Source organism: Hyaena hyaena, unplaced genomic scaffold (assembly GCF_003009895.1).
Source record: "Hyaena hyaena isolate Hyena2069 unplaced genomic scaffold, ASM300989v1 scaffold_6, whole genome shotgun sequence".
NCBI classification, from domain to species: domain Eukaryota; kingdom Metazoa; phylum Chordata; class Mammalia; order Carnivora; family Hyaenidae; genus Hyaena; species Hyaena hyaena.
Window position 1 is genome coordinate 2,787,218 of NW_024080638.1, and position 72,089 is coordinate 2,859,306.

A 72,089-nucleotide genomic window follows, 5' to 3' on the forward strand; every position below is an offset into this window, starting at 1 on the left:
TTGTCTTAACCAAACATTCCACATGGCTCTCTGTCGCCAGGCTGCACCTTCCAGACAGGTAAACAAATAATGATACCCAGAATGACACTTGCTGTAATAGATGTAAAGGCAGGGCATTATGGGAACACAGTGCAGAGTGTATACTAGACCTTCAGCAAATGTTTGTGGATTGACTATTAAATGCAGCCACTGTGTTTTGTGAACAAATAGGAGAGAGCCTCTGCTTTTTCCTGGAGGAGTCAGGAAGTCTTCCAGAAATAGGTGAGGTTGGGTGGGCCTTAGGGTAGAGAAGAAGGAAAGGGAATTTAGTGCAGAGGGAGCTGTGACCATGGGTAAGGAGATAAAAATGAATATGTATATTTAGAAAGAGCCTAAAATTTGATGTGGCTGGATCACAGTGGGAATGAGACCAAGAGGAAGCAGGATAGAGATAGAGTTAGAGAAGCCAGTAAGGTCCTAACATAAAAGACTTTAATTGGCATGCTAGAGAGTATGATTCTTAAAGCAAATAGAGGCCTAAGAGAAGAAAGTAAGAAAGCCCATGACACTGCCAAACACATTAAGCATGTATTTCTGAGAAGCTATGTACAAGTCAGATAGAGCCATACCAAATTATCTTCCCATTCTGTTGTGGTGCAATGTTTTCGTCTTTATGGCTACTTGAAAATACTAATGCTTTCCATGTCTTGGTCCTTGCCACTCTCAAATATTAACAAAGTATCAGAGCAGTTATCATTTAATATAATAAGGCTTGCCAATGAGGCCATCAGAAAGGAAGAAAGGGCTGACTGAGTATTAGAAAGATACAGAATATGCAATCAGGAGAGTTGTATCACCATTACTGGGAGCCCCTGAAAGTCCAGCACATTTACTGGTGATTCATACCCTCTGGTAAATGAGTTCCTTGAGAAGGCAGGAGAATGCTCAAGATACTTGCTAAGAATCAGGAAATTAGAGTTATTGTCCTGCTTTAAATAACCCAAGAGTAATGCGGGATGTGGGCCCCAGGCATTGAGAAACACATCCTAGAGGGTTTCTTTACTGAATCCTAGAGGTTTCCGGAAAAGTTCAAAGTGTGAACTTCGAAGTGTGAAGAGTTCCCCTATTTTCTTAGCAGAAGTGGCCCATGGAATACCATGACAGGATGAGTAGATCAGATGTCTAGCGCCATACCTGGAGCTGGTGGCCCAGGAGATGATACTGCAAGCTACCGGGTAGGGTTCACACATCGGGTGATGTGGTTACTTAGTGGAGAAACAGCTGCTGGTTCTTTTCTATGCTAGGCTCAGGGAACTTTCATCTTCACTTTGTTTTGTTTGGTTATGTCTTTGTTTCTGCTTTTAAAAGTGATACACTCTCACTATTTAGAAAGAACAAAACAAAATGGAAAACCATCAAAGTAGAAAGAAAGAGAAAATGTTTTTGTGCTTTCCAAACCAGAAACAACTATTGTTCCCAAACATTCTGCAATATTTTCTTCTTGCATTTTTCTATACAGTTTTCCTATCGTTGAGTTTATAAAATTTCCATAAGCAACAAGAGGGCATCTAAAAAGAGCACTGGGTGTTATATGGAAACCAACTTGACAATAAACTATTTAAAATAAATAAATAAATAAACTTTAAAAAATAAAAAGAACAAGCTTAACATAAGAAAAATTATAATAACAGCATATTTTTAAAAAATTATGAAAACATGAGAATCAGGATAACAGTTGTGTCTAATCTAATAACCCACATCTGGTGGGCTCCAAATCCTCTGGTCATTTCACCTCACCAGTCTGCCTACTCTTCATATATTGCATAGCTGCTTTTTACTTCTAGAGTTTAAAAACAAATCCTTGTAGCTGGACTATTAAAACAATCAAGTTCTATTAAGTTTTATTTTGAAACTATAATATATATAAAAATATAAATTTATAAATTATAATATATATATATATTTGGTTGTTAGAGCTAATTTTACTATGCATTTCTTTCCTGCTGGGCACTAATTTTTAAAATTTTAATTCCAGTGTAATTAACATAGATATTTTAATAGTGGATGTTAGTTATATTTGTGGCTGCCCATCACCTTTTTTTCTTAATAGACTAGTCTTAGAGCACTTTTAAGTTTAAAGCAAAATTGAGCAGAAGATACAAAGATTTCCTGTGTATGCCCTGCCCCCACACAAACACAGCCTCTTCCATTATCAGCACCCCCCACCAGAGTGGTATATTTGTAACAATCGATGAACCTATATTAACATAACATATCATAATCACTGAAAGCCCATAGTGTGAAACATTAGGTTTCATTCTTGGTGGTGTATTTCTGTGGGTTTAGACAAATATTAATGACACATATCCATCACTATGATATCCTACAGAGTAATTTCACAGCCTCGGTGCTCTGACGATCATCCCCCTCTCCTCATCCTGTTGACTAGCGTCTCTCTAGGAACATTCTCCAGATTCCCAGTGTAGTGATCAGAACTTAGATTTTCAGAGTCCCTTGCAGCTATGTCACACCAGGTGTTTTCAATCAGCTGGATACATCCATGCAGGACTTCAAACTGGATGTGAGCATTTTGAAGAGATGGAATCTCCCCAGACCTCCCAAGTGCTCAAATGAGTGGTGGCAGAGATGTGAAGTTTTCAGGCAATACAGTGATTGCTCGGCTGAGTCCCTGAGCTCAAGGTGGCATGAGGGAAGCAGACAGTAGAAGTTGCATTAAAGCTAATTTCTTGGCATTCCTGTTTGGCATTGGCAGCACTGACAATCTTTCTATGGTGAGTTATGTATATGGTGAGATCTATTTTACTTCTTAAATACATAAATGCACTACTCTAGAAATAGATTATTTGGCCTTAAAACATAAGCAAAAATAATTTTTTAAAGGATGAGACTTGAAAAATGGCAAGGAGGTGCTATAAAATTTTCTTTCTATACCAGTAGATAGATTATCTCACCTGTCAGCTGCCTTACCAGCTGCCAAGACTTTTGCTCTTGCTTGGCTCTCTGTGCTGATGCCAGAGCAATCTCCACACTGCAGATCTCACCAGGTTGGCTCCCCGCTCGAGCCTTCTGAAGCTCTTAGATGAAATGGACTTTATCATCTTCTACCTGACTGTTTTCCCAGGTAGTGGGATATGAGCCCCTCTTCGGCTTTGTCTCCAAACAAAGCTACACAGGCTGGTTAGTTGTCTTCCCTTAATAAGGCAAGACAGTACATTCTCTAGCACTTGGTTCCTATTTCTGCTCTCCCACCCTGGAAAGCCATCCCCATGGGTCCACAGCTGAGCTCAGTGCTCTGGTGAGTTTCATTAAAACCTCTAAAGTATATTAACAAAACTTCAAATAATCAAATGACTTTGATGTGCCTATTATATTTACATGCCTCAGACTACAAGATAGTAAGGTGGTAGGTATCATCACCCTCCTTTCCAAAGGGAAAACTGAGTTTCACCAAAGTTAAGGGACTTGTCCAAAGTCACATAGCAATAGAAGCCAAACTAGACCTGGTGTCCAGATTTGGCTGGTTCCAGGCTCATGCTTTCCTCACCATCCACTGCTCCTCTGGTAAAATACTACTAATAAAAATGACCCTACAATTTAGTCCAGCCCTGGGGCCTCCCCCATCCACCCCATACTAGTCACCAGCCAGAGCCCCCTTTTCCCTTAAATCCAAGGTTCCCAAATGAGGATAGACATCTACACCTTCCCACTTAACAAGGCTGCTGGCAGGATTAATGAGCTAATGTTTGCAAAACACTTTGAGCTTCAAGAAAAACCAGGCGCCAAATAACTACAAAGGGTTATTAAGAGGGTAGACTTTAAATCCCCTTAACAAGCTCCCTCCCCTCAAAGCTAATCTGGTGTGAATCCTCTTTTTCCTTCTTAAAGCCTTGGAGAATTGCTCACCTCTGTATCTTGAGGGTGAGAGTGATTTCTCTTCTGTTCACTCCATTTCTAGAATGTTCACTGCTTATAAATCCTTGAGCCACAGGTATTTTAATATGGCATGATGAACCCTTATAATGTTTAGAATCCTATTGTGATAAGGACCTTTCGAGATTGCATCTAGCCCAACTCTCCTTTGTATCGATGGGGACAAAAGTCTCATACCCAGAGACTAGTGGCAAGATGAGCATAGAGGCCATGAGCTTTGAGTTACTCACTGCCCATGCATTCAGGAGCAAGCCTGGAGGGGCTCATACCGCCTACCTCTCATTCCTCCTGCAAGGTCAATGACATCCCTCTGTGAACTGAGACTGGCTCTAGTCTGACAGGGCCCCCAAAGGTATGTATTCAGCCAGTTCCAGCCCAGGTCTAGATCCCATATTGGGGAAAGCAACATGATGGAGGGAAAGAACACACACGTGGGCTCACACCACCCTGAGTTCCATCTTCGGCCCCTTCCTTTTGTAAATGTGTGATCACGGACTGGAAATAGTCCACAGATTCTGGTTCTCTGACCCCTCTTCTAAGGCACAAATCTGGGCATGTCACTTCTATGTCCAATGTCCCTCAACTGTCCCGTCATTGCCTGCAGGAATCAGACCTTTTCAATATGGATGTTGTCCGCCTCATCTCTTGCCATTGGCATCTCTGCCAATGATTCCTTGAACCTGCCCTATTTTCCTCACCCCTACTTCTTGTCTTGTCATGTGCCATCCTTTTTTCTTCCCAGAATATTCTTTCTCATCTTACTGGCTTACAGAACCCTTTCAGTCAACCCAAAGTTTGTAAGTTCCAGTCTTGAGATTTACCCTTCTTGAGATTCTCCCACGTATAAGTTATTTCCGTAACGTGCACTGTGTACGTAACAGTGCCAGAGAACTGATTAGAAACCCAGGGAAGCAGGAGTGAGTAGGACATGCTGTCCTCCCACAGCCAAGTTGTAAGCAGGTAACTATAAGAATGCCACAGTAGAGGAGAGAACAGACTGTTGGGAAAAACAGAGGAGGACCTGGGCACAGGGTGGAGGTGAAGGAAAGCTTCCTGAGAGAGGTGCATGCAAAGCTTAAGTCTGAAAAGCACACAGGGTTTGGCCAGAGGTGGATGGAGGATGAGAACTAGAGTCATTCAAGCAAAGCAGCAGCGCAGGCATCGATGAAAGGGCTTCAGGTTTACATGTCTTTTACACTGTTTGCATGTGTCCCCCATTAGGATAACAATTCTTCCTTATTCACTAATGGAGAGAGCCTAGTGTGGCTTAGGACAGAGATCAACAAAGTATGGCCCAACCCCATTTATTATATAGTTTATGAGGTAGGAATGGTTTTATATTTTTAAAAGGTTAAAAAAATTAACAAAATATTTTGTGACACATACACATTCTATAAAATTCAAATTTCAGTGTCCATAAAGATAATTTTATTTGAACACAGCCATTCTCATTTGTGTTCGTATTATCCAAGGCCGCTTTTAGACTATACCAGCCGAGTTGTGCAGCTGCGACAGAGAACAGATGGCTGACAAAGCCTAAGCTATTTTCTATCTGGCCCCTTACAGAAAACATGGGTAGACTCCTGGCTCAGGCTATGGGACCAGACTGCCTGGATCACATCCTGACCCCTCTTCCTCCTCTTTCTGTGACACCAGGCAAAATTGTTAACTTGTCTGTCTTTGTTTCCTCACCCGAGGATGAAAAATAGGGCTGTTATGAAAACTGAGTTAGCATGCTATTAAAATATGAAATATGTAGAACAGTGTCTTGCATGTAGTAAGTACTCAATAAATGTTAATTATTACTGTTGAGTCTCCAGAGCCCAGCAGCGGGCTTGGCACACTGTATTACTCAAAGGATATTTACTGAAAGAATGAATGAGTGAGTAAGTGCATGGAGGTGTGTTCTGCCTCACCTGGTTCCATCTAGCCTTTTTAAAAAGGCAGGGAAGGGAACCCTGGCCGCAAACTGCCTTATTCCACTTGAGTTTTCTCTTGCCAGCACCCTCTGAGCATCTGCTAGCAATCTGGGGCTTGTGGCATTTTTCTTCTTGTGCTGTTAATTTTTAAATAAATTTTCAGGCTGTGGATGATGGAGGGAAAAGCAGAGGGTGAGGGGAGGGAATCCATAAAATATGGACGGTGGGGAGCCGTAATTGTGGGGTTTATGCACAAGGGATCGTGTTTCCAGAGAGCAGGGGGCCCCTAACATAAACAACTTCTCTAAGAAAAAGAGAAGAAATAACCATTTCTCAGATCCCCTTTGAGTCCTGTTGGGAGATGGTCCTTTTTCTCATTTGGAACTTGTTGCAGCCTTCTAGGGAAGCCCATGCAACAGAAGGGCAGCGCCGCTCATGTGTAAGCTGAATGCTTTTGTGGCTGCAATGCTCCGTTGTGGTTTGGAAATAAGGCTCCTGTCCCTGATGAGGCATTTGTCTTTTAAAAACCAGCCCAGAATGCTCTGAACCCCTCCAGTAGGTCTCCGAACTTATCCTTCAGGGAACGTTTTGTCCATCCATTGACTAGCATGCTAATGATTCTGAGCCCCGTCTGTGCTGGGTCACTACAAACTCTGCTTCTAACTAGTTTTATTTTCTACATTCATCCTAACCTCAGTTTGCGAGCCCCTCAAAGGGCAGAGCCTGTGGATTCACGTCTGCCTATCCATTCCCGAAAGTTAGCACAGACCGTGAGTGTAGACGCAACGAGCGTAGACAGAAGTGTCAACACAACCAAGTATGTGTTGACTTGGAAAACACACAGACACAGTGCTAAAGAATCCTTTTCAATGTACTGAGTCTCCAGAGGCTGAGAGCTGTCAAGAGAAATACCACAGCCTGTGGTTCGACCGGTGATCGTACTGTGTTTACTTCCACCTTCATTCCTTATTTTCAGCCCCACCGCCTATTCTGAGATGGGAAAGCATGCAGTGTGTGACTCTTACTCACCTCCCGGTACATCGAGAACTGGAATCTAGCTTCAATAGTAATTACTATGATTATAGTTCCCTGTGGAACTCGCAGGGTGAGCTGCAAACACAATTCCTCAAGCTTTTCAAATCACTGCGTCGATTTGCTTATGAAAGGCAGTTCTAATCAAAAGGGGTAATTACAATATTAAGTGCCAAGCCTTGGTGTGCAAACTCTTGAGTCATAAGATATTAAGCCTAATTTAACTCCACTGAAGGAGGCGTGCGGCATCATGCACTCAGTTTTCTGAGTTGAGGTGAGCCCAGGCTGAAAACTTCACTCCAGGAAAGTGGACAAATTACTTGATCTATTAGCCATTCAACTATCACATATTATATAAGCCAGAACACCTGCCTTAGGGATATATTTCCTCTCTGAAATCCTAACGCTACAGGGGTTGGTGAGCAAGATCCCACCCTGCCTTATGAAGCTTTCAGTCTTTTTTGGCTACAACCACACATTCATTCATTCATTCATTCATTCATTCACTATGTACTGAGATTCACAGTATGCCAGGTCCTGGGCCAGGCACTCTGGATGCTGAGACAAATAGATGAACCATGGGAAAGTTAGGTTCACAAACAAGTGATTAACCTACAATGTGGAAGTGCTGTAGTAATAAAAATGTTTAGGAGGAAGAGAAAAAGGAATGCCCCAGCCTATCTTGAAGAAGTCAGATAAGGCTCCATGGGGAACTACCATCTGTGCTAGTTCTAGAAGAATGTGTGGGCATGACAGGTTATCAGGTGTCCCAGGCAGCAGGACTACCTCTGTCATATGAGGCATGACAGAGTGAAAGAACTCTACATATTTCGAAAAGCTATATGTAGTTCACTGAGATTTAAAAAAAAAATAGCACATACACATACATGCACGTACACACAGGCACTTGGATGGAGGCTGTGAAGAGGCCCAGGAGAGGCGCGAAGGAGCTAGTAATAGGATGAGTCTTATTGGTCATAGGAGGGCTATTCTAAGCTTTCTCTCAAGTGCTATAGTTTGAGGAAATTACGCAAAAATATGGTGGCAATCAAGCAGACTACACAAATTCAGACCCTGACACACACCACACACATAGACGTAATCGCCTCACCCCACAAAGCACGCAGGTGCTTCTGCTGGGTGTGGTGGCAACCAAATGGAGAGTACCCTTTTACACATACAGAAAATGACCTGAGTGCTCTCGGGGACACACCCTCATCTTACAACCGAGTCTGATCTGGGGTTCATTAGCAGCAAAGAAAGTTTTCCCATAAAACGAGCAGAGTGATCAATCATACTAGCTGATAGGGTGCCTAGCTGATGAATGTGCTTGTTGCTTATAATCACCTGTTTTCATTAACAATTGAGTCATCCTTCAATTTGGCCAAGGCACTAAAAAGAAAGACAGCACACATTTGAATCCACTTCGTTCAGGACTTTTGATTTTTGTTGTTTAAGAACATGAAACCAAAGATACCAAGAGAAGAAGAAAGAGAGACATTTATTACATACTCTTGATGCACCATGCTCTTACTATTTTTAAAAATCAAATAATTTGAGCAACACTTGTGGTAGATAGAGACATTCCGATTCCTAGCTTGAAAATGAAGACATGGAAGCTCAGAGAGATTAAATGCTTAGGTAGAGTCACCCAGATAGTGAATCAAGCACGGGAACCTAAGGCAATCTGATCCGTATACCTGGCCTCTCACAATAAAACCCTGCTTTTTCTTCTGATAAAAATAGAAGAAGATAACTACACTTTTTTCAAATCAAACAAATCATGGAAGCAAATCATTCAGTATTTCATTAAATTAACTATTCGATTTTGTCTAAGTCAATTGTGGGCCTGGTTGAGACATGGCCCATAAGAATTGCAGAATGGTAGATATGTGCCATTGTGTTCCTTCCAGGAGAATCAAATGAGACATGTTTGAACCAGCCAACATGTCTGCCACTGGCCCTGAGCCATACTGTTTGCCATGTTAACGGATACAGAGCAACATTTAGAAAGTGGACATGCTGTGGATCCTCAGCTGAGGAGGTACTGGGGCTAAAGGGGCCAAGTTCATGAGCCTGATCTTCTCTTGATCTAATTATCTTCGCCATATTCCTCTCTTGCCAGACTGCAAGAGAGGCTGGACAGAAAGTGTGCTGTTGTACCCAAATCCATCCATCAATAGGAATAGTCATTCTGAGCTTGGATCTCAGTGCTCTGCGCAGGCCTAATGGTCTGAGCATCTGGACAGTCCTCAAGGCTCAAGGCTTCCAAAGTAAAGCTTGATAGGTAGTCCTTAGGTACAACCGGAAATTTTTTTTTTTTTTTTGGTTTGATCAATTTAGATGGATGAGAGTTTTTCTTTAAGCTGTTTGAATGAATAAATAATTGCCCAGAATTCTTTTTTTTCCCCATTTGAGACTTTCTTTTTGTTACTGAATGAACAATGGCAATAATTAACTGGTGCTTTGCTCATTATTTCCTAAGGTCGTGAGTAATGTTAATCTGTCCTTATTTCAAGACACTTTGATTCCTTGGCAATGATAAAAAAAAAAAAAAAAACCCAAAACTGTGAGCTTTCTTTTGATTTCTCTCCATTTCAATTCTAAGTGAGTTGGAATCCAAGGAGAATATGTTCTTGCTCCTTCTGGCTCAACATTTTAAAAGCCTGACTAACAGATTCCCATCCCAGGAATAAACCAATGCTGCTGAGCTCTTCCTCGGGAGGTTATCAGAGACGCTTGGAAATTTAGCAACAAGGTTACACTGGGTCATACCATTCAGACCTTTCTGAGAGCAGATTTCCTGGGAAGTGGGTATCCTGGATTTGCCTGTTGTTTCCGGGCTTTAGTGTCTAGTGGGAAAAGAGCAGTGAGAGATTCATCAAAGGACAATGTCTCTAGACTCAGATTTGTTCCAGTCAGTAGCTCAGTGACCTTGGATTGCTCATGTCCACTCTCTGGACTTCAGTGGTCTTCTCTGCAAGGTAAAGTGTTGTGCCAGAAAGCTTCTCATAGTTATGAAATCTTAGGTTTAATAACACAGCAAACATTTATCGAGCAGCTGCTTTTTTGGGGACACTGTGCTAAGTGCTACAAATTAAAAGGTGACTCATAAGTGGTCTTATGTTCTGAGTTTTCTGGATCTAGGGGGAGATGCAGATACAGATGCTGTTGACATAATGTGTATGTTGTATTAGAAACTTATATGATCTATTATTCTACGAAATGTTCCTTTTACATGGACAAAATGGCTTTTGAACCAGTGGAGTAACAGGAAATTACAGTATAAAGGTGTCCTAATGACAGCTGGAATCAAAGCTTATGGGAAAATGGATTTATTTGCGGGAAACTCTCAGTTCTCAATGTTGTTGTTTTTATCTTAACACAACAGAGTCTCCTGAATAAAGGCAATGACGAGCTATGGAGATGGACGCTCTGTAAACAAGCCTGTTATTAATCATTATCATAATGATCTGAACCAACCTGCTGAGCTTTTTGATGTTTGCTCAACTCCAAGGATTAAGATGCAAATCGGGGTGTGATTTCTATCATCGCTGCATTAGGATCTGTGGTCCATTAATCTCAGGCTACAAGTGACCAGAGGTAACCTCAAATAGACACATGGCATTTCACCGCCCACCCCAGGGGGTTCTACGTACCTCTCCTGCCCCCCACCCTTAGCTAACACAAAACCTGGGGAAGCATTATTTGGATGGAATTCAGCCAGAATGGTGTACTTTGCCTCTACTCCAGAGTCATCAAAAATATTTTCCTAACGCTTCCCTTCAAGTAGAATCCCCAGTGGCCATGGGAACTTGCCAAACAAGATACTTTCCAAGAGGAATATCTTCACAACAAAATCTGTAAAAGATGAAAGAAAGTGTGGGGGAGGGGTGCTCAAACATAAAAACTCCAGGCATGAACCCAAGAATAAATACATGGCAACAATGTCAGGTGACTGCTTTTAGTCCTTTAGGAGAGGAGACCTAGGTTTGAATCTCCTCCCTGTTCTGTTTCATGTATCACCTGAATGGCGGGGCACTTAGGACCACAGGATTTAGAAACAGGTAAATGTATGGGTTCTGTCAAGTGCTCTATGACCTGGCTCACAGAACCTAATTTCTCTGTAAAACGAGAACATTAATATATCCACACCGTGGGGTGCCTGGGTGGCTTAATCAGTTCAATGTCTGACTTCGGCTCAGGTCATGATCTCATGGTTCGTGGGTTCAAGCTCCATGCTGGGCTCTGTGCTGACAGCTCAGAGCCTGGGGCCTGCTTGGGATTCTGTGTCTCCCTCTCTCTTTGCCTCTCCCTCGCTTGTGCACTCTCTCTCAAAAATAAACAAATAAAAAAAATCCATTCCTCATAGGCTGGTTGTGATATAACAATATTTCTATAACCATTAAGTATAGATTGGAAGGAAGATGTCTCACAGTTGAGAGCTGTCTGTGAGCTCAGAGCAAAGGTAGTGGAAGCAAACACACCACACGTAATTAGAAGCCCCCTGTCACCTCTGCCCAATCTTCTGGCTCCCAGGAGAGTGCAGCAGAATTTCCTCCTTTCCAGAATCTATCTCTCAGGTTAATCACACTGAGGTTCTGACCATGCTGATGGGCTAGCCTGGGGAATATGGGCTAGTCTGGAATTTGTGCAACTTTGAAGGGATAGGGGTGACAATGTGAGGAGCTCAGATTGTTAACACTCTAAGGTTCTTTCCCCAAAGAAGGCTCCTTGCCTTTTACTATCTAGATCAAACTATTTGTATACCTTGGCCACATCTCCTGTGGAACGCTTTCCTGATTGCTCTAGTTTCCTTTAGGCCAGACATCAACCAGTGGCCAATGCACATCAGGGATGTTACAAAGAGGCCTGGAATACCAGCCTTGCACCTGACCTACAATAAAACTTTCCCATGTCAGGCTTTTATTTCTAATGCTGAGAAACAGCCCACGACAATGAAAGAAGCCCCAAAAAGCCAAAAGAATGGCAATAAGCAGAGTTTAACGAGAAAATGATAGGAAGATGTAAAAGCTCTATGAAACAAAAGTGTAGGGAATGCCCCACCGCTTAGTGGACAACTAAGAGTTTTGTAAACTGTCAGGTGTCTGTGCAGATAGCTGTCCGGGGGGCTGTTACACCATTTGAGGCAGGCTGAACGAGTGGGCTCCTTGGGAAAACCCTGAACTCTAATGGACAGCCTGGTTATAAGCTGTCTTAGAACTAACTGAAGGAAGATGACTCACTTCAGATAAGCAAACAGGATTTCCCCGAGGAATTCATCTTTTTGCATCTATCCCAACCTCTCCCCAGGCCTGACACAAAGTAGGGCACCCTGTGAACTAAGACTTTTCTCTTTCTGTCAGTTTATTGGATGTTCCAAAAGATCTTTCACATTATATTTTATCCTTCTAAACATACTTTCAACACTCCTTTTGTGATTTACACACACACACACACACACACACACACGAGTGCTACAGCTCACTTTTGAGAGACCATGGACGGTGCAAATTATGTTATGCCTGATGGCTCCTTTAAGACAACCAGGAATTTACCTGCCAGGGCTGTTCCCTTAAAGGAAGTCTCCCTTTAAATCTCTCAGTATACACAGATTGCGTGTGTGAACATATGCTCAGGTCCCATGTTTTATAGAAACGACACTGAATCATTTTGCAACAAAGGAAGGGCTTTGGATGCTTTGGGGAGGTGTGGCTGAGTGGCAGGATCTGGGCAAACCAGTTGAATGGGTGTGCCCCGAAGCAACCAATGGACTCCTCTGGAAGGAACTGGGTACAGAAACCAGAACGAGCTATGATTACAGACAGTCTAAAGCATTCCTACCCATAATCCTGGGATGCTGTCTTCTTTCCAACACATGGAAAGAGGTTCCTAGCCAGGGGACGGCCTGTTGCTCACCAGACTGAGTTACTCACACCTTTCCACTTAGATCCCCCCTGGCCAAAGAGCCCCTTACAGGCTCCCAGGAGCCCCAGAGTTTCTCAGAGTTGCCTTTAGGTCAATTGTAGGAGCAAGGGGATGGCACTAGATCATTCTTAAGTTTCTCCTTCAGCTATAGCAGCTCTGATTTTGTTCTGTTTCATGTCTTGGGATTCTTTTAGTGATTTAAGAAAAGAGTACTTCTGCTTTAAAAATGTTTGACAACAATTCTTTCCTTCCTTCCTTCCTCCCTTCCTCCCTCCCTTCCTTCCTATAGACAAACTGAGTCCAAGAGATGAGAAGTGAAGCTGACAAGGTCACCGGCATTTCCATGTTACCAAATTGAACCCTCTTCCTAGTTCATTTCTTGGCAGCATTTGACCTGGTTTACAAATCCCTTTGTTTTGAAACATTTTCTTCTCTTGGCTTCCAAGAACATCCTCTCCTGGAGTTCATGCTTTGATGCTGGCTGCTCGCCTTTGGTATATTTTGCTGGGCTGCAGTACACCACCTCCAAATACTGCCCTTCCCAGAGCTCTGCTCTAGGATCTTTCTTCAACTATATACTCGTCCCAGGTGATTACACCTGCTCCCACAGCTGTAAACGCTATGTGAATGCCAGTGATTCCTACTTGCCTATCTATAGGTCTGACCTCTTCCACTGAACTCAAGACTTGTATACATAACTTCATGTCTTTTCCATTTGGATATCTAGTGGGCATCTCAGATTTAACATTCTGAAGACAGAAGTCTTGAATCTCCTACCTCTCGTCTTGCTCAGCTGTCCCCGTCCAGTGACTGGCAGCCTTGTATGCTGCCTGGGACATGAACTGGAGAAGTATTCCTAGGAGTGGAATGTGTTGCCAGCAGGATTGCCTCAAACACTAGGAGCAAAAATTTAGGAACCATTCTTGATTCTCTCTCCTCTTTCTTTAATCCCTACATTCAATCTATCAGCATCAGGACTCTGGTTCACCAAGTCTTGCTCCACGGACACCATCTGAGCTTCTGCTATTCACCTACATTAAAGGAATGGCCCCTTTCTGGTCTCATGGCTCATTCTCCCACCTCTGCTTATCTCATAATCCATTCTCCTTTAGGCTCTTCTAAAAGTGTAGATAAAACCATATTACTCTCCTGTTCAAAACCTTCCAATGACCACCTGTTGCACTTAGAATAAAACCCAGTTTCTTTCCCCTGGCCTGTGGTCCTCCTGCCTTCTTTAATGACCTCAGGTAGTATTACTCTTACGCTCCTAAGCTCCAGGCACACAGGTTTTCTTCTGATCCCTGCAACACTCCAAGTTCAATTTTACATCGGACTCTTGCCGCAGCTGCCCCTCTGCCTGGATTCTTCTTCCCCTAGGGCTCAACCTTGTCTAAATGTTATTGTTGGCCTTCAGAAAAGCCTTTCTTGACCTACTTTTGAAATGTAGCCTTTCCAGGCACTTTCTTACATATTTTATTTTATTTCAGTCATAGCACTTAAAATTATCCAAATAGTCTCTTTTTCTCTTCATTATTTGATGCACTGTCTCATGGACCCTCTACTCGAGGTCCATGAGAATAGAAATTTTGCCTGTCTTGTGCAGTGCTTTCTCTCTGGTCCCTAGAACTGGCACATAATTCACGTTCAACAGGAACATATTGAGAAAATGAATGAAAGTGACTTGTTTAAGGACCCGCAGTCCCTGGGAGAACCAGAACTCTGATCAAGATGCCATACTCTCACTTCATGGAGGGACTCATGAGACTGACTTCCGGTGTCTCTGTTCAGGACAGAGTGTTTTATGGATTTATGTAATGTATTCCTTTCCAGGGAAGAAAATAAAGAAATAAATAAAGTTCCCTGAGATATAATCTCTGGAGTCATGGGGATATTTTACAGCCTAGAAAATAATCTACTTGTTCAATAAACATTTATTGAGGGCCTATTACATGGAACTGTCAGGCTTCAGGAATATAGCCATGACTAAGACACAGTCCCCACCCTCTTTTCTAGACAAGGAGACACCTAAGCAGATGATGACAGTATTCAAATTTTAGTGGACAGAATAATAGCTAGCACACATTGAGCATTTATTATGAATGGGTACTCTTCTGAAAGTTTTAAGGGCTTCACGCATTTATTTCTGACAGCAATCCTAGGTGGTATTTGCTATTACTCCCGTGTTTTACAGCTGATGAAACTGTAGGACAGGTGAGGTAGTTTCCTCAAGGTCAGAGAAACAGCATGTACTGAGCTGGGCTTTGAACCCTGGTAATCTAGTACGAGTGCATCTTTGTGTCCACTATGCCATAGTGCTTCTCTCACACAGGCGTGCAGAAAGCCTCCCAGGGGCACCAAGAATTATTCCCTCCATCCTTGGTGGCAAGGGAGGTTCAGTGAAGGCTTCACAGTGGAAATGACATTTGAGCTTGGATCTTGAAAGAGGGAGGGGGTCCCCACAAGGGAGAATGCGAGGTAGAGAGCACAGCTTGTGCAAAGCCACCATGTTGTGAAGGACCTGATTGTCTCAGAAATCTTGTGGAAATTTTGTGCAGCTGACACATGGTACGAAGTCAGGAAGGGATGGCAGGTAAATCTGGAGAGAAATGCAGGGGCCAGGAAGAGAGAGGCTCCTTCTACTGCAGACTAAGGAGAGTAGGTTTTACACGCTTGGCAATGGGGAGCAAGCGGAGACGGCCAAGCCAGTGAGTCGCACATTCTAAGTTTGCTTTTAGAAATGCTGCAGGGTTCATGCCAAGGGTGGATGGGAGAAGCAGAGAAGAGAGTAGAGAGACTAGGAAGTGCTCGCAGTGGTCCCAGCAGCAGATGCGGGCAGCCTGCGGGGCATCGTGGTCCCTAACTCTCAGGGGAGAGGGGGCCGCATGATGCTCCATGTGGAAAGAGAGGAAGAGAGCAACTGCTGAGGGTAAAAATGTGCTTGCCTAAAGCATGTGTGGGCCATTTCTCCAAAGTCTCACTGGCCCCTGGCTCAACTGCCCCACCCTCTGACTCTCGCCAGCTGTTGCAAGGGCTCTGGGGACATTGCCTCCTCGGCCCTGTTGTGGCTTCAGGACCTGCTAGGAAAAGGCTACTGTCTTCTCATAATGGCTGCACCTCAGCCCAGCGCAGAGGTGAGTCAGTGCATTTTTGTCCTGCCTGTCTGTCACTGTTCTTTCACAACAGGTTTACAGACATGCTGAGGTCACACAGAATGTGTTAACATGTTTGGGAGATTATTATCGTTTTGTCATTCCTGTGTTTGGTTACAGGGGTTGAGTTCTTTTGGTATTTAGACAAGAAAACATTGGAATTACCATGATCTCTCTCTACAGTTGATCCATGAAAACGACCAGAGAAGAAAATGTCGGTATCCCCAGACCTCTGAGGACCACCCCAGGCCCCTCAGGAGAACAGTAGCTAGAGATTTCTCCCATAATACTCAAAATCAATAAAAAGAAGAATTTGTTTTTGTGTGTTTTTTTTTTTTTACGGAGCTATTTCTGCCTCTCAAGTTTACTCTATTACACTGGCCCCGATGAATTTTTTTATAAGAAAGAAATCCTAAATATACAGAATTCCACTGACCTTCCCAGTGTAAGAGTTGCTTCTCTGTGGTGAAGGCTTGATTGGCGCCAGCTGTGACCAAGCTAGTTCCTCATGGCTTGTCCTGCCATCAGTAAAAGTTGTCCTTCCGTCAACTTCCCCTTGTCCCTCCTCACCTGAGCATTTCCACGAAGCTTGCCTGTGTGGCAGTTGCTGCCATGGTGAAATGTCTCAGGACAACATCCAGGAGTTTAGAGAAAAGTAGCTGATGGTGATTTGCTCCCCATACATCCGGATCATTTTAAAGAAATTATACTTCTTTATATAAGAAGATGGGATATTTATTATCGTTACGTCAATACCTAATCCCAATGCCTAAAAATATAGTTGCTATCGATACGGTGGTTTTAACAAAATCTCACTGTCATCAGCTTGGCTGTTTTTGTGACTCAGTATGTTCTGTGATTCAGCCTCCAAAGCACAAGTCTGCCGAGAGCTGTACATGTTTTCAGACTTAGGCATCTTTTACTCTCCGGGGGGGGGGGGGAGGGGGGGGGGTGGGGGGTGTCCACTGATCTACCATGTCAGGGAAGGACGTGAGCTACAATGCTGGGGGATTCAGTGCCACTGAGGGACTGTTACAATAGATTAAACTGTGGTTAGAATTGTTTAGGGAAGAACAAGTTTAAAAAAGTTTTAAAAACTTTTAAAAAGTTTGAAACACAAATTGTTAGAGATATTTTAAGGAAACAAATTTCCATTACGTACTCACTTGGAGATATGGTACATTTTTTTTTTTTTTTTGTCTTAGAGACTCACAATAAACCTCTCTGCCCGATTTTCTTTAAACACGGCATTTGCTTATATTTGGAATAACCATAGAGCCATTGGCATATGTGTGTGTATGTGTCTAACAGTGCAAGAAATCTGCAGTGAGTGATTTTCTAATGTTTGCCTGAAAAATGCAAGATGCAAGCCCACAAACCGACATACTGTCCTCTGTGTGGATGTTCCATTTGGGCTGTACTGCCTATTAGCTCTTTTCCGATGGATTTTTCAAAGCTCAGGTAGATCCTGTCTCCCTACCTCCCATACCATGGCATTTTCCTTCCTCATCAAGCTGGTGGGAAGAATGTTCTAGGTTTCCCCCTATCTCCTATTCACCTTCCACTTGTAGTTAATTGCACTGAACCACCAGCAGTTCCCTAACACTGCTCTCTTGTTCCACAGAAAAGAAGCCGAAATGCCAATTCCAAAGATTCTTTTCAGGTGCCTTTACCTTTCTGAGCCAGTTGATAAGGTTACAAAACAATTTAACTCTGGGAATGCTGTCTTCCTCAAGCTTTTTGGATATTAATCTCCCTTTTCTTAGTATCTCAGCTATCCCTTCTCTGCCTCTATATACCCTACCTTCTTTCTCCCTCATCCAAATAACAAACGAGCTACCTATTAAACATGTGTTTTTCACTTTATATATTTTATCTCACTGGACCTTCACAATGGAGATTGGCAGTAGTGGCCCCATTTAACTGTTGAGAAACCAAAGTTCAGAGAGCCCAAGATACCTGCTTAAGGTCACACAGCTAATAAGTGGAAGGAGAAGAAATTGCATTTGGATTTGTCAAATTCTAAATGTTGTATTATTTTCTCTACTCCTGTATCTCAAACAAGGGTATGAGTGGCCTGGATGAGGAGGCGGGCAAAACTGTTGGCCAGTAATGTTGATTCTACTAGACTACCTATACTGCTTAAGCATTGTGGGGAGAAAGTAAATACTTTAAAATATTTTCATGGTAAAACAAACCAACCCATAATATGTGCTAGGCTACATGTTCCAAACGAATTTTAAAGATGAAACTTGAAACTGTAATGAAAACTGCTTTCTGAGATAGCTTTGAGCCAAGCATCTAAACTCCCAAGGATCTCAGTTTATCCTTCTTTACCATCTGGGCTACACCATGGAAAATACACTCTCCTTATACCTCGTTATTCCCCATTGCAAGAACCACTATGTAGGGTTCTAAACTCAGCTCTCATCTCCAGATGTTCTTGTAGTGATTTCATTCATCACCATGATTCTGTCTCTAGCTTCCATTCTCTTCTGATAAAGGCCACTGATTCACTTATTCTTTGTGCCATGAGAGTTTTGCGTACATCTATTAACTTACAGGACATCTCTATCTCCATGTGTGTCTAGAAACAGCAAGGAAAACATTTTGAAAATGGAATTCCTTGGGGAGACAGGGTGGCTCAGTTGGTTAAGCATCTGACTCTTGATTTCAGCTCAGGTCACCACCTCCTGGTTTGTGAGCTCAAGCCCCATGTCAAGCTCTGTGATGACAGTGTGGAGCCTGGTTGGGATTTTTTCTCTCCCTCCCTTTCTGCTCCCCTCCCTCATGATCTCTCTCTCTCAAAATAAAGAAACCTTGAAAAAAAATTCCTTATGTACCCTTCCCAATATGCTCATTCTCCATGAATTTTACTGCTGTTTTCCCAGTCATTCATCCTTGAAACACTGTTACCTTATCTTAACATTTGTAGAGATGTTAACCACCAGCTGTCAGGTGGCTGTCCTCCTTTTCCTTTGTGACCATCCTGGGTCAGTCCGTCTTTAGTCCTTGCTTAGCTCAGTTGTTCTCAAATGGGCAGTTCTGTCCCCCAAGGAACACCTGGAAATGTCTGGAGACATTTTTGGTTGTCCCCACTGGCATCTAGTGGGTAGAGGTCAGAGACGCTGCTAAACATCTTACAATGCACCGGACTGCCCACCCCCCTCCCCCAACCAACATTGAGCTCCAACAGTCAAAAATGTGGTTGAGAAATGTGGGTCTGGCCTATGAGAAAACCTTGCTCCTTGGGTCCCTTCTCTCTGCTCCTGCTTCACTCTCCATTCAGGTGCCAGTATGGATCACCCCACCAATAAAAGCTTGCAGGGCTCCTAACAAATCTCTAATCCTGTCATTCAAAAATCTGCAAAATAGTTCTAGTCTTACTTGCCACTCCTTCCCTTTATAGCAGACACCATCCAACACTAGATCTTCCCCCGGTTGTGTCCTCTACCCTTGATGCCTTTATTTTCCTTCCTTCGTCCTCACCCTTCCCATCACTGCCTGTCAAAGCCCTGCCCCTCTTTCCAGCCCAAATCCAAAGGCTACTTTACTTTCTGCAGCCTCTCCTGATTCTCACAAAGGTGTAATGCCTTTCTCAACTCTTCTCTGGGTGGGATGCTGTCATCAGCAAGTTGTATGTCCTTGAAGGACGGCACCTGGGCCTGGCTGCTCACACCTAGATTCATACACCAGTAAGCCTCACCTGGCATGTTTCAGGATGGCAGTTGAGGAGGGAGAAGAGGGAGAAATGTGAAGGGAACAGACATTCATACAGAGAGAACAGAGAGGAGTGTGAAGGAGCAGAGGTGGCCCCATCACAGTGCTGAAAACTGGTGGCTTGGCTTCATCTGCTTCTCCAGCCATCATCTTCCATTAAGGGAATCTCTACATCTCCTCCAATTTACTCTTCCTTCCCTCCCTCCTTCCCTTTCTCCTTCCTTGTCTCCTTTCCTCCTTCATTTCCTTTAGGACATTCGTTCTTGAATGGAGGGACAGTGATATTACCACCAAAGGGATAAAAATTGCTTCTTGATGTGAAAGAAAACAAACAAACAAACAAACAAACAAACAAACAAACAAACAAACACTTAGGTATTTCCATGGTTCATGGCCTTCTAAAACTCCACTCTACCCAAAAAAAATCTTAAGGATTTCTCTCATTAGGGATAATTTAATCGTAATTTGCATTTTCTCTTTGTTGGGGATTGGTGGTGATAGTTTTTTTTAAAGGTTGAGAAATGATGTTTTAGAATAAAGTAAAGGGTGGGGCACCTGGGTGGTTCAGTTGGTTAAGCATCTGACTCTTGATCTTGGCTTAGGTCACAATCTCAGAATTCATGGGTTCAAGCCCAGCATCAGGCTCTGCACTGGCAGCTTGGAACCTGCTTGGGATTCTGTCTCTCCTTCTCCCTGCCCCTCCCTCTCTCTCTCTCAAAATAAATAAATAAACTTAAATATTTTTTAAGTTTAAAAAAGAATAAAGGTGGCTTTACATACATGTGCTTAGATATTTTTTAAACTCCTGGAAAAATTTAAACAGTAGAACTACCCAGCAATTTCACTACTAGGAATTTATCCAAAGGATATAAAAAGGCTGGTTCAAAGAGGCATATGCATCCCAATGTTTACAGCAGCACTATCAATAGCCAAATTATGGAAAGAGCCCAAATGTCCATTGACTGCTGAATGGATAAAGAAGATGTGCTATATATATAAATATATATATATATATACACACACACACACACACAATGGAATACTACTCAGTGATGAAAAGGAATGAAGTTTTGCCATTTGCAACAATGTGGATGTAAGAAGAGGGTATTATGCTAAGTGAAATAAGTCAGATAAAGACAGATATCATATGATAGCACTCATATGTGGAACTTGAGAAACTTAACAGATAACCATGGGGAAGGGAAGGAAAAATAAGATAAAAACAGAGAGGGAGGCAAATCATAAGAGACTCATACAGAGAACAAACTGAGGGTTTGACTGGAAGGGTTAAATGGGTGATGGGCATTAAGGAGGGCACTTTTCAGGATGAGCACTGGATGTCATATGTAAGAGATGAATTACTAGGTTCAACTCCTGAAGCCAAGGGTACACTGTGTATTAACTAACTTGAATTCAAGGAAGTAGGAATAAAATAAAATATTCAATTCTTTCGTTGTAAGGAATTAAAGAAAATATAAAGTACTTCAAATTTGGTTGTGATTTTTTCACATATTACTTTCTTCATTTTGTCTATGAGGAAAACGATGCTCAGAGAAATTAGGTACATTAGTTCATCACAGGGTTGTTAAGGTTTAAGAGATGCAAGGAAAGCACTTAGGAGCTTCACACAATGCTTCATACAATGACGTTAGCTACTGGCATGAGCCGCACTAGCACCAGCACCACAATTACTGTTTTTACAAGGTCCCAGTTTCTGTGATCAGGTAGTGGGAATAAGTCACGCTCTACAGATGAGGCAGGAAGTCACCACAGGATGCACAACTACAAACTATGGCAAGTGCAGGGAGCTATGAGAGTGTGTAACGGGAGCAGCTGATTTAGTGGTAGGGAAGAGGGGGCAGGAGGAATGAGGAAGGGCTCCCAAGGGCAATGATAAAGAGCTGAGATCTGAAGAATGAGTTAAGTGGGTAAATTAGGAAGTGAAAAGTGTTCCCTGGGGAGGACCAAAGTCTCTCAAGGCTTCAGAGCAGAAAGGAACACAGAGTATTTGAAAGACAGAAACACCAGTGTGACTGGAGCCCAGAAAGCCAAACAGAAAGTGGCTCAGGATGAGTCTGTGGAGGTATGCTGGGCCCTGGAGGCCATAGCAAGAGATTTCATTTATCCTAAGATAAACTGGAGCTGTTGAAGGGTTTTAAGTAAGGGCCTGACATGCTGTGACTTAGACTATTGTGGGGAGAATGGATTGGGGGAGGATGAACAGTAAAAATGCAAGAGGAGTGATCAGTTAAATGTTCTTGCAGTAGCTCAGGTCTAAGGTGATAGCAGTGTGGATGACGAATGTGTAAATTTGAAGGTATTGAGAAGGCAAAACCTATAAGGATGAATTACATAAAGAGTGAGAGACTGTTGTTGAGTACAAGCCATGGGCTTTGAGTTTGGGGAACTGCATGGACAGTGGTAACACGTCAAAGGTCACCTAGCTAGTTAGCAGCAGAGACAGGCCTATGATCCAAGGCTTAGGTCAATGATCTATAACAACATATCTCAGCCTATTCCCAGTGGCTGCAGTTGACCTACATCTGCTCAATTTCCTGTTGAAGCATTACACTCTTGGATATGGACCTTATAGAAATATTCTTACCAAAGTGGAAGCTTCTAATAATCTTGGACTTGGAATTAGGGGAGCTAGATTAAAATTTCTGTAGCATGGACAGGCCACTCAAAATTGCCAAGCTGACACCCTCATTCTGTTAAACACAGATGGTCAAAGTACCCACTTCAAAAGTTAGTGCTGGAGACCAGGTGGTGGAAGGGAGCCAGTCTATAATGTGTACATTTGAACTTAAAGCCTGGCCACTGAATTCCATTCTGCTCCTCAAGTCATGGTTGTATCTTTTTCTCTATGGTTTGTTCTTATATGGGCCAAGAAGAGCTTTTGATTGGATATTTTTGTTCTGGAGTCCCAGGTGAAGTCAGTTGCAATCTCCTGCATGTTAGACACTCAGGAAAAATGTGGTGCAAAACTTGCCCCCCTCTCTGTCCCTCACTGTCACCAGGTGGGTCACTAAATTATTATGTTTGAGGTCCAGAAATAAAACACCATAGTTGGTTAGGAGCCTAAGTAAGGCAGATTATCTCAAAATTACAATGTGTCAGTGTCATCTGTGATGGATTTTTAAGAAGACAGATTTCTGGGTCCTACCACACTAGATATAATTTGGTAAGCCATCAGGTGGTCAAAAAATTGAATTTTCATAACCTCCCAAGGTGAAACTAAGGCTAGTCCCATAAGTGTTGCCTTGAGAGAAACCTGAGCCTAGAGTGTGCTGATTTGGTTGGGATTTTTTGAAGGCAGAAACCCTGTCTGGTTCCCCCACACCATGGCCTAGTCGGGTGCTAAACAAACATTTGAACTAAATTGAATAAACATTGAGTTTTGTCAAATGGAATTACTGTACTGTGGCTTTATTTTTCTTCCCATCCATCCCAAGTCAAGTGTTGACAAATCTGCCATGATTTTAGGAACAATGGATTTTAGAGAGAGGGTCAGGTTCAGGAAAATGTGTGTGTGTGTGTGTGTGTGTGTGTGTGTGGTTATGGAAATCCCACAGTACTACCAAGGAAGCTAAAAGGATTTGGGATTCCCATCCATGAGGACCTGCTGCTGATGGGACTCCCTTCCATCTCTACCATTCACTGGAAGTTTCCATGGAGAGACAGAATTAAAAGTAAATGAAGCCAGGTCCAGGTTGAACAAGGCACATATCTCACCTGTGACACATTCTCCGTGGGAGCAGGTGGCCAAACCTTGAAGCCTCCCTCATGCCCTGAGGGCAGTGCCACAATTGCCGTCTGGCTTCTTCCTGACCGCATAGGATTTCATTCTCTTCCCTGTGCAGCAGCTCATACTGACATCTCCCTCCCCTCAGTACTGAAATATTTTATGGATTGTGAGAGTCAAATGTTGTAATAGCTGGAACAGAACTGTCCACCAGGCTTGCTTTACTGCCACCACAGGCATGGCCTCTGACCAGCTTTCTTATATAACACATGGCCTAATACATATTTGAAAAGCAAAGCTTAAAACAAATCATGTACCTGATAGACATATGATCTCAAAATACCACGTACAAGAGGACATACTTGCAGGAAACACAGGGTAAAGAGCAAAAGGGTCTTGGAAAGGACAAGGCAGGTAACGGCAGTGACTAGTTTTTTCCTTTATCCTACCTAAGCTACCCACTAGTGTTTATTCCTGTCACCTAACCCTTTATTTTCACAATCACTGTCCCACTTCTTTCTTCCAGACTGGTTCGTGCTTTCTGAAGGAGCCTCATTTTGCCTGGAACCTTTGATTGATCATGAGGTCAATGTCTGCCTTTTGAGGCCACCAGATGGACAGGAAGAACTTGGGAGCAGACAGAAGCACCAGGTTGGAATCCTGGGTTCCCTCCATGAGTGACCACAGGTGAACTCTTCCACCCTAATAAATACCTATGTCATGCTCTATGCCTTCTAGAAGTTGAGTGAACATCAGGGCAAGAAGAAGAGTTTAGAAGTCCATGATGCAGAGGCATTAGAGGCCTCTCTTATTAGGGCAGGCCCTATAAGCAGGATGTAGCTTGCTGGCTTAAAGCAGATGATTGCTAAGGTTTATTTTAGTACCAAAATTCCTGTTGCCCTTTAAAAATTTTGGGTTTTCAATAAAAACGTGTTTGTTTTCCTTATTTGTATTCTCTAACTTTATAATGCACTCCACTGTATGTCTGAAAGCTCTTTATAAAGAGATTGTTGGATGGGCAACTCATATATATGAGGAAAGCCATTGCAGTTGACTGAGCAAGTTAGTGAGTTCTAGCCTAAATGGAAGGCACACCAGTGATAATAATGTTTTTTGATATGATGTCACCCCTTGCCTTCTGAGAGGGACTTGATTCCCCAGATAGACAGTTACTCAGAAGAAATCTCCTGTTTTTCTAAAATGTGATCAGTTTCTGGATTAATATAAAGCAGCACTGAGGTGCTATGGAGAGAACAAGGCCATTGACCACTTTTTTTTGAAAATACAGTCCATCTCTACCTGTCCATCTCCCAAACTTCCCTGTCTGAATCCAGTCTATGCTCAGAACACACCCTCTCCTTTAGAATGTACCTTGGAACCATTCAGTGCTTTAGGAAAAGAATAACTGACCTCCCAAAGGTCCAGGCTACTACCAGTGGTCCTATTTGTCAGAGAGTTTGGGTTGAAGAACCTTCTGGGCTCTACCCAACCCCACATAGTAAGAAATGCATTCTCAAACAGGACAAAGGAAAGGAATGTTATGAGACATGATTTTACCATTTAGGGGTAAACCAATGATTTAACCCAGACAGTATGACCACAGGAAAGAAAGGACTACTCTAACAACCTATAAACGCCATTTGTAACATTCCAGCATCAGCCATATTATCCAAACATCCAGATTCCTAAGAGTGCTCAAGTTTGGCCTAGAACATGAATCATTTATTGAAAAGTGCTATGTACCTTATGCTGTATTAGGCACAAAGAAAAATGAGAAAAAATATATGAAGTGCCTTAGAATAGTGTCAGGTTCTGGGGAGCCTAGGTGGCTCAGTTCGTTGAGCATCCAACTCTTCATCTTGGCTTAGGTAGTAATCTCAGGGTTCATGAATTCGAGCCCTGCATTGGCTCTGTGCTCTCTCTCTCTCTCTCTCTCTCTCAAAACCAAATAAATAAACATTAAAAAAAAAGAATGGTGTCAGGTTTTGGAACACAGCAATTTTTTAAAAGCAGTATTATTGTTGTTGTTGTCATTGCAGTTTATTGTCATTGTTGCTGTTAGGTGTCATTGTCCCTGGGCAAGTTCTTTATCTTGTACCAGTAGTGTTTGACATCACCAATTACCCCCTTTCTTAAACCTCTGTTTTCTTAGGTTCTCCTCCTATTTCTTGAACCATAACTTGTTTCATTTGTTTTTGTAAGAGACATATATCCAATTTATCCATTGATCTATCTATCTCCCACATATTATTCCCAATCTTTTCTCTCTGGTTTCACTGTGATCTAGTCTGGAGTATAGCAGAGACTTCTTTAATCTCTCCTTCTCTCTAGTCTATGAGTGCCTTGAGGACAGAGACTAAGGCCTATATGCCTGCATATGCCCAGAGTCTGATAGGAGCTCAGTAAGTATTTATGGCCAAGCACATACATGACCAATGGATCAATAAATGAATGAATGAACTTAATCTTTCCACCACTAGTCTTTCCCTCTCCAGCTAGTCATGTCCATTGCAAACATAGCTACGTCCTGAAAATTCCATCTCTACCTATTTATTTCTTGCTCAAAAATATAAGTGTCTCTCCTATACTCTGCAGGCCAGCTTTCAAGCCACCCTCAATCCATCATCTTCCTTTAATGTCCTGTCCAATGTCACCTCCTACTCTTGTTGGCATAAATTCTGGTGCCGGAAAGGTAGGACTCTTCTCAGGCACTGGATTTTTGTGTACTCACTCTTTCTAGATCCCTGTTTTTATGACTTTCTATACTTTTTCTCTGCCTATCCAAATTTGACTCATCATTCAATGCCCACTTATCAGGTCTCAGTAACAATAGAGCCCACGCAGACACAGCCCCTTCTCAGAACGTCCCACACCCACACTGCCTCTGCTTGGCTTCTCATCAAATGCAGCACTGTATTATAATGTGGCAGTCAATTCATAACGTCTTGATAGTAGAAGCTATGCTCTATGTTTCTTTTGGATCTGGACCACTGTTAAGGAGTCTTGTCAAAGTAGCCTTGTCAGAGTGCACTAAATGGAGCATGAATTTTACAGAAGAGAATTTTGTAAAGTGTAAAGCTGAGCTTGGCCCTTCTGTTTCCACTGAATCACTAAATTTACCACTTTGGATATGGAACAGATCATAGTGAAGTCTTTGGGTCTCCAGTATATCTTGCATAACACATAGATCCTAGTGACAGTGATAGAAGTGGTAACAGGTAACATATATGAGTACTCGTTCTGTGTGCAAGGTCCTGGTCTGAGGATTTTAATATTTTGAATTCATCATAAAAAATCCTTAGAAATATATTCTATTATCCCACTTTACAGATAGGGAAATGAACCACAGCTTCAAACATTTCTCAAGCCCATTTTTCAAGTCTCAGTCAGAGACTTGGGCTCATGTCCAGTGCTAGATTCTGAAGATATAGAGATGAACCAGGCTCAGTCTCTACCCTCAAAGAGTTTACAGACTAGAAAGAAAGAAGAAAATAAAAACCTATGATTTGGCTTAATAACCACAATATCAGAATTACTATTAGCCTTTCCTCTATTAAATGAAGGAAGGCAGTGACCAACCCTCTCCAATATCCAAACAGTGCTTTACAAATAGTGTCAGTACTTAGTTTTTGTAGTCTTTATCCTAATAACCTATAACCCCAGTTTAGTCACGAGAAGACATCAGCAAATTTCAGTAGAAGGATATTATAGAATATACCTGACCGGCAGTACACTAACCTATTAAGCTAATTTAAAAAAAAGAAAGTGGGAGGAAGTCACAGCCAAGAGGAACCTAAGAAAACATGATGGCAAAATGTAATGTGGCATCCTGAATGGGGTCTTGCACAGAAAATGGATATTTTATTTTATTTTATTTTATTTTATTTTATTTTATTTATTATTTTTAAATGTTTATTTACTTGAGAGAGACAGAGAGGGGGGAAGGGACAGAGAAAGAGGGAGAGAGAGAATCCCAAGCAAACTCCACATTGTCAGTACAAAGCCCAATGCAGGGATTGATCTCAAGAAATAACACCTGAGCTGAAATTAAGAGTAGGATGCTCAACCAACTGAGCCACCCACATGGCCTGAAAATGGATATTTTAGGTAAAATTTGAATAAGGTATGGACTTTAGTTAATAACAATGTATCAACGCTGGTTTATTAAATATGACAAATGTAGGGGCGCCTGGGTGGCTCAGTCAGCTAAGCATCCGACATCAGCTCAGGTCATGACTCATGGTTCGTGAGTTCGAGCCCTGTGTTGGGCTCTATGGTGACAGATCAGAGCCTGGAGCCTGCTTCAGATTCTGTGTCTCCCCTTCTCTCTCTCTGTCCCTCCCATGCTTGTGCTGTCTCTCTCTCTCTCTCTCTCAATCTCTCCCTCTCTGAAAAATAAATAAACATTAAAAAAAAAAACAGAAAGAAATAATCTTTTTAAAAAATGTGACAAATGTACCACATAATATAAGATGCTCACAAGGAAACTGACTGTGGGGCATATAGGGATTCTCTGACCATCTTCTCAATTTTTCTGTAAATCCAAAGCTGTTCTAAAACATAAAGTCTGCCAAAAAATAATAATGGTAACTCTTAAAATAAGGGTTGTGAGTGACTGCCAGGATAGGGGACTGGTAAGGCAGGGAATCTGAGCAAAGGACTCCATTTGTGCTGGGAGGCAAAGAGGGGAAGAGGGTAAGCTGGGTTTTGGAGATATTGCCTGGAGGGTATTGGTGGGAAGTCGACAGGTCCAGCAGCAGCTGAGGAGCTTGATTCGGAGTCTAGGGGAGTGGGAGAGGAAGACCTGGGTTGGAGACACACACTCGGGAGCCATCATGCACGGAGGTGGTAGTGGATGCATTTGATGTCCTAAACACCATTTTGGAGATCGGCAGCCGGCAACTCTGTTATTACTGCATGACGGATGAGCCGGAGGAGGCTGGGGGAGAGCCAGTTTGATTATAACTGCAGAGCAGCTGGAGCCTTTCATCCTCGGGGGAGCCAAATCATCCTTGTGGGCACAGACGCTGGTGTTCTTTTTTTTTTTTTTTTTTTTAATTCTGGAAGACATTTCCCAAGGCGAACTCTGGATATGATAATTATGCTGGTTAGTAAGTTGATCTAGCCTCAACTGCATGGACAGGGATCCCACCACAAAATGCTTCCGTGTTATTCAATACATTGGCTTTCTTAAAAAAAAAGAAACATTTAAACTCTTTCTAAAGTAGGTGTAGGGTAATTGTGTTAGATGAAACTATTTTGATAACCATCTTTCTTGAGGACACAGCACCTCAGTTGTTTTAAAACCTAAGTTAATTAGATATCTGATGTTAACAAAAGCTTCCATTAAAAAAAAAAATGCTGCACCCCCCAGACTCCTGCTATAGTAGAGGAATCAATGTTAAGTACAGCTTTTATCATCAAACTGGCACTTTTGTATAGTTAATCATAGATGTCTGCGGCCTCTGAGATGAAGGAGGCAACCCCTCCCCCCACACCCCAGTTCTTACCCCCAAGGATGAAAGACCCATCACTGCAGTAAAAATCTGTGTTTTTGACAGGGCAATCCTAGTGAGCTGGGTCTTACATGCACTAAGTTATTAACTTTGCTTGGCACTCAAGGATGGTCGACTTTGTAGGAAAAGGAAAAGAAATATAAGAGGGATAGTCTTAATTAAATCTAAGGGAAATATCCTAGCAAGGGTGAAAGAATGTGAAGAATTTTTTATGTAGAAACTTGGCAAAATGACCAGTCTCCTAGAAATGCTCCTAGCCACGCACTCTCAGAAATGTAGAGTCTCCTGACTATAAGTGAATGAAGTAGAAGGGAATGCTCTATCCTTTATAAAGTCTCCCCAAACACCCAAACGTGTACAAGCACATGTGCATGTAAACGCACAACCCCCTTTCGGACATCCAAGCTGGGCAATACAAGGGCAATTTCGTTAACTCTCTTCAGTTCAGAGAAAGAGTTGGTAGCAGGAAAGGCTGCCGGGCAGCTTCGGCTCCTGGCAGAAGACAGGGTGGGAACTGTGGCCACCAGCAGCCTATGCCTGAGATCCTGCTCTGCCACTTACAGGCTCTGCAATCTCAAGTGTGCTGGCTAGCTCCCCGGAGTCTCAGGTTCCTTCTTTAAGAAATGGGGACAAAGATGAGCATCTCAGTTCAACTGAATGTCTTCCAAGTGTCAGGAACTGGTGAACAAGAAAAACACAACTGCCCCACCCCGAGACAAGCACCATTCAGGGAGGTTGTTGTGAGTATCCAAGCATATTCAGTGTGCATGTGGCTTGGAGCTGGTCACTGAGTACACAAGGTTGCCGTACTCTTCTCTCACCTTGAACTGAGTTTTGAATTTGAGCAGAACAGTCTAACTACAGGACATTTAGCAGCACTACGACTGAAATGTATTAGGTTATGGAGCCTCAAAAGGCTTCAATAGCAAACACATCGAAAAGGCAATGGGCTTTGGAGCCATAAAAAGCTGCCCCCAAAATCTTTGCATTGTCCTTCACTATCTGTACGACATTGTGCAATTTGTAGCATCTCTTTGAAACTAAACGTCCCTATTTAAAAACTAGAGCTATTGTTAGAGACGCCTACCTGAGGCTTATGGAATACGTGAGAAAGGAAGTATTACATATGAAAGTGGCTCGTTCCAGGGCAAAGTGATACCCACATGTTAGTTATTATTGAGTACTTTCATTATTAATGAGAAGACACCAGCTATGACAGCATCTGCCATGTGGTGCCTTTGGGGCCAGTGTTCTGGACTGAGATATTACAGCAGTGACGTTAACACATTTCATAGGCTTTAGAATGACATCCCATCACTGGTAGGGTTTGTAAATAAGTCCTGACCTAATTAGGAGCAGATCCCAGCCCTGTGACTTTCTTCTGAGCAATAGCAGCACAGACCATGGCGCAGAGACAAAGCTTCGGAATGGCTTTTCCAAAAAGCCCATGAGCTCTGTCGGTAGTGCTTTGCATCCACAGTGGCTCCCGCTTGCTCTCCTTCTCAGTCGACTTGCTCCCTCTCCATTTCAAGGACTGAGGCGAAAGCATTTAAGAAACACAAGTATACATCAGTCTCAGAAACTGACACCCCTCACCAGTAGTGGAGCAGCATTCCAATCAGAGGCCAGTTTCTTTTGGGTCTTACAATACAAGATGAATTCCGGGCTCACGTCAGGACCCCCTTGAAGAACATTCGTGATCTCTCCAAACTAGCATTTTAATCCTGATAGTCCTGGAGACATGAGACAGTCAGAAAGCTCAGCTTTACATTTTCCTCCAAGAGGCCATGGAATTCTCATGCCAACAGACTCTTGGAGAGTGTCTCAGCTGTTCCAGAGTTTTCAGTGAGCTTGCAGGAATCCTCTTGTGCTAAAAGGATATAGTAGATCTCACCAGTTCTGTAATGCCAAACTACCATAGTTTCATGAACTCATCAGTTTCATACTCCCATACCTTTGCACATGTTTTCACTTTGCATGGAGGAACTATTTCACCTCTGCCCACCTATACGTTTCTGTTCAGCCTTTAAAGCCTGATTCAAGAGTGCCTCTGTGAAGACAGCCCTGATTCTCACCCTCTCTCCACTCCACCAACAGACCTGGCTTTGAATCCCAGGACTTGGCCCATTTAGTGAGTTCTCAAGAAGTGATTATTGTTTTCTCAAATTCTTGGAGTTGACCTGGTTTCTTCTCTAGTCTCTGATAATTAGACTAAGTGCAATATGGGATGCTGGAAATCAACTATGCAGTTGTGCAACCTTTGATTTGAAGCAAGATTCTAGGTTGCTCAAAGGCGAGTTATGTAAGGTTTGCATTGTGCAACGGGCAGGAGGACCTCACTGCAAGCAGAGATTTGGAGCCATTTCTGGTATAGCAGCACCTGTGCTTCATTTCCACGGAGGCCCTCACATCTCCCAGCCTCAGGACAGTTCCTGACCCAAAGTGGGCACTCGACACAAACGTGCTACGTCTGGGAACCAAGAAAGCAAGCATAGGGAGGGAGGGAGGGTTATGGGACTCCCCTCTATGAGACTTTAGTGACCCACTTACAGAACCCATCTTAGCTGCCCTGGAAGCATTTCCCCACTTTGAGATAGTAATCAGGACAGGGAGGCAGTCTCTTAATTGATGATGAGGCTGACTTGATTTTGAGGTAGGCGTTTGGGTGAAAGATGCCATCAGAGCTCGAAGTAGTCATTATTACTAATTCAAGGTAGGCTTTCTGATGGTATGAAAAACATTGTTTAATATTCTTGGAAAACTAGGGGCGCCTGGGTGGCTTAGTCGGTTAAGCGTCCGACTTTCGCTTAGGTCATGATCTCGCGGTTCGTGGGTTCGAGCCCCGCGTCGGGCTCTGTGCTGACTGCCAGCTCAGAGCCTGGAGCCTGTTTCAGTCTGTGACTCCCTCTCTCTCTGACCCTCCCCTGCTCATGCTGTCTCTCTCTCTCCTAGAAATAAATAAAACATTAAAAAAAAAATAAAGTGACCCATTAGTACTTTAAAAAAAAATATTCTTGGAAAACTATAAGCATTCCATAATAATTCCTTTTACTTCTTCTATTTGGATATCCTTCTGCCAAAGATTTCTGCCAGAAGAAAGGGCTGAACTGAGAGAGAGAGACAGACAGACAGACAGAGATAAAGAGAGAGAGAGCCCACATAGCAAGCCAGGCTAAGGCCATCGTTGTCACTTGGACACGTGGAGCAGTTGCTGGGCCACAGTTTTCAGTCCATCTCAACCCCTCTCAATGCTTCCCTCCTCAGGAGGTCTTTATTTACCTTCAACGAGAGATGGCCTTTCTTCCCCCACACCTTGTTTTCCTGAAGACACTTGTCATAACTGTTTGAATGTCTTAATACTTTTATGTAAATGAAGGAATCCTTAATTTTGGAGACTGTGGCCACACGGTTTGGTGGAAAGAACATACACTCTGGAGATAAACAGGCTTGGGTTCAACTTTTTATGCCACTGGTTACCTGTGTGATATTAGATAAGTTACTTCACCTTTCTGACTTGGTTTCACCATCTCTGAAACAGGGATAACACAGTCTACTTTGTAGGTTAGTTGTGACAATAGACTAAGACAAATGTGAATGAAGGGCTCTGCGGCCCAGCTTAGAGCTCTGGGATTAGACAGCCTCCCCACTAACTAGCTGGTCGGTCCTGTCAAGTTATTTAACCTCTAAGCCTCGGGTTCCCCTTCCATAATAGAGGGCCAGCAGAGCCTTCCTCATAAAGTTTTGAAAGGATTAAATGAGCAAATAAATTTAAAAAGCTTTGGACAGAATGCGACACAAAGCGAATGCCTGTTAAGTGCTGACTGTTATCAGCGCATACATCTTGTACCCTTCCCTTCCACCTTGATCTTCTGAAGCGTCTGGCACAGTGTCTGGCAGAGGCAGTAGATGTGGCTGATCTGAAATGCTATCATGTTGCGTGGCCCATCACATGATCACTTGAGTGTTCATTTCCCCTGTTCCAGTGTTTTACAGTGTCAAGGATTTTTCTTAGTTTTTCCTTGAAATCAATTTCCATATTTAAAAGGAAGTCCTCAGCTAAAATGTCAAGATTTATATAGTTTAGAAGAGAAGGGAAATAAAGGTTATGATTGAAAGCACAGGAGAGAGACAGAGAACTAGAGAGAGGAGGAGGACGAGGAGGAGGAGGGGAGTGACTAAAAGGTGAAGGGACAGAAAACATTCTGGACGAGTAATAAACATTCGGCAAGATGACTGCTAGATTAATCCTGCCTAGAACACTATGCTCCTCCAATTCTCATGTCTTGGATTTTGGAGATATGGTCACTGCCCTGAGGCTGTGATGGTGGTTGGAGGTTGGCATATTCTTTACCAGAAAGGTTTGGCATCCAGGAATCTTCAACCAGGATGGATCCAGCCCCACAAGCATTGTTCATAAGAAGCCCAGTGAAGTCCCTGCTAGCCCCTCAAGCTGGCGGCCACAATGGCTCAGGGCATGCTTCTTCAGAAACCAAGTATGTCATTCTTAGTCAAAGTTGTTGGGGGACATGGCCAGGCCCCTTCGCACGTGGTCTGGCAGCAGAGACCAATCGAAGGCCATCGCCAAGCCATGGGCCACACTGGTCTTGGCCAAGACCCTCTGCTTCCAATGAGTCAAGCACACAGGCTGTGGAGTGACTTAGAGCCCTGGGTCTTTGTTGCAATTAGAGCATGTAATTGGAAAATTCAAGATGATTGTTTTTGGGAGAATTCTCTTTTCACCAAAACCCAAGCGATTCTTAGAAACCATCCAGAAATCCAGAAATCCATGCCTGCAGCTGTTTGTTTGTCTGTCATGTGGGAGCGGTCTCTGGGGAGCATGGGCTAGGAAGAGAACACTGCCACCCTTTAGATATTTTATTCCTGAATGTAAATAGAAACCTGCATCTACCCTGGAAGGGTCTTTGTGGTCAGGGACATGACACATTCACTCAGGAGGTTTCATCATACCAGAACTTTCTACTGAAATGTTAGATAACTCCTTTGGCCCACCACCAGACCACATACCATTTCCTTGAGGATCCCAGTGAGGAGATATGACCTACTCATCCACATGTGATGGCTCCAGATTTTTGGAAATCATGCTTAGAGTAAAAAGCAGTTTAGCTTTTCCAAAACTTGCTAGTACAATAGAGCATGTTTCACTTCATTCTTTGACTTGTAAATCTCCTAAGAAAATGTGGGGCTTTGCATGCACCCCCTTCCCCGAGATGTTCAGGAAATAGCACATTTGTGATTTCATTATGTTAAGCAAAATCTCCTAACTTCCTTTCTTCCCTCCATCCCATGCTGGAGTCGGGATTCGCTCTGTAAGCTTATACTTAAGAAGGTGCGTGTCCGGGGCACCTGGGTGGCTCAGTTGGCTAAGCGTCTGACTTTAGCTAAGGTCATGATCTCACAGTTCGTGGGCTCGAGCCCCGTGTAGGGCTCTGTGCTGACAGCTAGCTCAGAGTCTGGAGGCTGCCTCTAATTCTGTGTCTCCCTCTCTCTCTGACCCTCCCCTGCTCACACTGCCTCTCTCTCACTCTCTCTCAGAAATAAATAAAACATTAAAAAAAAAAAAAAAAAGAAAGTGAATGCCCTATGGTCTTGCCTGCCTCCCTGATCCTGCAACAAATGTCCACTAGGTATGTGCCTTCTTTTTTAATGGTTATTTATTTTTGAGAGAGACAGAGACAAAGACAGAGAGACAGAGAGTGTACAGGCCTGGAGTGGCAGAGAGAGAAGGGGACAGAACATCTGTCCTAGTTGTGTCAGCTTTGGTGTTGACAGCAGAATGCCCGATGTGGGACATAAACTCATGAATCATGAGCTTATGACCTGAGCCGAAGTTGGATGCTTAACCGACTGAGCCATGCAGGTACCCCTGTTATGTTCTTATTTTGTTCATGGTTCCACTTACTGGTCCAATGCTGGAAACAAGCACTTCCCAATGCTTTTCTTTTTGTCCTCCTGCCCCAACTAATCTTCTGTTTTTCTTCTAGGATAACATTTCTTTTTAAAATTTAAAAAGCTGTGCTGACAGCTCAGAGCCTGGATGGAGCCTGCTTCAGATTCTGTGTCTCCTTCTCTCTCTGCGTCTTCCCTGCCACACTCTGTCTCTCTCTGTCTCTCTCTCTCAAAAATAAATAAACATTGAAAAATTAATAAAATTTAGATAAAACATACAGGCAATAAGCTCACAAATGTCAGGTGTACAGCTCGGTGATTTTTTGCTTACATATATATCTGTGTTAGCAACCATTCTGATCAAGATATGGACCATTTCCAATACTCAGAAGCCTCCTGTGTGTCTCTGGCCACCAAAGGCAATCACTATTCTGACTTTAGTTCTTTCTGTCCTTGAACTTCATCTAAATGGAATCATACAGCATGTACACATTTTCTACTGGGAATCTACCTTCTTCCTTGGCATATGAGGGACACTGAACAAATATTCACTGGAATGAATGTATAAAAGCTTCATGTATAAAACTGATTTTTAAAAGGACATCTATTTTTTTAAGTTTACTTATTTTTTTATTTTGAGAGTGATAGACAGAGAGTGAGCAGGGGAGGGGCAGAGAGAAAAGGAGAGAGAGAATCCCAAGCAGGCTTCACACTATCAGTGCAGAGTCTGATGCAGGGGCTTGATCTCATGAACCGGGAGATCATGACCTGAGCTGAAATCAAGTCAGATTCTTAACCAATTAAGCCACCCAGGTGCTTCTAAAAGGACATCTGTTTTAATGAAAATTCTTTAAAGGTTGGACTAGATCTTCTCTAATTAGGAAAAAAGGGTATTAGTAAAACCATGTGCATAGGTAACATTATGAAGAAAGAATATGAGAGGTATTCCTCAGTCCTATGCCCTCCTCTTTGGCAACCACAACAATAAATTCTTTCAGCTGATAGGTTCACATCGGCCTTTCTTTCTGAATTATTATTTTCAAAGAGGAGCCTGACCCCAGGGAAGGGGCACCGCTCTGGAGTCTGGCTGTGAGGGTAGCACAGTGAAAGGGGTCAGAGAACCTGGTCAAGATGCTTCCTAGTTGTGCCTGGGAAGTTACTCATCATTTTGACCTCAATTTGCTAATCCACAAAAAACGTTATTGAGTGATTAAAGGAAAGAATAAATAAAGGCTATAAATTTGCACTGGAACTACAAAAGCACTACACAAAGATTATTTCCACAAATTAGTTGTGATGGTTCACTTTATGTGTCAAACTGGCTGGGCCATCGTGTTCAGTGTTTGGTCAAGACATTATCCTGGATGTTTCTTTAGAAGTGTGCTTTGGAATACATTAGCATTTAAATTAGTGGACTTTTGAGCAAAGCAGATTACCCTCCGTAATATGGGTGGGCCTCATCCAATCAATTGAAGGCCTTACTAGAACAAACACTGACCTCCCTAGAGCAAGAATGAATTCTTCCAGCAGCTAGCCTTTGACTTTGAACTGCAACTCTTCCCTGGGTCTCCAGCCTGAAGGCCTACCCTGTAGATCTGGGACTTACTAAGCCCAGACTCCATAATATATACATGAGTTTTTCATTTAATTTGTTGATACTAGTGTTTATTTATATTGTTGTCACTGTTATTTCAGATGCCATCTGGTTTATTATTTCTTTTCTAAATTACTGAGGAATAGATTTAAGTCACATTTTTGTTTGCTTTTCATTATTAAAGCTATTTCAAGTAATAATTCTTCTTTCCACTATTGCTTTGGCCACCCTCCATGGGAGAGGAAAGGGAAATAACATTTTTTGTAGACACACTGTGTACTGCCCTCTGAGGTAGGTTGTTAGTGGCGTTCCGAGACACTACTTCCTACCACCCCATGGACTTTGGCATGCTTTGCTTATTGGTCATGTTTTCATGCTTAAATTTCCCTGGAAGATTCAGTATAAACTCAGGACTCTGGTTCTACTTGAAGGGAGTACACTCAGCTTTGTCCAGTACCTACAACTACTCTTCCTTCCCACTGTAATGAACTGATCAGGTCAAAATGTGAAGCTTCCTGACACCTCTGTGGTCCTCCCCTAACACAAAGTTTCAATCCAGACTTATTTCCTCCAACTGCCCTCTCACTTTTTCTTGGTCATCTCAACCTGACAGCCTCCCAGGCAAAGGCTACACCCAGTCGTGCCTTACACTCTATGGGGTCTGTGGAAAGAGAACTAATGGTACTTGGAGGAGAAATTTTGTCTTCTTCCCTTCTAGTGAAGGCCCCACCCTCACGCGAAGGCCGGTTGTGTCTCTGACGACCACAAAGCTGGTCAGGGTCTGTCAGACAAAGGGGAGTGGGGCCACTGTGCTCTGTATCCTCTGTCATAAAAACTACTGTTCATGTTCTGGGATTGCTTCACTCAACCATGAGTAATTTTAGATGAAAAAAAAATCCCATGTTATCAGAATTCTGTAGCTTTATTATTTTCATCTAACTTCTTTTTGCATTATGAATTGAGAACATCATGGATAGAGTTTCAGCTTATGTTATAGTTCATCTCAGGCCTCCACGAGCTCTCTTCCTCCTCTCTTCTCATCCCTTCCTTCTTTTAAAGAAGGTATAGCAGGGTAGAAAACAGTTTCCCAGATTTTAAGTGTAGTTTTTCCTGATGTCGATCAGATCTATATAAATATTTCCTTTCGTATTTGTAACAGGTGTGCTTCAATTCTTTGATCACTCCGTTGCTCTGATATCTGTAGATTTTGAAGCATGTTAATCTAAGCCACTGAAGCAAATATTAATCGCTTTAAATGGCATTATGTGTTGTGTGGCCTTGGGTGGTGACTTATACTTTCCATGCTTCACTTTCCTCCTTTGTAAAGAAAGGACAATAATATTTCTCTTTCTTAAATTTTTATTTATTTTTTAAAATTTTTGTTTGTTTGTTTTTGAGAGAGACAGAGTGCAAGCGGGGGAGGCGCAGAGAGAGAGGGAGACACAGAATCCGAAGCAGGCTCCAGGGTCTGAGCTGCCAGCACAGAGCCCAATGCAATCTCAAACTCACGAACCATAAAATCGTGACCTGAGTCGAAGTCAGACACTTAACCCACTGAACCATCCAGGTGCCCTAATTACTGTTTTTTAAGATGGTTCCTTACATCATGAGCTTTCATACTTAACAGCTATGTTACATATATGTTTTTGTTTTTATCAAATACTTTATTTAAAAAATAAGGGGCGTCTGGGTGGCTTAGTCGGTTAAGCGTCCAACTTTTGCTTAGGTCATGATCTCGCAGTTCGTGGGTTTGAGCCCCACGTCGGGCTCTGTGCTGACTGCCAGCTCAGAGCCTGGAGCCTGTTTTGGAGTCTGTGACTCCCTCTCTCTCGGACCCTCCCCTGCTCACGCTGTCTCTCTCTCTCTCCTAGAAATAAATAAAAAAACATTAAAAAAAATGAATAAGTAATGTTTGTAAGGCACTTGATGTGGTGCTGAATACAGCAGGTGCTTAATAAATTGTGGCCACCCCTATAGTTATTACAAGTTCAAATTATGTGTCTACGTACGAGAAGAAATGTCTGAAATAAGTATGTAAAGTACTCAGTTCAAAACGCCGTGTGAGCTACCACAGGACATCCAAAGATGTGTAAATGGCAACTTCCCACCCCAGAGGGCTTACGATCTCGCTGTGGCAACACATAAGCATGGCTAGCAAATCAAGACATAGACCCAGTCTACACTCTGGATTAGGGTTTCCCAGTCTCTTTCATGTCACAGGACCCTGAGAAAATGAGAATATTTGGACAGGTTGCAAGGACAGGTTGGAATGGATCTGGTGGTGCTAATATGGGGTTTGATTTTTAAAAATCATGATTGTTTCTTCATATGATAAATTATGATGAAGTATTGAATACTGAATTTATATAAAATATCCAAATAAATGTTTTAAAATTTTCCAGCGAGTAATTGAGCTTGTATCCTTTAATATGACGTGAAAAAATTACAGTCCCTGTATTTCAAATGATTGCACAATCCCTGACCATGATATTTTAATAACTGACTTTAAATTTTTTACTAGAAACTAGAAACTTTGTACGTAGAGGTGTTTCAAATTATAAAGTATTTTTATGACAATTCAAATTTTCTACAGTCGAAATTATATTTAGGGACCCTAACAGCTCTTTCCTTTTTATTGGTAAATATTGGATTGCTTATAAAAATGAAATGGATTTCAAATCCAGTTGAACTTCTTTATGCCAAGGGTTTCAGAGCAATTCTGAAGCTCTAATTTGTACAATATGCAAACATTTTCAGAGCAGATACCCTTTGGTCAGCCAATAAACCACTAAAAGGACCCATCAGCCACCAGTGGAAAGAGGTATCCAGTACATGTGAAATTAGGGATTGGAGCTGCTACTTGACATTGTCCCCACAAGGGCCCTCCACTGGGCCTCCCCAGGGGTGCCCTACCCTGACTGGGCATACCTTAGACTATTCCCCAAGCCCCTTGAACCTCTACTGCAGGAGCCCTTCCAGCAGGACCCCATGGGTCCTTGTCCACAGGACAGTGATATTATAGGCCTGGGGCTAAGAACTGAACCTAAGCCACAGTGCCCCCATGTTCTCTCACACTGAAGATGGCTCACAAAATGTTATGGTGGCTAGGGATGATTATAGTGCCTTAGCTTATGTGTATCTTTATCTGCAAAATGGGCTGGAGTTTTATCATAAAAGTCGAAACAAACCGGTAAGTAGGCCATACCTGAGAATGCCCTCCGTCTCTATACAGGAGGTAGTAGGGAAAAGCTTGCACCCAATGGATGTGGAAACCAGGACTTTGGAGATGGGTAGGGTGGGGGTCAGAGGGTATCAAGTTCAAGTCTCTCATTTTACAAGTGAGAGAAGTACTGGGATCCAGAGGGAGAGAGGAACTTCCCTCTGGTCACATGGAGGTGTGAGTGGATTCGCATAACCTCCTAGCTCCTTCCAGTGCAAGCAAGCCTGACCCCGTGATCCCCAATGACAGAGGAAGGCCAAGGCACCTCAGCCTGCGAGCACAGGTCTCCGAGGAGTCAGGCTCCCCTTCCTCCTGTCTTGTGCCATGGTTTCTCTGATAATCACTTTGGGTCCTTCATTTTTATTCCTTTTAGAGTCTAGGGCTAAGAACAGAGGCATTTTGGAGGAAAGGCTAGCCATTACTTTAAAGAAAAAGAAGTATACTACTTGGTCTAAAGCAGGCTGAGATTCTCTGGAGGTGCGAGGCCCTGCTCTTAAGTCTCAGGTGTAGACGAGGGTTAAATTTTCTGTTTGGGCAGGTGGTCTACACCCCCACATACATAGGGTCCTTGCTGCATAAAAGTACTTTCTTCACCTGAAGGCAGCCTGTCCCTTTGGTATCTTCCATGACTCGGATGGATTCGATCCAGATTCCCTTGGAGAGAGAGCATAGCTTAGCAGTTACCAAGCTGGGTGTAAGTTCAAACTGTCTGGCTTTTACTCCCCCTTTGCCATGTCCTATCCATGTGACCCTGGGGAAGTTACTGAATCTCTAAGCCTCAGCTTTATCAGCTGTAAAATAGAAACACTTTGTCTTACTGCGTTGGTCCCTAGTATCAGACTATCTCAACTCTGGCCTCCATGACCTTTGAGAGCAGGTTAATTCCTCGTTGTGGGGGCTGTCTTGAGCCTTGCAGGATGTTTAAGAGTTCAGCAGTCTCTACACCAGCAATAATAGTTCCTCCTTTTCTGGTTGTGAGAACCAAACCATCTCCGGACATCGCCAAATGTCCCCCGAGGGGAAAATCACCCCTGGTTGAGAACCACTGCTCTCCATAGTGAGGCATCCAGAAGGCACCTGCCTGGCACATAGCACTGTGATTATGCCCTGGGTTCAGACCTAGCTTTTCCATTTCAGAAAAGCCACTCACACTCTTTGAGCATCATTTCTTCATTTTAAAATGGGAACATCATTCCTATCGGATCTGCCTCACTGAGCCATTATAAAAAGTAAACAACAACTTGGGGCGCCTGGGTGGCTTAGTCGGTTAAGCGTCCGACTTTCGCTTAGGTCATGATCTCGCGGTTCATGGGTTCGAGCCCCGCGTTGGGCTCTGTGCTGACTGCCAGCTCAGAGCCTGGAGCCTATTTCAGAGTCTGTGTCTCCCTCTTTCTCTGACCCTCCCCTACTCACGCTGTCTCTCTCTCTCCTAGAAATAAATAAAAATATTTAAAAAAAAAAATAAAAAATAAAAAGTAAACAACAGCTCCAAAATACAAATGCCATGTCAGCCAACAAAGCTGCCTACAGTGGCTTTGACACATTAGTACCATTGGGTGGGGGTGAGGGGATGGTTTGGTAAGGAGGCTGCATGGCTGAGTCTAAATCCCTCTTAACACTCAAAGTGACTTGCGACATTGGAGCACTCAATATATTTTAGCTTCTATTGTCATGGCCTCTGCCTTGCAGGTTAAGAAGCTGAGGCTCAGAGAGGTAAAGGAACTTGCCCCATATTACACAGCATGGGGCACGGAGGCAGGGCTGACTTCAGAAAACATCAAGTCGAAAGCTGGTGCCATATCCACGACATTTGTGTGCTTCCCAACGGTCACAAGTGTCATGATTTAAATGACAGCAGCCCCCTCTGCTAGCAAAGGGAGCTGTCATTTATAAAATAGATCTCTGTCTTATGGTTGGATTTGTACCACAGGACAAAGAATAAGATAATTTAGATACTTTTCTCCTGCTTTCAATTCTGAAAAGAGTTATCTCCTTAGGAACTGCTTGAAGGAAGCTGAAAATGAAAAGGCAGAGCCAATCCCACCTCCATGCTATGAATCACTCTGTTGGAGGGCTGAGCTATGCCTTCCACATCTAAGCTCTTATTTTTAACTTTACGAGCCTTGGTTATTCTGGCTTTGAAGGGAAAACCCCTCTGGTGCCTGCAGATTCACTCAAAGTGCAGGCGGCTGCTGTGAGCATCTAGCAGGTGGAAGGGGAGCACAGAGCATGCTTGTCCTCTTAGCTGGCTTCTACTGGGGAAAGTTCCTGATCTCTGGGGGCGCTAAAGCCTTAGCTCAGCAGCCACCATCACCCCTACCTCTTGTCCCCACACATACTCGGTTCAGTTGCATTTGGGAGGGAATTCCCCTTCTGAGTCTTGCCTGTCCTTGGAAATTGTGTGGAGCCAAGCGTGCCTTTTCGAGCTGCCTATTTTTGGTTACATGATCCTAAGAAGAGCAGCCACAGGGTTCTATATAAGCACACACTTCTTCCGTCCTAAGACTCCACTCTGGACACAGGACTCCAGGGTCCCAGGCGGCCGAGAGTACAAGCAGCACGTGAAGGGCAGCTGCGGCCCTTTCCAACGGACACCCGATGTGCGTCACACGGAAAAAGAGGAAGTGTCGGTGAGCTCGTGTCAGTGACTCCAGGAAGATGCCCAGAAAAATCTTGAATGTGTCGGGGAGTGGAGTGTGGGGAGGGGAAGCATGAACTCTGGAGTCCGAGAAACCTAGGTTTGGAATCTCTGAACCAGCTACACACGAGCTGTCTGAACTTCACTAATCCTTAGAAAGAGTTAGCATTGTCTTTTTTTCTTTTTTTTTTCTTCAGATGCTGAAGCAACTGAGAAAGTTATTTAACCTCTCCAGCTTTCTGTACAGTCAGGCAATGCTACCAAACTCAGATGAGGTGAGAATGTACAAACATAGCACAGCACATGGGGGTGCTCAGTAAGTGCTGTTTCCTATCCTTCCTTAGGCAAATCTTTGTGGAGCATCTGCAGGATGCCATCATCCCAGGCCCGGCCTCCGGAAGGTCACCGTTCTGCACGTTATATTGCCACAAGGATGGGATGTGCATTTGGTACTCACCTCCAGCATTAGCTCCTCTTCCCACAAGCAAGCCACACTAGGCAAGTCATCTCCCTTCTCTGAGTCCACGTCTCCTCGCTGTGACACAGGCAGAACAGTCCCAGGATCGTGGTGACTCCATGACATTGCACACCTAACGCAGTGCCTGGTGCAGTGAATGAGTTAATACATCTGTGCTTTGCTTCTTCCTTTCTACCATCTGCCAAGAACTTGAAACTTCTCAGAGATGGGGAACTTTTGAAACTCTTCCCATTGTTGCCTAAACCAGGACAAATAGTGCTCCTCCTCCCAGCTAAGTTCATTAGTAAGATCAGGTGCCCCTCACAACAGCTGATACAGGTCACTATTTCTGTCTCCTGTCTTAGAGGCGCTCCACTCTGGCCATCAGATCGCCTGGGGGACATTGAAGAAGTATCCGTGCTCAAGTCTTTCTACAGAAGTTTCTATTGGACATCCAGGAATGAAAACCACGGCTCTTTTCTAGTAGTTCATTTTTCATTTGAAGAAGTGAAATTGGAGAGTTGTTAATGGAGTTCTTTGAGGACAGTCAGACACCAGAGAGCCTGGATGGGAGTCCAGGCTGGTTGTCCCCAGCAAAACTATCTTCCCATTACCATATATTCTCTCTCACTGTCTTGGCAACTTTTAAGAATTTGATTGGTGTGTCTGATTCAAAGAAGGAATGAGACTTGGGGAGGGGAGTCCCCAGAGATGGCCTCCACGGACCAGAGAGAGCAGGTCTCTGACTGGCTCAGAATTTCAGGAAGTATCTTCATGCCACAGATACTTCCTGAGACATCAGCCGTGACCCATGCTCTGGGCTATATCTGATGATGTAGTGTGAGGGAGACATAGTGCCTGTTCTCGAGAAGCCCAGGGTTGGTTGTTATGAGCCAAATTATGTCCCCATCCAGAATTTGTATGTTGAAGTCCTAAACCCTAGTATATTTAGAAATAGGGCTTTTATTTTATTTATTTATTTGGAGGTAGGGCTTTTAAAAGTAATTGAGTTAAAATGTGGTCATGGGGGGGGGTGGGGAGGCTGATCCAACACAACTGGTATCCTTGCAAGAAGAGGCTGTAGTTCACAGAGAGAAGACCAGGTGGACACACAGGAGGAGGCCTCAGAAGAAACCAAGCCTGTTAACACCTTGCTTGTGGGCTTCCAGGCTCCAGAACTGTGAGAAAAACCATTTCTGTTGTTTAAGCCACCCAGCCTGTGGTGCTCCGTTGTGGTGGCCCCAGCAAACTGTGTACCCTGGTTCTAAAAGGGAGACAGGTAGGTAAGGATTTGGTCAATGAAAATACCCCACAATAAACATCAGGAGGGTCATGAGCTGGGGTTCACGGGAGCCCACAGGAAGTCTCCAACCCTGGAGGGAGGCCTTGGGAGGCTGGCAGAGAAGGCTCCACACACGAGGAAAGACTTAAGCTGAGCTTTGGAGAACTAGGAGGGATTTGCCAGGGGAAGAAGGAGAGCGGAAGGCAGGAAGGCAGACAGGGAATGTGAAGGTGCTGAAGTGTGAGAGGATTGGGGTGCCTGGGTGGCTCAGTCGGTTAAGCGTCCAACTTCGGCTCAGGTCATGATCTCACAGTTCATGGGTTCGAGCCCCACATTGGGCTCTGTGCTGACAGCCAGCTCAGAGCCTGGAGCCTGCTTCAGATTGTGTCTCCCTCTCTCTCTGACCCTCCCCTGCTCATGCTGTCTCTCTCTCTCTCTCTCTCTCAAAAATAAATTAAAAAACATTTTAAAGAAAAAAAAAGAACTGTGAGAGGATGGCCTGCAAACCTGTGGGGTGAGTCAGGGGATGGGGGGAGGGGCATCATGCTGCGGTGACAAGTGACAAGTGAGAATTTGAGGTAGGCAGAAGCAGGTTATCTGAAGCCTAGGCAGGTTATCTGAGGCCTTGTTGTGTCCAGGTAACGGGTCTAACTTGGACGAACGGGAGCCCACGAGAGGCATTACACAGGGCAGGGCCAGCTCAGGTTTTGTAACTGGCTCTGATGGTCACTTGGAGGCCAGATTGGAAGGAATGGAGCCAAGGCAGGAGACCAGTGAGGGGCTGCCAGGGCTGTCCTCGGGAGAGGTGCTAGTGGTCGGCACCGGTGCACAGGGCCGGGGTGTGCAGAGGACCTGGTGAGTCCTCCGGCGAAGCTCTGGCAGGGAATAAGGCAGGTTGGAGAAATGTGGTTTTTTAAGACGTTGTGATTGATTAGGTGAGGAAGGAAGAAGGAGTAGGAGTCAAGGACGACTCTCAGGGTTCTGGCCGGGCCATGTGGGTAGATGATGGTGTCAACTGCTAGAGAAGAATCATGTTTCCCTCTTGCCTTAGCCAGCTCAGGCTGCCATATCCAAAGTCCCTAGAATGGGAGGGCAAGCAACTGTAATGTCTTTCCTCACAGTCCTGGAGGCAGCGAGTCCAAGGTCAAGGTGGCAGCATGGTTGGTTTCTGATGAGGGCTTCCTTTCTGGTCTGCAGGTGGCTGCCTTCTCACTGCATGCCCATGTTGCCTTTCCTCAGTGTGTGCTTGCAGAAAAAGAGAAAAAGCTCTCTGATGTGTTTTCTCTTAAGGTCACTAATCCCATCAGACCAGGGCCTCATGATTGCATGGCCTCATCTTACCCTAACTACTTCCCAAAGACTGTATCTCCATCAGTCTGGTCTTCAACATATAAATTTTGGGGGATACAGTCAATTCATAACACCTCCCCACTGGAGAAAGAGAAATAATAGTGCCACATATGCCAGTCAGCTCCCTATTGTGCCTTTCTGATGATTTCAGGAAGAGGCCTGCAAGCACATTTGTTTCCATTCATTCATTTATCCTTTCATCCATAAGGGGAGGTGGTGGAAAAGGAGCCTCCATAGGCAAGTTGCAGGTAAGTTAGGAGTTAGTAGTGAAGACTTTTTCTCACACGAGCATGGAAAGCTAGACTCCCAAGGACCTGATCTATGTGAGACCATGACTGAAAAATGGGATGTTGGCTGAATCGGATGGCCCTGCCCTCAAGGATCCTCCTTTTTGTAGATCAGGGGGCAGTTCACTTAGGAGACTGGCCTCAGGCCATGGATATCTTGCTTCTGGACATGAAGGTCCTTAGGGGTGACCCCATCACTCTCCTCTTTGGGACAGGCATTCCTCTAATTCACCAGGCAGGGGACGACAGTCTGCTTGCCTGACGCCTAAGTTCCTGGTCTGAGTGAGCCCAGCTCAGTTTCTCAGGCTGACAGAAAGCGTAATTCGAGTGAACTGAAAGCATTTAACCTGTCTGACAGAGCATTTGCTAAGTCCAAAGACATGAAGGCTGAAGGTCACCGAACAGGAAGACATTCTTCTAAAAACTGAAAGAATAGGGCAAAGGCTTTCACCTCAGCCAACTCTGCTCTCCCTTCCTGCCACCCCTGGGGACCTGTGCTTGCCGAGGGTTATCTGTGGAGTCACTGGGTCTTAGCTCTGACGGGCAGTGAAAGGGAGAGAAGCCAGGGGTTACTACAGTTCAGGTCCTCACTTGCTCTGTCTCATTGAATTTCCTCCTAACTCTTTATGAAGTGGCTGTTGGAGCCCATCTTACAGTGGAGGAAACCGAGGCTCTGAGAGGTGCAGTACTTTGCCTAAAGGTAACAGGCTATACTTGCATTTGAGCCTGAATCTGGCTGCTCAATTTGTGCTCTTTTCACCATTCCGTATTACCCCTGGGCACACACATAGCACTTTCTGTGGCTCATAATACTATTCTCCTGTAAGTCATGGCTATTTAGATCTAGGTCTTTCCTCTCCAGTAGAAATGAACAGTTCGGGGGCAACCACCTTCTCACTCAACCTTTCATTCCCCGCCAGACTCAGCAAGGGACCCTATAAATAAATAGTAGATGCCCCAAAATAGTTTGCTTGTATTGGTTTAAACATCTAGATGCACATATACCCCATGGTTGGTTCAATCCAAAGGCCAAAACCCACCAACCGTGGGTGCATATTTCTGTACCCTGAGCTGACTGACTGTCACCACCCCATCTGTATCTCCTGCCCGTCCTCTTAGGAAATAGGAGCATGATTCAAGCAGTGAATTTCTTCTACCCAACAAAGTTCTCATCAGAGGTACAAAGGGATGCTATGTTATCTGGGGCAGGTTATATAGGACAGTGGTGCTCTGGACTCTACAAATTCCCAAATCTATGTTGCAAGGTCTGTTTTCAATCTTCAGGCATTGTAGGCATCTCCTGGGGCTATAAGAAGAATGCTCTCATTTCAGGACAGAGTATAGCCAAGAGCCAACTTGGCAAGGGCCAGAGGGATATAAATTCAGAGTGACAACCTAAGGAACATGGTTTTAATAGAAACATACTTCTATTTCTTCTCCAATCACATGTCGACTGTCTGTTTGCATGGGGAGACCTGAGCTAAAATGAGAATTGTCAGAATTGGTAATTGAGGGGCTCTGCTTTTCCCCTAAAGCTCCCCTGTCCTCCAGATGACAACTATGAGAGATCACTTGGGTGGTTGGGGACTTAGTGAAGTCAGAATTACAGAGCAGCCAGGCCAAATGTAGGTATGATTTGCTTTATGCCATGGGGTACAATTCTGACAAAATTTATTTGAGAAAACGCTAACAAATCCCTGGGCTATAGTGGGCACATGCTAGGTGGCAATGCTTCAAAGGTGAATAAGACACCTCTTTAAGGAGTTCATGGTCCAATGGAGGAGACAGACATGTAAAGAATTACCTTCATTAGAATTATGAATGTCTCACAAGTGACATCTTTGGGCATGAGCTGGGGAGTGGAGAAAAGGTAACTTTACAGAGAATGCCCGGAAAGGCTGAACAGGAGCCCTCAGGATGAACAAGGGCAGAAAAAGCATTGCTCGAAGACGGAAGCATTAAAAAAGAATGGAGTGTTTGGGGTAACTAATGTAATAGAGCTTGGCTGGAACCAATGTTGTGTTTTCAGGCATGGTGGCGAAGTATGGGGAAGTTCTCCATGGTGGAGAAGTTCTCCCTATAGAACTGGACGGAGGTTAGATTACTCATGGCCTCATGCAGCACACCAAGAAGCTTGGACTTTCCCCTTGGCAGCAGCATGGGAATAACATGGTCAGAGGTACACAGTGAAACAATCCCTGTGGCTGCAGCATGAGGGCTGAAGGAGACCAGGATGCAGGAGAGAAAAAGGACGAAAAATAGGGCTGATGTGGTGGTAGAGGAAGGAGGTGATGGTGACCTGAGCCAGGACAGGGCAGTGGGCCATGGAGAGACAGGAAGGACATGGAGAGACAGGAAGGAGCAGGGAGATGGATAGCTAAGAGGCATCTTTCAGAGACTGCCAATGAATGATCTGTTACCTACCGAAGAACTTTCCAGGGTACCAGGACCTCAAAATGAGCATCCTTCTTACTGCAAAGATGGTTTCATAAAAGGAAATGCGGAAGTTCAGAAAGGAAAATATTTTCATGTACATACAGGGTTTGTTGTTTCTAGAGCTCCTTCGTGTGCATTATCTTATTCGTCAGTACAGGAGTCTTGAGAGGCATACATTATTAGTACTGTATTTAAAATTATGTTCTGATTTTTCTGATCATAAAAAAATTACAGAGGGGGCACCTGGGTGCCTCAGCCAGTTCAGTGCCTGACTCTTAATTTCAGCTCAGGTCATGATCTCATGGTTGGTGAGTTTGAGCTCCGCGACAGGCTCTGTGCTGACAGCGAGGGGCCTGTTTGCTTGGGATTCTCTCTCTCTTCCCCTCTCTCTGCTTTTCCCCTGCTCACTGTTTCTCTTTTAAAATAAATAAACATCTTTTAAAAAAACATAGAAACAATAACTGTGGAATGCTTAAAATACTTTTACAAAAAAGGAGTAGGAAATTAGAATTGTCCTACTCCCCCAGATTGAAAATGAGTTTATTTCTTGGTAAACCTGTTGCTTATAATACAGCATTCAGTGAAAAAATACAAAATGACATTTCAATCCCAATTTTATAACAACAAAAGAGATCTTTCTAGTTTTTATTGTGGTTACAAAATTGGGATTAAAATATAAATAAGTTTTATTCTTTTCTCTTAGCATTAGATTGCAACCTTTTTTAATGTTAATGAATCAAATTTGCAAGCCTAATTTTGCATTGCCGCCCAGTATCAAAACATACAGGTGTGCTGTAATTTATTAACACAATTTTCTGCTATAGATGTTGAGGGACATTTAGGTTATTTCTATACATGGAAATTTTTGCTTTCATAAATAAGCTTTGCTAAACACCTCTTAACATACATTTTCCTGCCGTTTATTTCTCAATTATTTTATTTTTCTTTTTAATGTTTTATTTATTTCAGAGAGACAGAGAGAGAGACAGCATGAGCAGGGGAGGGTCAGAGAGAGAGGGAGACACAGAATCTGAAGCAGTCTCCAGGCTCTGAGCTAGCTGTCAGCTCAGAGCCCAACACAGAGCTCGAACCCACAAACCGTGAGATCATGGCCTGAGCTGAAGTTGGACGCTTAACCAACTGAGTCACCCAGGCACCCTAATTCCTCAATTATTTTCTTACAGTAAATTCCTAGAAGTGTAATCTCTGGGTAAAAGGATATGTGAATTTCAAAGACTTGATGCTTAATTATTGATTTCAATCCACCACACCCACCCACAGTCAATGAGCCAGCTTCTATTATCCACCTTCATCAGCACTGATCATTATCTTTTAAAAAGCTTTGTCAATCTGATACACATAAAACCGTATCTCATCATTGCGTTAACTGGAGTGTCCTTATCATCAGTGGTGTTCAAGGCTTTTTCTCAATTTGTAGATGAGGAGATTGAGGGTTAGTGACTTGCCCCTACTGGAGAGTGGACGTAAGACAGCCCACTCAGACTCCCCGGGCAGTTGACTTTCCGCCTTGTGATACTGTCCCTTTGGTGTGGGGTTTGACTTCTCTGTGTTGACTGGGTTTCCTTTCATTGAGGTCATAGTCTCAGGGGCTCCAGGCCTGCCTGTCAAGGCAAGAATACACCCTTCCTTCGGTGGGGCAGTGGCTCCCGCAACCTGTCAGGGGACTCGGTAGCGGGGACAGTTCACACTGTGCTCTGGGTGGAGGCCACAGGTATGGTATGTGCTTAGGTGGCTGGTTCTTACAGAACTCCTGGAAAGAAAATGACATGAGGAACGGAACCCCATGTTCTTTTGAGAAAACTGGGCTGTCAGCCCTCTGCCAAAATCCTTCCTTTCTGCCTCGGTGCAGGCTCTGGCCTGGGCTACCTCCACCACGGGGTCCACGTGGTCTGTCATGTCAGCACTGTTGGCTTCCACTGCGTGTTTTCCTAGAATCTGCCTGTTTCTTGTCATTCCAGCCTCCGTTTCAATGTCTCCTTCTTCAAGAAGCTGTCTGCCTTTTCTGTGCTATCACAGCTTTCTGAGCTCACTCCACCTCAACTCCTCCCCTGGGGGGGGGGGGGGGCGCCTGGCTGGCTCAGGTGGTTGAGCGTCTGACTCTTGATCTCTGTTCAGGTCATGATCTCATGGTTTGGGAGTTCAAGCCCCGTGTGGGGCTCTGTGCTGACAGTGCGGAGCCTGCCTGGGATTCTGTCTCTCCTTTCTCTGCCTCTCTTTCTCTCTCAAAATAAGCAAACTTAAAAAATAATTAAAAATAAATAAGTAAATAAAGTCCTCCCCTGGGGGTAGGACTGGTTATGTGTCTGCCTTTCTTTTCAAGGAAAGGGAATATGTATGTCTTACTTATCCCTGAGCCACACACCCGCACAGCCTTGGCCAGGGGGTCATACGTTCTAGAGGGGTATGGATGGAACAGGCGTTGTAAGTCCCACAGAGAACCCACAGGATTCCACTGGGGACTGGCTGCAGATTCTTTCATTCACTCCATGTGTGTTCACCGAGGGGCCACAGCAGGCCAGACACGACTGGGCGCAGCGACACGACAAACACTCCCTGCTCTAGCACTGAGGCTGTTGTGTTTCTAGCAGCTGTGAGGGGCGGCAGCCCTCAGCTGTGTCCCTCTCTGGGAACGTCCGCGGCTGGAGACAAGTGCCCGGCCCCAGGCTTCACTCCGTCCCTGAGGCAGCCTTCATCCAAGACAGGTCAACGGGAGGGTCCTGTCTCAGACAAGACAACTCTGAAGGGCCATCCCCAGCTCACAGTTGTCAGGGCCAGCTGAGTCCTTTGTGGCTATTGCATTGCAGTTCGGCTTCTGCATCTGCCCAGCTCACCTCCCCCCACCCCCATCCCACAGGGCTTGATCCTAAAGACTTTCTCCAGTGAAGTCCTTGCATGGCCATCTCCATCTCAGAGTCTACTTGCTGGGGGTCCCACCCTGCGACAGCAGTAACAAAACAGACATGCTACCTGTTCTCACAGACCTCCAAAGCTGGCTTTGTCATCAGACCCGCCTTTGTCTCTCACCAAGGATAAACCAAGAACATCCAGCCACATTACAGCTGTGCTCACGATGGCACGATAGCACTTGCCAGTGGCCCGAGAGCAAAAACCCTTGTGGCCACACCTTTTCCTGCCGTCATAATTAATGCAAGAACAGGGCTGACTTTGCAGCTTATGATCATTCATATTTGTTCCATAAACCTGGTATAGAGTGTCCTCTGTGTCCCAGGTCCCTGCACTGGTGCCAGGGACAAAGATACATGACGTGTAGCTCTTGACTTTTAAGGCCATCTTCTGGAGGGGAAGACAAGACGAGTAACCAGACAGTTGGGGACATACAGGGATAAGGGTCCCAGTGAAGTCTGCAGACCTCGTGGGAGCTCAGAGGATGTGGCGATGGCCTACTAGGGGCCAGGGGAGGGTTCCCAGAGAAACAGAAGGAGGGGAGCAGTGGTGTGGATGAAATACAGAAGGATACAGAGAAACAAATTTCAGATTGAAGAAATGTGTCATAAAAGCACAACTAGATAGGGGTGAATGAACAAGCATGTTTGTGTCCATTATTCATTGAGCTCTAGCACATCTGAATGAGGTTGTCTGTAGGGATCCTTGTCCCTATTTTATAGACAGAGAAACTGAGGCTTACATAATGTAACAAGCTTACATGAAGCCGCTGGACTTGACCCTGAGTCTTTTAACACCAAATCAATGGCTCTGGTTTATTACTCTGGTCAGCAAATACTGTTTTTTTTTTTTTTTTTTTCTCCCAGTGGCGAGCATCGTGCCCAAAAAGGATTAAAAGGCATATAATAAATATCAAGGCTCAAATCCTGAAGTGCTTGCATATAGCATAAAAAAAAAAAAACACAACAAGGTCATGGGGCAAATTCTGGAATAAAGGTTCATGCAAATGCCCTGGGATCATGGCAGACGTAGGCCCCAGAGAACTGTGCTTGGCCCTGTTTAATATTTGGTACCAGTGATTTGGACAAAGACGTATAAAGTCCACTTATCACATCTGTGGCTGACACGCAGCTGGGAGGGATAGAAAAAATGATTGATGACAAAATCAAACTTCTAAATGATCTCAGTTGGCTGGAACGATGAGCCAAATCCAGTGAGATGAAGTGCAGCAGGGGTCCATGTGAGGGCCAGCATTTCCCTTCAAACGAGCAATCAATTGTGTAAGAATAGAAGGGAGCCCGCCCGGCCCCCAGCCATAAGGGAGAGATCTAGGGACTTGCCCAGGTCTCAAGTCTAACTTACACATGTATTTAAATTAAAAGTGTAAAAAGTTAGCACACCATTAGTCTGTGCGGAGATTATGGTCAGAGCTGTGGCTCACATTTAATGGGACATTCCCTGAATCACCTTGGAGGTGGCCTGATTGGGGAACAGCATCTTCAGATGGAGGAGGAGTTACTTCTGTATTTCTTCATCTGAGCAATGCTCTCGGTGCACCTGCCATACGGCCAGTCCTGCACCCCACAGAATGCTGGTCTGTGACATACTGGGACCTGGCAGAAAGACTGGCGCTTACATTCTGCTGTTCATCTGTAGTGTGACTCCGGGAAAGTCATAGACGCTTGCGAGGCTTCAATGGCCTTACAGAATGGGCGCATTCATTTCAATTTCATTGGGTCTTGTGAGTAACGAATGAGATCATGTATGCAGAATGCTAGACACAGGGCTTAGTCTGAAGGTGGTATTAAAAAAAAAAAAATAACACACACTATTTACTATCCAGATAGATCCAGGAACATCTATAAATAAGCAGTAGAACCCCAGGTCCCTTAGACTTAGGTTTAGTTTAGGGTCAGGCCTTTAGTCTTCAGATAAGTTTCAGGAAAGGATGATTTTTCTTTCTGTAATTATGCCTTTCTGCTCTGTGTGTGTGCCTGTGTGTGCGTGTGTGCATGCGTGTGTGTGTTCAAGTGCAATAAAGTTCAAGATTGCAGAATGATCTGGCTCTGGAATCCCTGGGGCATTAAACACATGAGAGGGAGTCATTCACTCACCAGAATGGCGCTCCACAGCGGCACAGCGCCTCAGGAATGAGGACATATCAGAATGAGGGTAAAAGTCAGAGCTATATGGGCAGCCAGAGAGACGTGGGCCCAATTTCCATAATTCAGACAGTGACATCCTCAATCCACTTTGATTCAAGTTGACCTCTGGGTCTCTGGATCCCAGTTTCCTCATCTGAAAAGGAAGAGGATTGGACTAGATTAGTGGTTTCAGATAATGCATGCTTGGAAAAGTGCTGTCTGTGTCCAAGTCAAGTCTATGGCACTCCACTCAGATACATTCCGACTGCTCCACCTTAGGCTACAGATAAAGTGCCCTAACTGTGGGTAGCTAGGCAGAAAACAAAAACAAAAACATCCTAGCAGATCCTTCCCTGGCCTCAGCAGCCAGACGCCTGAGCCATGGTGATGCGTTGTTTTTTTTTCCCTGCTCTGGGGGAAGAATGGAGGAGAAGCTGCTGGAAATATGGTAAGTGGAGTTGCTCACACATTTCTCCTAGTGTGCTTGGGATATTACAAGTGGAATGAAGTAGCGAGAATGTATGCTTTCCATTTCCATCAATAAATCTCTTTGCGATTTTATTTTTGATGACAGTATTAATAATGAAGTGACAAAAAGGGCTGGGGAGACTCAAGCTCACTTTGTATTGCAGGGTAGCTCATATGTACTTCTCTCGATTGACAACTTCTGTCAAGAACGTATTATCTGCAGTGTAAATAATTAAATGCAACTTTACATGGAATTTTTTTTTTAAAGTTTAGAAAAATGTCCTTTTAAATGACAGTGTTAGATGGCCAGCTGTCTTTTCCTGGAAGAGATGGTTTTTCTTTCTGAGATTATGCCTTTCTCTTTTGAGGGGGTAGGACATTAAAACTGTCATTCTTTTATGAAATGATGTCACAGTTGATGGGACATGCTTTATTTTTATTTTAAATTATTTTTAATTGAATTACTTGGAAGAACAAAAAGTTAATAACCTTATGATGATTTCCCTCTTTAAAAAATATTCCCCTGGTCCATGAAAAAAAAGCCTAAAATTTTAGAAAGAATTTATGCATTATAGCCCTAAAATAAGGAAGTAGATTTTAAACTATTAAATAAAATACATGATTGTGATGGTTAATTTTGTGTCAACTTGATTGGGCCACAGGGTGCCCAGATATTTGGTTGAACACTATTCTAGGTGTTTTGGGATGAAATTAACATTTAAGTCAGTAGACTGAGTAAAGAGAATGGCCTGCCTTCCATGATACGGGTAGGCCTCATTCAATCAGTTGAAGTCCCACCTGAAGAGAAGAAAAAAACATTGGCCATCCCCAGAGTAAGAGAGAATTTTTCCTGCCTCACTACTTTCCAACTTGGATATTGGCTTTTTTGCTGACTTTGGACTTGAACTAAAGCATTAGCTCTTCCTGGGTCTTAAGACTGCCTGCCTTCAGACCGGAATGAACCATCAGCTTTCCTGGTGTTCAGGACTTAGGGACTGAGACGAGAACTGAACGGTCAGCCACCCCTGGGTTTCCAGCTTACTGACTCACCCTGCTTGATTCTGGGACTTATCAGTCTCCGTAATCATTACATGAGCCAATTCCATATCTACACATAATAATATGTACATTTATTTATGTGTATATGGTTTATCTCTGACTCCCAAGCCCAGTGTATTTAGAATCAACCGGGCTTCATTTCCTTTATAAAATATGAGGCTTAAAAATGTCACCAGAGGTCCCTAAATAGCTCATGTTAAATAAAAATAGCAATGGTTCTCTGAATCTACTTCCTTGGGACCTTTTGCTTCCTTCACTTAACCTCTCTGCTCTTTCCAACCAGAACAACCTCTTTCCCATTCCATCTTTATATGTCAAAACCTTGCATGTTCCTGAAGGCCAGTTTCAAATACCATTGCTGAAGGAAGTCTCTGTCCTGCCCTCCTAACTGCATGTGATCTGTAAGTCCATCGAGCACGTGAGCATCACTTCCCAGCATCACACTCAGCTTGACTGTGTGCTTATCTATGTATTTCTCTTTCTTCCCTTCCCATTGAGCAGACAGACGGCTGCACAAGAGCAAGAGCTAATGTCTTTCTCTTATTCGCACAGCTAATAAATATAGGACAAGTTCAATGGAATTGAACAGTTCTCCCTAGTTCATCCAACCCACATAGAATTGCTGGGCTATACATTTGAGCAGGAAATCTCAACACATCAAATGTCATCTCCTACTTGCTATCTCCCCACTTTGGACTCAGGACAAGCCAGAAATGGCCCTGTAGGAATTAGGTTTCTTTGTCTAGAGTCCTGAAAAGACCTGAGGTGTGAGTAGGAATTAAAAAAAAATAAAGTTTTCAAATCTGAAAAACAGTAAGAAGTGTTGGGATAGTTTTTCTAAAGTTTATGGGGAAGGCGTGTTTAACCCCCACCTTATTTACTCAGGAAGCTCCTTCTTTCTGTAAGACAATCCTCTGTGGACATGCAGAACCTGGGGGCTGTGGCCCCCAGCAACCCACTAATTATAGATGGATATGAAGAGAGTTTAGCTTGGCATTCAAGGCTCTTTGTAGTCTTACCCCAACCTACAGTTACAATCTTATCCCTCTTCCCCTTCGGCTTACCAACTTCAGCTCAGTGTAGCCGAGACAACATCTGCCATTTCCTGCCCTGTGTCAGGAAAACAGAAAGGCTTTGGGGATAACAGGATAGAGAAGATCCACGCCATTTCTTCAAAAGGATCAACATTAGGTGGTTCTCAAGAAGGAACGACGCGAACCAAACAGGAAAGGGGAAGAGGGAAGGCAGATAGCAGATGCCGTTGGGACTCTGAGTCACACTGCAGAACATGGTGACTCCAGACAGAACTGGACTTGATTGCTGTAAGTCTTGTAGATGCCAAGTGACATGCTTTTTTTAAGAAAAAAATTTTTTTAAATATTTATTTATTTTTGAGAGACAGAGAGTGAGCAGGTAAGGGGCAGAGAGAGAGGGAGATATGAAATCTGAAGCAGGCTTCAGGCTCTGGGGTGACAGCTGTTGATCCTTTTGAAGAAAGGAGCCGACACTGGGCTCGAACTCACAAACCGTGAGATCATGACCTGAGCCGAAGTCAGCCACTTAACCAACTGAGCCACTCAGGCGCCCCTAGTGACATGCTTTTAAAAATAGATTTATATTTACTTTCTAGGGATTAAAATAATCTTTAAAAATTATGTCTTTTTGTTTTATAGTGTTGATCAAATTATTTAATCTTTTCAAGCCATGTTTATTCAACTTTAAGATGAATGTTAACATATGTAGTAGCTTCTCAAAAAGTGGTTTGTATAGATAGTGGATAAGGGTGCTCCACAAATTACTAAATATTATTTCATTTCCACCAGTATGTGTACACGTGGGGTAAAGCAGTATTTGATAGGCTGTATTCCTACAAAGGGAAAGGGTGGCGTGCATAAGAACTGGGACCTCTTCCAAGTCACACTCATGAATCACTTGGTGACCCCAAATAGATCACTTCGTTTTTCGCTCTGTCCCTCATGCCTGATTTAGAAGACAAGGAATACTGTATCTGCCTTACACCTACCTCCTCCAAAGATAGCGAAGATGATTTAGAGTCCAGGAGAAAGTGAGTACCTTTGGGAAAACTGAAGGCAAGATTTTTTTGTCATTCTCTCTCTCTCGTTCCTCTTGTTATTGTTATTCTTTGCCAAGGCCAGTTTTTCATGATGTGTTTTTATTTTTTAAGGCTGGTGAGACCTCCAGCTTGGGAAACGAGAGTACTTAACTGTTAGGATGGCCTGGTTTAGATTTCAAACTTGGAGAAGCTTGACAAATACGTTGGGGACAAAAGATGCACGTCTACCTTAGAAGTAAGGACAGCACTGGCAGACGGCTGTTGTGGCAAAAGCCCTGGGGTCAGGACACCCGGGTTTGAATTCCTGTGCTGCTTTTCATTAGCTATTTGACAGTGAGCAGATTAGTTCACCACTCTGGTTCTTACATTTTTTGTGTCTAAAATAATATTTTGTCTCTATCTGTCTGCCTGTCTATCTATCTCTCTATCTCTCTATCTCTCTATCTATCTATCTTATAAGGTTTCACATCCACATAAGCTCTCAATATACTTGCTCTTATAGCTCACGCTCTTGGAAGATGACATTATGTCGAAGGCTTTACTAAAGCTCTATACACCTCTGATGCCCTGTGGAGAAGCATCTCTTGTCTTCTCTGCCGTCACTCACTCCCATGGTGACCTAGTATTTCATGGTCTCAGATACCATCTACATGTTTGTGATTCTCATCTACCTGGATGTTCTGCACCTCTGAATGTCTAACAAGCCTCTCAAACTTAACCTGCTTCACCTACAATTATCCCCATCTCTGCACATGGCGGCTTCTTCCCGTTGTTTATGCTCAAAACCTTGCAATTTCTCTTGACTCCTCTCTCTCAAATTCACATTCAAGCTATCAGCAAATCCTGGGGGGGCTCTCTTTACTACACCCCAGAACCTCACCACTTGTCATCACCTCTAGGATTATCATTCTGGTCCAAGACACCATTTGCTTCACCAGGAGTCTTGCAATGGTCCCCTGACTAGTCTCTGCTTCTGTACTTACAAAAGTAGAAATTCTTCTCAACGTGACAACTAGTGCCATCCTACCTAAGAATAACTAACTAACCAACCAACCAACTAACTGACTAAAGTCCAATCTTGCCACTCTTCGGTTCAAAACATTCCCAAGATGCTCCACTTCTACAGAGTCAAGCCGAAGTTTTACCACAGCCCCCGAGGACCCCATGCCTCTCTGACTTCTGGCTCTTTCCAGTCCAGCTACATTAGTCCCTTGGCTGCCCTGAGTATCCTGGGCTCTCTCCCGCTCAGGGCCTGCCCTCCGTGGTTCTGCTTTCAATACTAGCCTCCGAAATAGTTCCGCGTCTCGCTCTCTCACTTCCTTCAACTTTTGTTCCAATGTCACCTTCTCAGCAAAGTCTTCCCTGACTACCCCGTTTAAAACTGCACCCCAATACTGGCCCTCCTGAACCCCTTCCCTACTTTTTTTTTTGTATCCAATGCACTTTTGACCTTCCAACATTCTATGAATTACTTAGAGCTAGAATGCAAATTCTATGAGAACAGGTCGATTTACTTTTTAGTCACTGATTTATTCCTCTGTAACCATGCCTGGACCCTCATAGGAACTTAATAAATATTTGTTGAATGAATGAAGAGCATATTCTATCCTGTAAACAAAGGTAAGGAGCATCATGTCATGTAGTCTGTTTTTAGAAAATTTTTAAAGTTTATTTATTTGAGAGAGAGAGAGAGAGAGAGAGAGAGAGACCGAAACAGAGAGAGAGAGAGAGAGAAAGCAAGCATGAGCCGGGGAGGGCAGAGAGAGGAGGAGAGAGAGAAAATCCCAAACAACCTCTACGCTGTCAGCACAGGTCCCACTGTGGGGCTTGAACTCACAAACCTGAGCCAAAACCAAGAGTCTGACACTTAACCGACAGAGCCACCCAGGCACTCCAGTTCATGTATTCTTGAAAACAACCACTGGTTACATTATTTTCCATATACAGACTAATAAAGTGAAGCTCTGAAGAGATTAAATAGTTTGCTTATGTTTATGCAAAGAGTGTGTGTATGGACAGATTAAATCAGGTCTCACGACTTGAAATCCATGCTCTTTCTATGATGTTATAAAACAGGAAAGATTTGAAAAGCATCCTAAAATTTTTGCTTAATTTTTTTTTTTTTTTTTTTTTTAGATTTCTAGCCTTACCTCCTTGTGGACCGTTCCTTCAGGCTGCAGCATCTCTCAGGATGTTTAGGTAAGAAGGGATTCTGTGCCCCAGCACGCATCCCATAGAGATCTGTACGTGTGCTGAGCCTTGGCTCTGTTCCCAGACAGAGTCTTCTCTGTCCCTTCTCAGCTGGACCATCAGAGCGTGGAAAACCACGCTGGGGAGGGCTGGGCTTTCATGCAAATGTTGACAAGTCCCGTGGCTTCATGTCCCAGTGCCCGGCACCTCATCCCCCTGGCAGGCAGGCAGGCTTCTGAAACAACTGTTTGCTTCCTTCACACAGCTTTTGTCTTCCTGCTCTTAGCTTGATGTTGTGTCTGGCCACACAGGCCATGCTGCCTATTTTTACTGACAGCAGCCACCAGCACATATGGTTCCCATTACCACAAACTGTTACCTTCATTGAAACCAGTTTGCAAATGAGTGGACTGCAGACAACAGGGGAGGTCAAGTCCACGTGGCCACTCACAGGGCTCCTGGGATTGGCCTGGACAGGTATGCTGGTCTTCATGAATGTCCTTTGAAGCCAAATTGGGTTGGACAAAACGCTGATTAATTACCCAGATTTTTTTTCCTTCTCCTTTTCCTCCATGCTCAATTCAGTAGGTTTTCAGCAGGGTCAGGTTTCAAAGGCAGGCCGCTTTTTATAGACAGACAAATTTGAGTTTTGTTTCTTTCCATCTTGGGAACTTACTCGGTGATGATATCTAGATGGGACATGATGCATGTTAACCCCTTGAGGAGTGACAATGACACACAGAACACGAGTGTATGGTGGGATGTGGTAGACCCTGAGCACCTCCTGCTTCCAGAAAGATGGTTAGAGACACCCAGAGCTTCAAAGCTATTGATAGCGCCTCCTCCAATATGCAAAACACCTTCTCATTCACAAAACATTTTCAAACACATGACCTCATTGAGTCTTACAGTTTTGCTTCGAGATTGGGTTTTTCAGTTCTATCTTAGAGGTGAAGGAGCAGAAGCTTTGAGGAGCTAGATGACTTTCCCAAGGCTCTCTGGCTAGGAAGACACCTCAGCCTGGAGCTCATGCCCCAACACCACAGTTGCCTGAATGGCCTGAAACAAAACCAGGCAAGGCTTCTTCAAAGACATAAAGCTAGTAGCTTCCAGCGGGGCCTGATGGGGCTTGTTTCATCGAAACTGGAAGTTGGTATTGAGACCCAGGCTCACTATGCCAGTATAAAGCTGCTGCCACTCTAGCTGGATGACACTAAAATGGATGTAAACAAAGGGCTTCTTCCTGCAGGTGTGGTATGTCATCTTACGAAGGCCCAGGAGTCATGCAGTGCACTGTGCACAAGCCTTCCAGAGCGGCGGGAGGTGAAAAGGAGAGCTCTGGACAGAGGAGGAGTCTGGAAGCAGGGGCCAGTCACTATGAGACCGCTTCCATCCTGATCAGCTGTGATTTGAGGCCTTCCTACCAGGCCTTCCTGGGTCTTCTGGACTCTACTCCCCCTTGCCGACCAGGTTCCAGATCTGCTGTATCCTTTTAGCTTCTCAGACACACACCGCTTTTCCCACTTCAAGGTCTTTGAGCATGTTATTCTCTTCACCTGGAATACTCACCCCTGTTCTTTGCAAGTCTGTTTCCCACATAAATGTTCCCATCTCAGAAAGTCCTTCCTTGACCACTACATTGGGTTGAGGAATGACACCTCCCCCCCCCCCCCATATGTGCATGGTGCCAATATCTGGAAACTGTGAAGGTGACCCTACTTGGAAAAAGGGTCTTTGCAGATTTAATTAAATTCAGGATCCTGAGGTGACATCATCCTGTATTTAGGGTGGGCCCTAACTCCAATGACAGGTGTCCTTAGTCCTTATAAGAAAAGGAGAGAATGTGGGGACACACAGAGAGAAGAAGGCAATATGAAGATAAAGGCAGAGACTGGAGTTATTCAGGTCCAAGCCAAGGAATGCCGATAGCCACCAGAAGCTGGATGAAGCAAGGGAGAATTATCCCCTGGAAACTTGAGAGAGTGCAGTCCAGCTGACCTCTCTATTCTTGTGAAGCCATCAAGTATGTGGTAATTTGCTACAGCAGCCCTACCTGTGGAATAAGTAAGTTCTGACTTTTCTGACTTCATGTCACTCCCTATGTCCCTCCACACTTCACATCCACCATGCTTCTCTCCCCACTGCCCCTTTCCTTCTCAGTTCCTTTACACATGCAGCTCCCTCTGCCCAGATGCCACCAACCCCTTCTCTACCCAGCAAACCCTAACTGCAACAGAGCCTTCCAGGAGAAGCAGAGCCTAGTTTCCATTCCCATGGCCCATGGTTCCTGTGTCTGCTGTAGCATGTAAAGGAGGGCGTCTACGTACTTGGCTGGCTTCCCAATAGGCTCTGAGATCTTTGGGAGGACAGGACCAGGCCTCATTCCTGTCTGCAACCCGGTACCCGGCACAAGGCTTAGCGCTGAACGTGCACTCCACGCAAAGGTGTTAAATAATGACTTTTTGCAGAAAATGGCTATTACAATCCACTTTTTAAAACAGACTTTATTTTTTCTAGAACAGTCTAGATTTGCAGAAAAATTAAAAATATCATGCAGTTTCCATATACTCTGCACCCTCATTACTAACATCTTACACTGATATGGTATATTTGCATTAACTGATGAACCAATATTGATGTCTTAATATTAACTACAGTCCGTGTTTTGTTCAGATTTCCTTAGTTTTTACCTCATTTGTTGTTTTTGTTGTTCGAGGATCCCATTTAGGGCACCGCATTACATTTAGTGGTTGTATCTCCTTAGGCTCCTCTTGGCTGTGACAGTCTCAGACTTTCTTTGTTTTTGATAACCTTGACAGTTTTGAGGAGTACTAGTCAGGTATTTTGTAGAATATTCTCCTCTGGTAACTTAATGTTTTTCTCATGATTGGACTGGGGTGAAGAGCTATTAAGAGGAAGGTATTACACATGTAAAGTGCCACATCACATCATCATATCCTATCAAGGGTACACAGTATCAACATGATTTATTGCCATTGACACTGACCTTGATTACATCACTGAGGTAATATCTGAAAGGTTTCTCAACTGTAAAGTTATTTTTTTCCCCTTTTCCATGCTCTGTACCCTGGAAGGAAATCACTACCACTAGTTACAATTTGTTTTTTAAGCTGTAATTATGCTTTGATTTACTAAGGGGTGCTTTTAAATAAGGTCCACCATTGATTAATTGTCACAGCACTCTAAATGGGAAACTGAGGGTCAGAGGAGTTACATTATATTCCCAAGGTCATACAGCTAGTAGGAATGGAGACAAATTCAGTTAGATCAGACTCCAAATGCCCTTTCTATACTTCTTCCCTAGAGTACTAATCAACTAAATGCTTAGCATGGCCTTCCAAGTGTCCTGGGTCTTGCTTTGCTGAGAGTGAAATGGAATCCTGGATTGGGAGCAATAATTTACCATCTATGCTGTCTTTGGAAGCACTTTGACATGCAGATCCATTCCTTGTACCAACATAAACTGCTTTATTGCTGCTTCTTCCCCCACCCAGTACCATGAGCAAGAATCATAAACTTATGTCAGCCCTGCCTGGAACGCAGCAAGGATGTCAGACAATGGCTCTGGTAATCTAGCTCGGGTATGTAACACATTCAAACCTGAGGGAAGTGGGAGAGCAGAAAGTGCTTTAGGATTGCTGTCAGGGGTACAGGGAAAATATGCAGTATTACACCCCAGAAAATCAGCATTTAAGGGAGTTGGAGGCCTAGAGAGTGGTATTGACGCACATAGGCTGGTTCTACAGGGAAATACTGGCAAAGCTGGTACCAGAAACAATGTCTTCAGTTTGGCTCAGGACTCTTTCTATGTGAGAAAAGTGGCCTCCAAGAAGAAGCAAAGTCGTGGTTGATCGTTGTTCACACTCAGCAGGTTCCATTGGTAAGAACAGGGTCTATGAAATGGGTTTTCCATGACTGGTGAGCTATTGTGTTCAGAGCACTTTGGAACCATTTGGGGGGCCATGTTGGGACATATAACTAATCCCTTAGGAGCCTCCTCTGTCCTCCATGAGTAACTTCTTAGCCTTTAGGTTAACCAGGACTAAAAGGCAAAGGGCCCGGAATAGAGTATATAAAAAGATTGGAAACACTAAAGAAAGAGGGGGAGACTCAATGATCTAAGATCTGTTATCTTCACTTTGTAATAGGGAAAACATCTTACTTCTCCCTGAGCCCACTTCCAGAGCTTGGATGAGCACCAGTGACAGGATTGCAGGTCTACTGGTCTTTATGACCATGAGCAGAAATCAGGTGACACAGTTTGGATTCTTTTGTTTTTATAGGGTTTATGGGATAACAAAATCAAGTGCTACAATGATAAGTCAGGGGCATCCAAAACTGTTCAGAAAAAAATCCTTTTAAGATATTTGTATAATTATAACCTTCATAGTATCAAACACGTGTAGAAAAATTTCTCTCTTATATCATCTCCTGTGTGTCTTCCAATGAATTTGACATGATTGTCTTCATTTCACAGAGGAATAAATGAAAACTTACAGAAGTTAAGTCTCTTATTTAAGACTATGGAACTAAAACTAGATTCAAGATTTCAATCCTGAGCTTTTTGACAATTTGATGGTGATCCTCTTGGTCTCTTATTTCTGTTTGTAACATACACCCATTGATTCTAAATATCCCATGACATAGTCTGAGTCCAGATATTCTAATCAGTAACAACTGAAGAGGAAGTTTCAGGAGATGGATGTCATGTTCTATTTCCACAAATTGAATAATAAAAGCAGGAGTGAGGAGCTGAGGGATTTGGGGAGTGGGGGGCAGATTTGCAAGAGATCTTGTTGCTCCAGGAAATGCTGATGATCCCAGATGCACTAGACAACTGGCTGAGGAGGAAGCAGAGATGAATATGGTATAAGTAAAGCTACCGAAGGAGCTGAAGTGAGTTTTAAGATGGGGAATGGAGTGGGGAAGGGGTTGATTCATTTCCACTCACCTAGGAGTGGCCTGCAGCGAACCTGACACATGTAGACATCAGACTAGTGCTAGTTAAAAGAAAGAGAGAGAAAGAGAGAGGAGAGAGAGGAAGGGAGGAAGAAAAGAAGGGAGGAGGGAAGCAGGGAGGGAGGAAGGAAGGAAGGGAGGAAAGAAGAAGTAAAGAAAGAAAGGCAGTTGAAGAGATAGGGTGAAGCAATCACTAGTTTACCATCTTGGGACTTTCCTTTCTGGGACATATTTCAAACAAAGTTTCTTTCAAGTGTAATATAAAGGCCACTTACACAGAAGGAATCTCCAGCAATAACAATGATAGAGAGACACAAAGGGTAACTAGCTCAGTGGTTTAAGAGTGGGCGGGGAACTTCTTTAGATAATGGCTCAAACGGATACAGCAGAAAGACAATGACATTGTGACAATAATATTTTGGAGACAATGACTGAACAACTGAACAAGCAGTGTCTTGAGGAGAAAACTCATAAGACTATAAGGATAGATAGAGATAATACGAAAAAAATATAAATAGTTGTTTAAAAGTCTACGTTCCAAGTAATAATCTAACCTCAAAGTGAGAAACCTAAGAACAGGGAGGATTGTATGAGGGATTTGCCGGAAGAGACATTTACTCCCCCTCCTGGGAGGCTGTGGTGCAGGCATTGAGTCAAAGAACGCTTGGAAAATGCTCCCTCCTCACTGAAGGGAAGGTGTGGAATACAAGGAAAATGAGGGTGGTTTCCAGATGACAAGCAGATTCCATCAGCCAGTGAATGAAGCCATTCACACGCCCGTTTTCAAGATTCCTTTTTGTTTAAAACAAGCTAAATGAGCTCTCCTGATATAATGTTTCTGGTTACAGACATGACAACAGTCTCTGCTCACCTTCCCCACTTAGATCCTCTCTCCTGTGCCTGGGAGTCAGGAATGAGGAGGCTGTGGAGGGGAGAGGGCTAAGGCTTTTTGAAGAATACTGATGGAGAAAAAAACTGGTAAGGAAAACTCACTCACCGTGTGCTGGGCACTACACCTCAGATTTTCACATGCATCATTTCATGTGATCCTTACCACTGCTCTGTGACATGGCCGCATATATTTTTTCCATTTTGGTATTGAAGAAGCTAATTTTACCCATGCTTGTGCAACTCATTAGTGATGGGGTGAGGATTCGACTCCAGGTTCTATGTTTGTAATTACTGTGGTGATTTCAACCCTCTAGTCTTCACTGACTATCAGCACAGTATTGACTGACGTCAGTGAAGCATGCGTCACTATGGAAATAAAAATCACTCAAACAAGAGATACCTAAAAACAACGAGAATAAAATGCCTAGCAAACTGCTGTGTATATAGTAGGTTTAAATCAACACTTCCCCTCCCTTTGCCTCCATCCCATACACAATGCCGTAATATTACCACTTCCATTGACAAATGGAGAGGTAGACTTAATTGATGCTGTTTCCTAAGATTCCCTTAGCGTAGGTAGAGGCCAGCATTCCAGTGTCCATTCATTACACAGACAAACAAGGAGAGGTCTCTGAGACAGGGGCACCGAGCTGGTGTATGTGACCTCAGGTCCACGGTGGGGCCCAAGCACAGGCCATCTGCATGCTTCCTTCCTGTTCTGTGTCAGTCAGTCTCTGCTGCCTGAAGAAACTTCCATAGCTACATGATTTAGTAAGTGGACAAGTAATTTTGCCTCTAAGATGAACTGCTTTACTACATAGGTCTCATACACACAGGATTATGTACGAGTAAGACGTGAGCACTTATGGGACTCCAGACTTCAATGTACAGAATGTATCTATGATAAATCAAATGAGAAAGGAACCAGGAGTAAAAATGGAAGAGGAAGGAAGCTGGGAAAGCAGAAGTCAAGGTGTCTGCTACTGCTTTACATGGAGTAGGTGATGAAAAAAGATATTAGGGGCCACAAAGAAAAGTAGCAAATTATAAATATTCACAATCCACTTTCTTTCCCTTTTCCTCAGCCCATTAAAGGCAATTCTTTCCCAATTCAGCTTCTTCTCCTTTCCTAGTTTATATCAGGCAAGAAAGTGTTCAGCTGCAGGAAACTGAGATATTGAAACACAGTGAGTTAAATACTTGGGGGATGATTTTCTCATGTGTGTTAAGTTTGGCTTCTGGAATTGGTTCAGTACTTCATCAATGTCAAGACCAGGGTTTATGCAATTCCTTTGGCCTTTAATTCATTCTCAGCACCTCATAGTCAAAAAATGGCTGCAATAGCTCCAGATATCACATTTTTTCAAGAAGGGGAGAGGGATAGCATAGACCACATATACCCCTTTTATCAGAAACATTAATATTTCCACACAAGCTAAAAGAAATATGAACAGAGATTGACCTATAGTATGATCCACTGTGGCACCATGTATGAAATGAAGTAACTGGAAACACATCTAATGCCCAAAGATAAAGGGGCTGCTTAGACATATGTTGTAACATCTTTACAATAGAAAATTAGGTAGACAATAAAATATTTTTAAAGACTCTTTAGCGATATTGGAAAATGCTCATATAAATTTTTAAGTGAAAAAAGCAGGACACAAACTATATGGTTTCAATTACAGTATTTAAAAATAGGCACTTGTGGGGATGAGCACTGGGTGTTATACTGAAACCAGCTTGACAATAAACTGTTTAAAAAAAAAAAAAGAAAGAAGATTGAAAAGGACTATTGTAGGGGCACCTGGGTGGTTCAGTCAGTTAAGTATTCAACTTCGACTAAGGTGATGATCTCACAGCTTGTGAGTTTCAACCCCATGTCAGGCTCTGTGCTGACAGCTCAGAGCCTGGAGCCTGCTTTGGATTCTGTGTCTCCCTCTCTTTCTACCTCTCCCCCACTTGCACTCTCTCTCTCTCTCTCTCTCTCTCTCTCTCTCTCTCAAAAATAAATAATAAAACATTTAAAATTTTTTAAAAAAAGAAAAGGACTATTCCAGGATTATCAGAATTTTTCTTTTCCCTTCTTCCCCTATTCTTTGCCTCCTCCACATTTTCTCCAACAAACAGATTTAATAACCAGGAATTATTTAATTAAAAAAGAGTTCACCCCTACCAGACCCCCACTTTGTCCACTCCTTGATTCCCATTCCTCTTCTGCCAATAAAGACTCACTCCCGCATCTAATTCTCAACCCTTGACTGATACAGAGAGCCTTGGATTGTCAGCTACTAGGGAAAGTCAGATATTCACCCTCCAGGCTGATTTTGGTGGGGCTACTGTAGGTCTCAATTTTTACCTGCTGCACAGGTATAATTATTAATACACAATTCAATATTTTCCTTTCAGAAATCTCCAGTAAGGATGATAAATTATATGTTCACCTTGGATTTTAGGGATGAATAGGGTCTCAGAGTGAGGCTAGGGATGCAAAATGACCCACCAAGGCCTTCCAATTTGCTAAGATTACAGTACCCACTAGATGCCATGGGACATTGAACAAAGCACAGAGGCTTGAAGGGATGGAGATACACATTCAAATTTGAGCTCCATCTCTGACAAGTTGCATAGCCATTGGGTCTCCAAACCTTGGTGTCCTTTCCTACAAACCAAGCATTGTAATGCCCTTCTCACTGAGCCATGGGCTGGAGTAAGTAAGAGAGTCCACATGAAGTGCCAGGGGTCTGGCCTCCTGCCTGGCAGGCAGAAGCCAGCTACCACCCTCTCTCCTGTCTTAACCAACTCAGCTCAGTAACCTCAAATTAATCCCAGGGATCCCCTAGGCTCTCCTTGGAGCAGACACAATGAGGAAGTGTCCTAGAATCAATGTCAGGGTGATTCCGAGAGGCAGAGTAGTGAACAGCATACTCATCTCTGATTTATATTCATGAATATGCAAGAAAGAATGTGGGGGGATGAAACACACATTACGACAGGAATTAAAAGTCTTTAAAAAAACATTGGTGTCACTTCCATCCGTCAATAGTTCCCCAGCCACGTGGGCTATCTACTAGGGGGTTCTGATATGCCCTTGACATCTTTTTGAGACTGTCCTTTTGGGAAATGCCCAGGGGAAATTCAGAGGGGTCACTGAGAAGCCCTGTGTAACGGGATGCCCCATCACAAAACTGTGAAGAGCAAAGAGCCTTCACAGGCTCATTGCTCACCCTGGGTTCAGCTTTTGGGCCTGAAACCCTGGCATCCATTTCCCTGGGAAAGAAATAATTTTGAGCAATAATCTAAAGAGAAGAACAACATTGTGCCCAATTTCTGACACCTTCCCCTTGGTTGTAGTAAGTCAAGAGTCTTAGAATACAGATTTTGTTGAGAAGAGAATAAAAAAGACTTGAAAAATCCCCAAAGCTCCCTTATTTATCAAGGGCCACTTCTAGTGCATTACCCTGAATAACTTGGAAGATAAGGTGGGATAGGTTCCTGGAAACACAAAGAGGAAGAAGAAATGATTCCATTGGGGGGTTCATGGAGAAGAAGTAAGAACAAGGTCTCCAAGCCGGTGTTCTTACTACCTGCACCTTTGAAGGGAGTCAAAATTGGGGGAAGGATAAAACATTCCAGCATGAGAGAATCAGAACATTGCCTTATTTCCTTGATAATAATGGGAACAGCACTGACAATAACATTAATAGCAAAGAGATGGGCCTACACTATGGGCACGTCACAAGGGTCAGGTGGTGGTCTAAGTCAATTTCATACATGAGCCATTGAACTCCCACATCTAGTACTAGTACTAGCCCCATTTTAGAGATGAGGGAATAAAAATATAATTTGAAATATATTTTCCAAGGCCACTGGCTAGAAAGTGACCAAAATTGTTTCAAGCACAGAAAGAATGATCCAGAGTCCATGCTCTAAATCTCAACACACCACTGCTTCTTGGTCATGACATGAGATTATAGTTCTTTTGAGGCTTACTATGAGCCAAATTCTGTTTTAAGTGTATTACAAATATTATCTCATTTAACAGCCAAAAACCCTATGACATAGGTGCCATTGTCATCCCACTTTACATGTGAAACAGAGGCAGAGAGAAGCTTCAACACTTTCTGAAAATCATATAGCCAACATGTGCCACAGAAGGATTTAAACCCAGATTGTCTGGATCTGAGTCCCTGCTGATGTAGTTGAACCTTGGGATTCTGCAGTGCTAGGGAGAATGGACACTAGGAAGACCCTGGGCCCTAATGAAACAGGGAAGTTTCAAGGCCATCAGCCCCAGCAGGCAGCAGCTCTGGGAAGGACCTCGTCCTCTGGTTCAAAGATAGCACTTATCTATGTTTCTCCACTCTTTTCCATCACCATCAGGGCTCCTCTGGACTAATGAAGGTGGAGCTAATCTCCTGCCTCTCCCCCTCCCTGTATTTCATCATCATCAAAACTCAGATGGAGTAATAGAAGGTGAGTACTCAGGCCCCATCACCTTCTCTTCTGCATCCTTGCCAAGATTCAGCCAGGTTAACAGAAAAGCCTCCCAAGTGACTTGTCTGTGATCTCTTCCCCCACAACCAGACCCTCACGTGTCACTTGAAACATAAATCTGACCCCCATCCTTCTCAGGTTACAAACCTTCGATAGTCCCTATTGTCTACAGCAGTGCTCTCCAGTGGAACTTCTTGAGGTGATAGAAATGGTCTGCATCTGCCCTGCCCGATGTAATAGCCACTAGACATGTGACTGTTGAGCACTTGAAATATTACCTGTGCCATCAAGGAATTGAATTTTTAATTTTATTTAATTTAAATTTATTTAAATAGCCTCATGTGGTTAGTAACTACCACATTGGACAATGTAGGCCTTGAGGATGAAATCCTACATCCTTAGATTGACATCGGGACTATGTCTGACCTGGGTGTTGTCTTCTCATTCAGCCTAGAGTGTTCTGATCCCCCATCCTTCACCTGTCGCTGCTTGTAGTGTTTTGATTCAGCGGAGCTACTTTGTGGCTCCACGCTTTTGCACAGTGCTGGGACTAGGGCAAGAAAGAGAGGCACTCACTCTCAGTGTCGTGCAGCACAGAGTCTGGAAAGCCCCTCAGTGCTTTTCCTTCTCCATCAGTCCCCACTTGGTCTTCAAGCACCCGCTCAGATGCCTCCTCTACCAGAAGGCCTTTCCCAGCATCCCCAGCCAGAGCTGGGTCCCTTCCCATCCATGTCACCAAAGCTTACACAACACTTTGCCATTTTTCTTCTGACACCGAGTCCCGTGTTTTCCTATCTGCCTCTCTTCTGGCTGGTAGGTTCTTGAACACCTGGGACCATGAGTCATTCACCCCCTACATCATCGTGTCCTAGACAGAAAAGGGCTCATTCAACGAATATAAATTACATTATCACAATAAATTTTTGTGGCAATAGAGGTGTTGCGCTGATCAGGCCTGACCCATAGCGAGAGTTGTCCCCCCTATGTCTCAGATGTGTTAGAATTGGAGGTTAAGCCAGGACATGATGTCAGCAAACAGAAGGCAGGGGATGAGAGGTTATCTTCTAAGTCTAGCTAGACTTCTCCCCTGAAAGCCACCCCACTCCCCCCATGCCTGGCTCCTCCACCACACATCTGGCCACCTTCACTCTCCTCCCTGCCACAACATGTCCTTGCTCTGTTGGCCTCTGCCAGACTTTGGACTCCGTCCCACCCCCTCTTACCTCCAGTGGAATTGGATGCCGTCGGTCTTGGCAACAACCTGGAGGCTATACTTGTTCTTCTACCAGCACTAATTAGTTACTGAACAAACAGCAAGAGAGCCTCAGGATAGGCCCACATGCAGGACTTTCAGACTGGGTGGAAAATGTCAAGATGTAATGAAACTTCTGCTCTGAATCACGTCTGGAGAATGAAATGTGAGAGAGAGCCAAGTCTTGAAACACATGAGAAAAATAGGAGAATGGAGCACAGTTCTCCTCAGAGTGTCAGCGCCTTTGGAACACGGTTGGGCGGGGGGAATTCATGTGTCCGTGCAGAGCCAGGACGCTGCTTTGCTAAGCCTCCCCTTGCCCTGGGTTCTGCTGCATGAATCCGTGGTGTTGACTGAAGTTTTGGGTCTGTGGATGGTTCAAAAGAGGTAAAAGGGTGGAAGATAGACGTGGAACACCTGAGATCAGACAGGAAGTTACAGCCAGCTAGCTTTTGTTTGGGATCAGGGCTCATCTCAAATACACTCACTTATGATCGGAGGAACTGCAGCCCACAGAGGGGAGGTGACTCTTCTGAGTGCACACAGCGTGTTAGTAGCAAGATATTCTGGGCCTTGAACCCATTTTCCTTGGTTCCCAGCAAGTGCTTTTTCTGCTAAAGCTCAAGAGAGGGATGTGGGTTCAGAGAAACACAAACTGACTTTCTTTTTAAAGTGTTTCCCCTTCCATCCTCACAAATGTCCCCAGCAGAGAGGAGAGCTGAGCCCTGGTGGCTCTCAGCTCTGACGTAGCCACACCTTCTTGGGGTGGTGTGGACACACTCAGAAGCTAGGGGGCAAATGACCTTGGGCCAAGTCCAGGTTCTTCCACTTGTTTGCTCCTGCCTGGGTACATCATTTAACTTTCTGGGCTTCCACTTTTCATCTGTGAAGTGGGGTGGTAAACCTGATCTCAGAGACAATTTCTTAGATAAATGAAATAATGGATATGAAGGTACCTAATTCAATGGCTCTGTTTATCAAACTGTGAAGTCTGGGGACTCAGGGGTGGCAGCCAGCTGCCCAGGAGGTGACGGGCATCCGTCCTGGCCAGTTGGTAGAGGCAGGGGAGGGGTGGGGGTGGGGATGCAGGTGGATGTGGCCCCATTGGCTGCAGACTCTCAAACCTGAGGAGTTGTTCCCACTCCCTGTGCCCCCTGATGCATCCCCCCCCTCCCGGTCTGCGCCCCCCCCCCCCCAAGCATCTGGAGCAGCTGACTCAAGCACCAATGAGATAATGTTTTTATTTGCTCTGTTTGTTTTTTGTTTATAAAGCTGGGCTCCTGGGAGAAGTCTGATCCAAAGGCAGGTCTGAGAAGTGAAGGTCAGCCCTGAGGCTGACCACAGGACCTCAGGGCCTGGGCCCAGCTGGGGAAAACACTAGGCCACCACACCTAATGGGCCTGTCCCAACTTGCACTGTGACAGCACTTCTCCTCCGTGCCCAGCCTGAGGCAGGAGGCTGGGAAGGTAGACAAGGCCAGCAAGGACCCTGTCCTGGAG